This window comes from Anolis sagrei, chromosome 5, assembly GCF_037176765.1.
Source record: "Anolis sagrei isolate rAnoSag1 chromosome 5, rAnoSag1.mat, whole genome shotgun sequence".
Lineage (NCBI taxonomy): Eukaryota > Metazoa > Chordata > Lepidosauria > Squamata > Dactyloidae > Anolis > Anolis sagrei.
In genome coordinates, this window is record NC_090025.1 from 74,478,692 (window position 1) to 74,550,780 (window position 72,089).

Sequence of the window (72,089 nt, forward strand, 5' to 3'; positions counted from 1 at the left end):
GTACTAGACTTAGACGAATGGATACAAAAAGTAAGAGAAATCAGAGACATGGATAAACTAACTTTTTTATTATAGAAAAAAATAGGAAACCCAATTAGACACACAGACTGGTCCAAATTTGAAGAATATGAAAAAAAAGGAAAATACACAAAATTTTAAAATACATTATTTTCAATTCTTTCTGATGGAAAAAAAACAAGATCTATTTTGCTGAACATTTAATTCACTTTTTATTTTTTTACCCTCAACACAGAACACTGTTGTACAAACTTAAGCCGCAAATGACTAGATGGAAGTCACCAAGATTTATTTTTTTAACTTTTTTTCTTCTTCTTTTTTGATAAATCTTGAATCTTTTTTTTGTTTTTATTTTTCTATCTTATTTTCCAACTTTTCTATCATATCATTGTTCTCCCTCTTTACTTGTAGAAGAAGTACCCCCCTCTCATCCCGATATCTCCACATCCCCTCGCTTCCCCCTTTGTACCCCTAATTAAAATTAAAGTTATATACACACACACACACGCACACATACACACAACAAATAAATAAAAAGTGTCTTGTTGGGCATCAATTCTTTTAAAATAATATTTATAAAGTTCTAACCTACAGTTGCTGCTGGGCATAAGATCTAAACTAGGATTTCAGCAATGGGGGAAGGAAAACGGCCTCTCTTCTTTCCTAGTGGCAACAGTCATAAACCCCACCCAGCTGCAATTTTACTTTAGGAGAGAAGACCCCATTAACATCAACCCATCTCTTGTATTGGCTTCCCTTGCAAGATACACATACATGGAAGTAACTAAAATCCGAGCCACATTTCCCAGAAGTAGAGAGATACAGTATTTTGTTGTACCCCAATGAAGCACTCATTTACTTTTCACTGAAAGACACTAAAGTTGTGTAATTTGCAGAGGCAGTCAAGCTGCACTGGCAGGAACACCAACTCAATCTGAAGTGTGATACCAAATGTGTTCTCTGAATTCATGCACATGCCAAACAGACATGTCTCAAAGGCTAAGGCAGATTGAAGGACATATTAGATCAGACTAGATAACTCACATTCATATAAAGCTAACAAAGGGGAAATTTACTGAACACACAAACATCAAAACATGACTGCATTGGGGAGCAGCAAATATAGTCGAGCTTAATATATGGCACACAATAGTTTGCGCTAGTTTTATTTGTTAAAAGTTGATTCAGAATGGGGACAAAAGCAAATAAGATCCAATTCATTAACACAAGAGGGATGCTGTAGAGACTTGGATTCAGATTGTAGAAGGTGGCACTGTGGTGCTAATATCTGGACAGGATGATAGAGAACTAAACTGGGTGGGGTGGGGGGATAGCATCAATTCCTGCCAAGAATGACTGGCAGAGGTTGTCTCCTACTAACCTGTTCCGCTCACCACTAACTCCACTGCAATGTAATATGACCTTGGAAGATCAACCACACATCAACAAATCTTTTAAGTCAGGGTTTTGGATTAAAGCACAAGCAAATTGTCACAGAGCATCATGCATCAGAATAATAATAATAATAATAATAATAATAATACAACAACAACTTTATTTTTAAAGTTATTATTTATCTCCATGAAGGGACTTGGGGCAGCTTACAAAGGGACAAGCCCAGAATTACAGGTTAAAACAAGCACAGGAAAATACAATCAACACAACAAATAAATAAAAACGTCATAGTCAAGCAACATCATAAAAACAATATTATGCCTGAACAACCAATTATGCTGGGTTCAGGGGCTATGAGTAAATGCAATGTTTCCTAAATAGAGCAGAGGGAAAGTGCAACAAGAAGGCTGGGCTGGAAGGATAATGCCCTTAACCATTAAAGTGCCAAAAGTACAGGAAAGGGCCAAGCTAAAATGCAAGAGCTTAAATAAGGACGGGAAAATTCTCTGGTGAGTTGCCTAGTCAAAAGCATAGTGGCTATAAGATTGAAAGTTTTAGTGGTTCCCAACCTGTGGTTTGTGGACCACCAGTGGTCCGCAAGAATGAAAATATGGTTGCAGCCTCACCATTACACCGTTGTCTCAAAACCACGCGGTAATGAGAGCAGCTGGTCTCACAAAACCCTCTTATAGTGCCGATGCAACGGGGATGTTGGGAGAGGAGAAGCTGACTACCCACGAAAGATTACTACTACTACATCAGCTCTAGATTATGAAATATGGTTTTCTGTGAGCAAGCACATGGAGACTACTGAATGGCATATGTTCTGTATCAGAAACTAATTGATCTGCACTTCAGGTAGTGAAGTCAATTAAACTGTTTTTAATAGATATGTAAACTAGGATTCTTCATAAAAGTTAGAGACAGTAAGAACAGAGGTAAACAGCTTTACCAGTAGATTGTCTCCATCAAGGAAGTCACAGCCTTGAATTCGCAGGGTCCTGAGCAGAGTTACTGATCACAGAATGTCTTGTGGGTCTCTTATTCTTAGGGTTTCCATTGATGTAGATATTTGTTATCCTGTGCCTTCAAGACTTCTCATGGTGTTTTCCTGGCAAGATTTATTCAGACAGTGTGATTTGCCCAAGTGAGTTTCCATAGTTGAGAAGGCATTTGAATTCTGATCTCCCAGAATCCTAGCCCAGCATTCAAACCATCATGTTGACTTTTGGTTAAGGCAATTTGATGGCAATAAAGATCAACAATGTAAACTGTAGCGAATTGTTACTCTATATGAAATTTTAGTACATAGATCTATGTTCGCAGGGGGCAGATAAGGAAGATTAGAGACAAGAGAGGATAGCAACAGAGGGACCGGATTTATTTGCATATGGAGGCTGATTGGTCATATGCAGATTAGCATAGCCCCAGGATTTCAAAAGGTTGGGAGACAAAATGACAGTTGGGAAGAGCAGGGCCGAACATTCTAAAGGGGCGGAGTTAAGTTCAAAAAGGAGGGGAGTTAGAGAGAGAGTTTTAAAAAGAGAGTTAGTTGAGTAGGGATTGCAGTTTGAGAAGGACAGAGAGTTAGGGATTCCTGTTCATGAATGGTAGTTAATAAATCCTGTTAGAAAAGTAAGCCGCTAGTCAAATAGAGTACAAGTTTTGAGAACTTAAAGAAAAGCCAGTGGTGCTTGAATCGGAAAGTAATTTTAGTCCTGTATGTGTAAAGCAAATACCATCTTGATAAATGAGAAACATTGAAAGCCTATTTCAGGAAAGTGCAACAAGTATACTATATGTGACTGAAACTTAAGTTTGCAACAAAAATAGTAATTGTAACTACAAACATTGGAGCCTGAAGTGTTTGAATAAACTTGTTACTTTGTTTCATACAAGAGAGACTCAAGCCTGTGATTTCCAAGCCAAGAGGCTTCTGCTTTATAACACTCATAGCAATTCAGATATTAAAGATTTGACCGAGGACTGCATATAGGTGCATGCTTCTTTACACCAATTGGTGTCCTCCCTCCCTGGTGTTACATAAACCAAGAGTGTAGGGGTGTTTTATGCTACAACTGACTGTATTTGTAACTTTATATTTTTAAATTATGATGTGTGTTATTTTGTTTGTAAAGACTGGGATGAATTGGGAGTCATATAATATGACAGAAACATGTGTACATGTTTTGGCTCAACCTTCTAGGCTACACTCCATTTGGACAACTCAACAATACATTATACTTTCAAGAAGGCCTCAATGAGACCAGCAAGCTTCACTTCCCATCACCATAATTTATTTACATAGTGTCAACACTGCACATGTGTTACAAGAAAAACAACAACGAAACCAGTTCTTGCCCTCAGGCTTACAATCTAATTGAGACATGACACAAAAGGAAATGATGACAGCAATGTGGGAGGGGATTAAGTCTCATAGCTTCACTCTACCCGCAGCCAAGGGAGGGTTTTTGATCTACTTCTGGGCCTAGGCATGATAGAATTGTGCCTGCTTCATTTCTCTATCCTTGAACAGGACAGTTCCAATTTGTTGTGTTTCTAGACTCAGCCACTATGAAGTTCTCCAGTCAGGGCAGTGGCAGCTGGGATGGATGGAGGTCCTTCATTTACTTCTTGGTTCAGGAATTATAAAGTTCTGCTTTCTCCTCCTTCCAGAGTCAGGGCAATGGCAGTTGGGATGTGTTTACAGGCTCAGCCACTATGAAGTTCTCCACAGTCAGGGCAGTGGCAGCTGGGATGGATTGAGGTCCTTCATTTGCTTCTGGGCTCAGGCATTATGAAGTTCTGCCTTTATTCCCTCCACAGTCAGGGCAATGGCAGTTGGGATGTGTTTACAGGCTCAGCCACTATGAAGTTCTCCACAGTCAGGGCATTGGCAGCTTGGATGGATGGAGGCCCTTCATTTGCTTCTGGGCTCAAGCATTGTGAAGTTCTGCCTGTATTTTCCTCGTCAGGGCAATGGCAGTTGGGATGTGTTTCTGGACTCAACCACTATGAAGTTCTCCAGTCAGGGCAGTGGCAGCTGGGATGAAAAGAGGCCCTTCATTTGCTTCTGGGTTCCGGCATTATGAAGTTCTGCCTGTAACTCCCTCCACAGTCAGGGCATTGGGAGTTGGGATGTGCTCATAGAATCATAAGACTTGGAAGAGACCTCATGGGCCATCCAGTCCAACCCCCTGTCAAGAAGCAAGAAAATTGCATTCAAAGCATCCCTGACAGATGGCCATCCAGCCTGTTTAAAAGCTTCCAAAGAAGGAGCCTCCACCACACTCCGGGGCAGAGAGTTCCACTGCTGAACGGCTCTCACAGTCACGAAGTTCTTCCTAATATTAAGATGGAATCTCCTTTCTTGTAGTTTGAAGCCATTGCTCCGCGTCCTAGTCTCCAGGGAAGCAGAAAACAAGTTTGCTCCCTCCTCCCTATGACTTCCTCTCACATATTTATACATTTATTTTTATGTTGTGTCAGGAGCGACTTGAGAAACTGCAAGTTCTCTTCTGGTGTGAGAGAATTGGCCGTCTGCAAGGACGTTGCCCAGGGGACGCCTGGATGGTTTGATGTTTTTATCATCCTTGTGGGAGGCTTCTCTCATGTCCCCGCATGAGGAGCTGGAGCTGATAGTGGGAGCTCATCCGCCTCTCCCCGGATTTGAACCTGCGACCTGTCGGTCTTCAGTCCAGCCGGCACAGGGGTTTAACCCACTGCGCCACCGGGGGCTCCTATATTTATACATCATGTCTCCTCTCAGCCATATCTTCTTCAGGCTAAACATGCCCAGCTCTTTAAGCCGCTCCTCATAGGGCTTGTTCTCCAGACCCTAAAGAAAGATACTTAGTCCATATCTATACTTATCAGAAAAGAGGCTCCAGAACTGTTCTTATGCAACATCAGAAGCACCCCTTCACAGGGCATGTTGGGCCAGGGGCACATTGAAGCTGCTGCTATTGCCACCACCAGCAATTATGTCTATCATGGCTCCTCTCAGCCTTCAATTCTGAAGACTAAACATGCCCAGCTCTTTAAGCCGCTCCTCATGGTGCTTGTTCTCCAGACTCTTGATCATTTTAGTCGCCCTCCTCTGCTTGTCAATATCTCTTCAATTGTGGTGCCCAGAATGGGGCTCAATATTCCAGGTGTGGTCTAAAGCTCTGCCTGCCTCTTCACATTTTCCTCCCAGAGTTGAAAGAGGCCACAAGGGCCTCCACAGTCAGGGAGTAATAAAGGAAGGCCTTTTGTCTCTAGGCTTAGAGAGGCCTGTAGGGAATCAGGCTGCTTCCTGTCCAAGCCATCCATCCACCCCACTGTCCCTTGACCTCGCCGGATTCTGACTTTTCCGGCCGCGAGGGGCGCATGCGCGGGCCAGCCGTGCGCTCGCGACGAGGGGAAGGGGGCGGGGCCTGGCGCCGAAAGCCGCGCGCTGAGTGGCTGCGGGGCGCGCGCAGGCGAGCGAGCGGATGTTGTGGCGGTTGTTGTTGTTCCTGCGGCCCGCCCCCCTCCGCGGGATCAGGACGGGCGCTTCCTGCCGGCCGCGCTGAGGGCGAGGAGGAGGAGGAGGAGGAGGACTGCGGAGGCTTCTTCTCCGGCCGAAGGAGCGGGAAGGCAGAGAGCAGCGGCGGCGGCGCCTGGCTGGGTCTTCCCGCTCTCTCTCTCTCTCTCGCTGGCGGAGGCTTCAGGGCCTGCCTTCCGGCCCCGCGCGGCTCCTCGGCCGGGCCCCGTCGTGGCCATGGCGGACTTCGACGAGATTTACGAGGAAGAGGAAGACGAGGAGCGGGCCTTGGAGGAGCAGCTGCTGAAGCACTCGCCGGACCCGGTGGTGGTGCGCGGCTCCGGCCATGTCACTGTGTAAGGAAGGGAGGGAGGAAGGGGAGGGAGGGAGGGAGAGGAGAGGAGGCCTGGTCCCGACCATCTTGGCCCACGACGAGGGAGGCCTCTGACCTTCAGCCTAGTTCCCCTTTCGGAAAATGTAGGCTAGGGGTGCATCTACACAATGGAATGAATGCAGTTCAGTACCACTTTTAATTGCCATGTCTCAGAGCCAGGGAAGGCTGTGTTTCGGTGAGGCCCCAGCAGTCAAGGCTTAGGGCCCTTCCACACAGCCCTATATCCCAGAATATTTGCTTTGAACTGGATTTATATGGCAGTATGGACTCATAACCCAGGGCCCTTCCACACAGTCCTGTATCCCAGAATACCAAGGCAGAAAATCCCACATTATCTGCTTTGAACTGGATTTATATGTCAGTATGGACTCAACCCAGGGCCCATCCACACAGTCCTATTACCCACAATATCAAGGCAGAAAATCCCACAATATCTGCTTTGAACTGGATTTATATGGCAGTATGGACTCATAACCCCGGACCCGTCTACACAGTCCTATTACCCATAATATCAAGGCAGAAAATCCCACATTATGTGTGTCAAACTGGATTTATATGGCAGTATGGACTCATAACCCAGGGCCCTTCCATACAGTCCTGTATGTCAGAATATCAAGGCAGAAAATCCCACATTATCTGCTCTGAACTGGATTTATATGGCAGTAGGGACTCATAACCCAGGGCCCTTCCACACAGGCCTATATCCCAGAATATCAAGGGAGAAAATCCCACGTTATCTGCTTTGAACTGGATTTATATTGCAGTATGGACTCATAACCCGGGGACATTCCACACAGTCCCATTACCCACAATATCAAGGCAGAAAATCCCACAATATCTGCTTTGAACTGGATTTATATGGCAGTGTGGACTCGTAACCCCGGGCCCATCCACACAGTCCTATTACCCACAATATCAAGGCAGAAAATCCCACAATATCTGCTTTGAACTGGATTTATATGGCAGTATGGACTCATAACCCAGGACCCTTCTACACAGTCCTATTACCCATAATATCAAGGCAGAAAATCCCACATTATGTGTGTCAAACTGGATTTATATGGCAGTATGGACTCATAACCCAGGGCCCTTCCATACAGTCCTGTATGTCAGAATATCAAGGCAGAAAATCCCACATTATCTGCTCTGAACTGGATTTATATGGCAGTAGGGACTCATAACCCAGGGCCCTTCCACACAGGCCTATATCCCAGAATATCAAGGGAGAAAATCCCACGTTATCTGCTTTGAACTGGATTTATATTGCAGTATGGACTCATAACCCGGGGACATTCCACACAGTCCTATTACCCACAATATCAAGGCAGAAAATCCCACAATATCTGCTTTGAACTGGATTTATATGGCAGTATGGACTCATAACCCAGGGCCCTTCCATACAGTCCTGTATGTCAGAATATCAAGGCAGAAAATCCCACATTATCTGCTTTGAACTGGATTTATATGGCAGTGTGGACTCGTAACCCAGGGCCCTTCCACACAGCCCTATATCCCAGAATATCAAGGCAGAAAACCCCACATTATCTGCTTTGAACTGGATTTACATGGCAATATGGACTCGTAACCTAGGGCCCTTCCACACAGCCCTATATCCCAGAATATCAAGGCAGAAAACCCCACATTATCTGTTTTGAACTGGATTTACATGGCAATATGGACTCATAACCTAGGGCCCTTCCACACAATCCTATATCCCAGAATATGAAGGCAGAAAATCCCACATTGTCTTAGTGTGGACTCAGATAACCCAGTTCAAAGCAGATATTGTGGGATTTTCTGCCTTGATATTCTGGGATATAGGGCTGTGTGGAAGGGCCCTTGAAACTACTGTTCCCATGAATCCATAGTGTTGAACCATGGCAGTTAAACTGCATTTATTTATTTCTATCCCATCCTTCTCCCTACAAGGGGACTCAGGGCGGCCTTAATAATAATAATAATAAAATAAACTTTATTTATACCCCGCCACCATCTCCCCAAGGGAATCAGAGCGGCTTACATGAGGCCAAGCCCAACAACACATCAATAGAAACAAAAGCAATAAACAAAAACAATAAATACAATACAATTAATATAAATCACATATAAACAATAACCAATAAACAGTAAACACAAGGATTTTAAACCTATGGCCGGGCCAAATATAATAGTTTAAAATTTTAAAAAATAAACGCTGGGCATGAACAAGGTAGGATATATCTGGTATAGGATTTTAAAAGAGATGAGGGAGCGCAGTCAATCCTAAACCAGTAGTAAAGTGCATTCTGAGGACATATTGCTGTGAAATTTTCCTTATTCTGGGAAGGCACACTGGAACAGCCACGTTTTCAAGCTCCTCCTAAAGACTGTCAATGTTGGGGCAAGCCTGATATCCTTGGGAAGTGAGTTCCAGAGTGGGGGGCCACCACCGAGAAGATCCTCACATTAGCATCAAGTGATGCAATCCAGATATATACCAATGAAATTACAATTAACACAATAAAATCCATTTAAGACATTATCCAGATTCAACAGTCAATTCATTAACAGTAAATTAGCGTCTCAATACACCAAATCCAAGCCAGGAGAGTCCAGTATTGGCATGTCCGAAAGTTTTTCTTTCATATTTATTCTAAGATGTAGATATCTTGGATGCATGCAGCACTCCTGATAGTGCCCAACTGGAGTGTATCTGTAAAGGGATCTGGCAGATCTAACCCAGGGCCCTTCCAAGGAATATCAAGACAGAAAATCTCACAATATCTGCTTTGAACTGGGTCATCTGAAGCCACACTGCCATATATCCCAGTTCAAAGCAGATAATGTGGGATTTTATACAGCTGTGTAGAAGGGGCCCCTGAGACAGGTTTTGGGACTTCCTCACATGCATAGGTTGAGGAAGTACATTGTGGGTGTAGCCATACTGCAGAATTATAGCACAATTGCAACTTGAACCACTCTGGCTCAATCATCATCATCATACTGATTTATATCCTGTCTCCTCTCCACAAGGACTTGGGGCGGCTCACAACAGAATCAAATCACAAGACATATATAAGCAGAAACCAAAAAGACAAGACATTATATAACCAACAATCATAAATTCAATTTTTAAAAAAGATCTCATAATAAATAAATAAACAGGTTCAAAATTGTACTAGGCTTAAAACATATTGCACCACGGAGGCAAAACCATTAAAAACCAATAGGTATTGACAAGACCGAAAGACCAACCATCATAGTGAAAAGTAGTCCACCTTTTTTGAAAGCCAGCTTCCACATCCAGGTTTTTAGTTCTTTCCTAAAATTAACTAGGGAGGGCTCCTGTCTGTTTTCTTTAGGGAGAACATTCCAAAGCCAGGAGGCCAGTACTGGGAAGGTCCTTTCTCTCATTTCCACGAGCCATACTTGTGACAGACTTCTGTCAATGTGACAGACTTCTGGGAGTTGTAGTTTTGTGAGATGTTTAGTCTTCTCTGTCACTGAATTCCATAGTATTGTCGTACCTTATGTAGCAGCTTCTTTCCTCCCAGGGTGCTTCTAAACCAGGCATGGGCAAACTTTGGTCCTCCAGGTGTTTTGGATTTCAACTCCCACAATTCTGTGACAGAGTCAGATTAGCTGTCAGAATTTAAACTGAATTTAACTGTAGAAATCATCTAAAAACCAATTTCTTCTATTAGGTCTACCCAGCCAATTGAAAGCATGAATTTTAAACTCATGTCGTGTTTTGGTCTCTGTCCTGTGTGATTCATGTGTATATTATCTGTATCTTTTATGAACTGAATTTTAATGTGCATTTGTAGAATTTTTATATAATATTTCTGTGTTTTTAACTGTGTTGTGACCCATCCCAAAATGTGTAAATAGGCAGGTAAGAAATAAAATTATTATTATTATTAACAACTGGTAAACTGGCAGGGATTTCAGGGAGTTGAAGTCCAAAATGCCTGGAGGGCTGAAGTTTGCCAATGCTTGATCTACACTGTAGAATTAATGCAGTTTGATGCCATTTTAATCACCATGCCTCAATATTATGAAAGCCTGTAGCATAGGAGGCTAAGGCCCATGGCAACACACAAATCACATGATCCCATAGCATAGAACCATGACAGTTAAAGTGCTGGCAAACTGTGTGAATTTGGCAGTGTAGATACAGCTTAAGTGTGTAACCATAGAAATGGCTGCCAAAACATGGAGACAGGCAAACATCAGAAGAAGTAAATAAGAGAGGAGGAAATTACACTGCATTCTTAAGAGGAAATGTTATTGTTTGGTAGTACCATCATTACTCAGTTTTAAAAAAACCCATTAATTCTAAAGTGTAGATGCACCCTCAGTTAATCTCAAAAGTGCTACAAGATCCCTTTCCAGACTACTGTAGCTATGTCTTTGTATTCTGTGTTACCTCAATAATCTCTGCAGTTATCCTGTGTGGCGGGTTAGTGCTGTTGACCCCATATCCTATATAACAGTGGTTCTGAACCTGTGGGTCCCCAGTTGTTTTGACCTACAACTTCCAAAAATCCCAGGCAGTTTACCAGCTGTTAGGATTTCTGGGAGTTGAAGGCCAAAACATCTGGGGACCCACAGGTTGTGAACCGCTGCTGTATAAGGAGAGGAGAGAGAGAGAATGGAAAGTGTGAAGTAGTTGATTCAGGGTCATCACTTGTCATCGTTGAAGCATAATATTTTGTAGAATGTGAGCAGTCATGACTGTTAATTTATTCTACTTAAATTGTGATTCCTTTTCAATCAAGAAATCAAACATCTTTGATATGGAAGAAGATAACATGTTTTCTTTATTGCTTGTGCAAGCACCCCAGTACAATGTGATTTTGAAAACAGCACTTTTATTTTTATGTTTATTCTTGCCTTGAAGTCCTGAAGTAGTAATCGCTGATTCAATTTTGCAGTAGGAAGTAAAGAATTGAAGCAGTGGAATTACGATTTTTTAATAAGACCATAGTATAGATCTAGATCTGAAGTTGATTAAAGTTAATCTTGTATTTTGAGCACTGAAATGATTCAATTCATAATAGTCTAAATCGGTGTTTTCCAACTCTGATCTTTCAGGTATTTTGGACTTCAGCTTCCACAATCCCTAGTCATTGGCCAAGGCAGATGAGGTTTTAGGGTAGTGCTTCCTAGTCAGTTTACCAGCTGTTAGGATTTCTGGGAATTGTAGACCAAAAACATCTGGGGACCCCTGGTTGAGAACCACTGTTTTAAGGAGTTGAAGTCAAAACACCCAGAGGACTAGAGTTTGGAAATCACTGGTCTAAACTTGTGACAGTCTAATAAAAGGGAGGCAAATGCGTTGGAAGACTATAAGATATGGAATTTTATCCATTTTGACTTCATCTCATAATGACTGTTGCTCAGTCTATTTACCTGTCCCTTTGAGCAGTTGAGAACTCAGCATATTTCAATATGATTTGTGTAAGATGCGCTTGGGAGCTCCAATTCAACTCAATATTATATTATGCTGAGGTTTTAACTCTTACAGTATTTCTCCAGTCCGTGTGTTGAGATGGACAAAGAAGATCAATGAGATTGGGTCAAAAGTGGTTATGATATTTACCTATTTCCCAAGTATTTGTAGTTTATGTATTTCCCGTCAGTTTATTGTATTCAGTGAATGCTGAACTATGCTGTTTTCTTTCCCTAGACCTGCAGATACCTCTGTCCATTTAAATGTTCTACTTTGTAGGGTTTTTTTGTTTTGTAAATAATTCTATATATCGTAACAAATTTCATCGTTATGAATTTGAGTGCAGGCTTCGGCCTAGTCTTCTGTAGCAGATGATATAGGGCAAATATAAAATGTCTGGGAAAAGTTACAAACCCAGGAACCTTCCTCATTATGTCTTCCATATGTATTATTGAATCACATTCCCCATCATACTTCACCGGTATGACTAGTAATGGCTAGAAATGATAGAATTTATGGTCCAACTTAGCTGGAAAGTGCAACATTGGGAGAGAGTATAGTATTAACCCTTACAATAATTGTATAACATGTCTAAATTTACTTGCCTTACAGAGTAAGTTGGAGGAACATGTTTCCTTTCTTTAATTTCTGGTCTATTATTATTTTGGTCTCTATAAAAATGATGTCTGGAGCTATAAGAAAATTTATCTGATAAGGTTAGTTATGACTAATGCCAGAATGTAGAGCATAAAACCAAAGATGACTTATCAGGAAGTAGAGAGCCTGAGGTTTGAATAAATGAGTGTTTTTACACATCACCAGTAGTGCAGTAGCTAAATGTAAGTTGCTAATGTTTCTGTTAGTCACAGTCTCAGACTATTCATGTAATGACAAGCTTGTTTTCTGCCAGCTAGATGTATTATGAAGACACCCAGTAAATAGGACATGCAATCACAGTAGTATAATTTCTTTTTGGTTTGGTATATGATGTATCCAATGTACACTGGTGTTTCTTAACTAGGTTTCATTTTGTCAATAGTGTTTCCTGTGGTCATGTTGTAAAAAGGTTGTAAAAAGTAGTATAGGGAGTGGGCGTGCTCTTCAGAGTACTTGGATCATTTTATTGCTATTCAGATTCATTAAAATCACATATCCATATTGCAATTTATGGAGGCCCAAACAGCCCGAGGGCTCTAGATTGAGGATACCTGCTCCAGGGATTCTGGAGGAAGCTGCTGTTTACCATGTACCTTTCAAACAGGCCAGGTAGCTATATTATGTCCGTTGTGCATTAGCTCAAGCTTTATTGCATTGTTTAGCACAGAAATGCTGCTGTAATCCAACACCAAAAGTGTCTACCTTCAGTTGTCCTTCACCATCCCTTCAATTCCAGTTAAAACAAAAAAACCTTTCCTTTGAACCAAGAATGAGATGGAAAAGAAAAGCTAGGTGGATGTAAAAAGACTTTGTAAAAAGGTGGTGTATCTGAAACAAAATGTTGCCAAGGTGGTAGATGAATTTTTCAGTCACGAGATAATGCATCCTATTTGCTATTGTGTATAAGGTGCCATTATGTATCCCAGGATACACAAAGCAGCCTCCCTCTTTGGATTTTAGAGGGAAAGATGTAAGATCAAGTGAAAAGAAGTGGTCCTTTAGGTGTCCTGGTCTTAACACACGTAGGGGTTTAGTATAACTACCAACTCTTTAAATTCAAGTAGAAATTGATCAGTAGCCAATGCAATTGGAACAGCAAAGGAACCACTTGATCAAGAAAACCATTTTTGATCAGAACATATCCTGCACTGCTAGTACCAGTGAATCTTTTTAGGAACTTTTAAAAAAACAACAACTATATGTAAAGGGCATTACTAGTGCCTAGTCTTGGGGTAAATGGGGAATGTGTCACCACCATCTAATCAACATTATCTAAGAACAGATGAAATTGACACACCAACCTGGGTTGGACTAAACTATTTTTGGTCAAAACTTCCACTGGGATATGTAATAATGAGATTGATTGCAAAGCTGATTTCTAGATATCTGTATGGCATTCCCTAATAGTAGCCTTCTGGTTTGATTGGTAGAATATATATTTAGAGTACACGTTTCAAAATTCAAATAGTTATTTGGCATAAAAAATGTCTGATTTTTCTGTGGATGATCTTGAAGGGGTGCAGTGTACTGGGATCATATTTGAGTATTTACCAGTTGCTTCATTTAGGAAGGAGTCGTAATAAAAACATACCTTAACCTACTATGTCATTTTTGTAACATTGGGCTTAGTCAGATTTCCCAATTTCTTTATTACCATATCATTAAAAATGAAATATATCTGTGACCTATTTATATTCAAATTATATTTAATAGTAAACTAGCTAGTTGAAGAAACACTTTCTGCATTGAAATGTTTACGCAATAAAGATTGCTTAAACAATTGAAGTCATATTCCTAATCTTGTTACTATTTATATTATCACTTGCCACCTCTCTAGCATATTCTAATTAAAGAGGAGGATCCCTTAAAAGTAACAAAATAGAGTATAAATGTTGCTGTGAATTACAATCCACTTAATCAAATGCTTGAAGTTCAATATTCAAGCATTATGTATATACCTGCATTTACATAGTGGGGATGGGAATAGAATGAAATGGGATACAGACAATTGTATTATTAACAATGGTAAAGAGCTTTTTAGCATCAATATCATGGCTCAGGTAAACTCATAACACATGTCCTTGGTTCATTAAAAAGGTCAGATTGGGAGTGGCTGGGTGAGTTAGGAGAGTTGTCAACATCTCCTTACAACAAGGCAGGGTTTCAGAATACCCAAAGAACGTAGTTGCAGGCCATCATTAAAAAAACTTCCTTGGATCCCCCTGTAATATGTAAGTATTAACCAGAGTCTAGTATTGTATTTACTCAAATATAATTTGCCATTGACTGTAATGTGCCACCCCATTTTGAAGGTGTGCATTACCAAAAAAAGGATTTGCTGTTGAATGTAATGCTAGGTAGTGGTGGTTGCAGAAAGGCTGGTGATAAGCCACGTTCCCCCATCTGACCTTACCACTAGCCTTTTTGTGGCCATTTTCAGTTTCCCACTGGCCTTTTCACATCTACTACTGCCTCTCCCTACTCTGTCCCAAGCTAGGACCTCTTGCTCAGCAGCACAGGCAGATTTAGGTGTGCAACTCTAACATGCTATTGAATCTAATGCTCACCTCAATTTTAGAGATGTAATTTAGCCAAAAATGGTGAGAATTAGACTTGAGTAAATATGGAATTTCATATTTGGGCAAGGTAATAGAATGCATGGTTGCTTTCCAGTTCCAGACATTCCTGGCCAAAACAGATGATCCTGATTCATATCAGCCAGGTTTCGGGGCTGGTTATGGGATTGAGACAGCTTTGGTACACATTGGCGCCAGGAACTAGACAGGAGGAGTGTGCCCTCCTTGGTTCTGCTGAAGTTTTAAGCAGCCTTCAATGCCATTGTTCATGATATCTTTCTGGGTCGGGACTTGGAGGATCTTTTAGAGTGGCTGCGTTCCCTCTTATAAGCCCAAGCCTAGAAAGAACTCCTGTTGGGGAACTCCTATTCAACTCTTTGGCTATTGATATATGGGTTCCCTCAGGGTTCAGATCAGATCCCTATGCTGTTCAACACCTGCATCAAACTGCTGATGACACTCAGCTCTAGATTTCATTTCACCTAACTCATAGGAAACTACTTCTGTTCTAAACTGGTGTCTGATATCAGTAATGAGGACAAACAAATTGAACCTCCATCCAGATAAGACAGAGGTCTCCTGGTCAGTCAAAAGGCAGATCAGGAAGAAGGAATACAGCCTATGCTAGATATGGTTGCACTCCTTCTAAATAATAATAATAATAATAATAATAATAATGCTTTATTTCTATCCCACCCCCTCTCCCCAAGGGGACTTATAGCAACTTACAACAAGGAAAAGCAATATAAATAATAATCATCACATTTGCAATCCAAACAAAGTTAAAACTAAAACAGCAAATCAGAAGAAAAATAAATCATGATACATCAGAAAAAATAAATCACAAAATCATGTTAATAATAACTCAAAATATCAGTTATAAATATAAAACAATGTGATAAATAAGACATGTGATACACTAAAAACACCATAAAACCCACTCTTGTTAAAAAAAAGGCTTTAAGATCCAGTCTTTTCGAGCCTCCATCACTTAGATTACAATTGCCTGTTTTCGAAAGCCTGCTTCTAGAGCCAAAGACTCAGGTAGTTTGGGTGTACTCCTGAACTCAGACTTGAACCTGGAGGGCCAGATTTCCCTGGTATCTAGGAGTGCCTTTGCATATTTAAAGCTTGTGTGCCAGCTGCACTTATTACTGGAGATGCCTAATCTAGCCACAATTACATATGCCTTGATTACATCCTGTTCCTAACACTCTACGTGGTGTTGCCTTTGACATATTTTCAGAAACTTCCAGTTGCTACAAAATGCTTTAGCTAGACTTAACAAGCTAGTTGTAGGAATCATTCAACTCCCCTGTTGCAACATCTCCACTACCTGTTAGTTTGTTTGCAGGCACAATTTAAAGTGCTCCTTATGACCTATAAAGCCATATATTGCTTATATTACGGCTATCTGAGAGAGTTTATCTCCAATTTAAGCCTTAGATGCACAGGAGAGGCTCTTGTCTCAGTTTTGCCACTTTCACAGGTATGGCCAGGGAGACTGTGAAGGTGGGGTCAGTAGCTCCCCTGACACTTTGGCACTCCCTAGGGCGAATAGAAAGGCCGTCTACTTGTTGTCTCTTAATTAGCAGGCCAAAACATTTTTATTCAAACAGGCTGCATGTTATGAGAACAAAAGAGAACAGCTAGGCAGTGCTGTGCTTCAGTATTCCTAAGTGGTTTATTTTACAGGTTGCGGTTGATGCAGAACATCTTTGTCTCTAGGGAGGTTGTAGCCTCTGGGAATATTTTGGATGATCTACACTAGCTACAAATAAATCATAGAAGTATCTCCTGGGGTTTATTTATTTGGAATGTTTTAACCTCTCTTTCCACTGAAAAGAGCTCCTGGAACACTTTACACAGGCTCTGCCTTCAGACTTATAATTTAAGCAGTACACAAAGGGAATGAGGATGGTATGAAATGGGTAAAAAGCAAGCTCCAGTGCTAGTTTGTCAGCTATAATAGACAAAGTGGAAAGAGAAGAGAGGCAAAAAGTTACGAACCTCCCACCTGACTCAACCAAGAAACCCTGCTTCTTATCTTCCTGACTTCTTCAATTTAATTGCATAACTGGTGCTGGGTGACATTTGATAAAGGAAGGAATTGGATGGAGCTTGCTTTCCAGAAGGGCCGATATTATTATCTACTCTCCCTCTCTCTTTACTCCAGTCTGATAGAATGGTTGTTGTTAGATTTTAATCACCTGTTTTTTAGTGTTTAGCACTTTTTAGCCCTTTGCTAGTTGTAATTTTGTTGGTCAAGCATCTTTTCAGTTTCTCATATCTGACTTACAACTTGAGAAAATAATAATAATAATAATAATAATAATAATAATAATAATCTTTATTTATACCCCGCTACCATCTCCCCAAGGGACTCAGTGTGGCTTACATGAAGCCGAGCCCACAATACATCAATAATAAAACAATAGCAAACAAACAATACAAAACAGTTAAAATACATCTCATAAACAAAAATAAAATATAAGCAGTACAGTAATACAACAAGCATTTAAAACCTATGGCTGGGCCAAATGTAAAATTAAAATTAAAAAATAATGCTGGGCATGAGCAAGGTAAGATATAACTGAGAAGGAAATTTTCAGAGGGGATAGGGCGTGCAAATCAATCAATCCTAAATCAATAATAAAGTGCATTTTGAGGGCATATTGCTGAGAAATTCATTATTCTGGAAAGACACACTGGAGCAACCACGTTTTCAGGCTCCTTCTAAAAATTGCCAATATTTTACTTGCACATTGGCAGGCACAGTTGTATATAGAAGAAGTTGTGCATTTTTTAATTTCCTTTTTTGTGTGTGACCAGACCCTTGATCTGCTGATTATTAAAGTGTTTCTTTTTTGAGTAACTGTCCTCTAATTTGTCTCAGAACATCTCTGCCTGGAAAACTGAAACTGAGGGCCCTTTCACACAGCCACATGACCCAGTATATCAAGGCATAAAATCCCACCATATCTGCTTTGAACTGGATTATCTGAGTTCACACTACCATATATTCCAGTTCAAAGCAGATAATGTGGGGTTTTATTGAGCTGTGTGGAAGGGGCCTGAGAGTGGTATATGTATGCATGGCAAATGAATTGTTTGTTAGGGAACGCACTGGCAAATGAAAGCCAAAACAACTCCTGCATTAGTAATCAGTCATCTAAATTCTCTAGTTTACCAGTGTCAGTTTTAAATACAGTGTTTAAGAGATCCCAAATAGGGAACTGTTAGTCTGTTGTAGGTTAGAGGGATGAAGTGTTTATCCTCAGCTGGAACATCCATATATGTGTGCAAAAAGGAAGATATTAGACATGCCATTGTTAAAAAAAGAATGTAATTAAAAAATAAGTAACTGATAATACTATTTTACAACATGGTTAAGAGCAGTAAAAATATGGAAAACATAATTAAGAATAAAAATTAAAAATATAGCATACCATAACACACACACACACACACTATTGCTCCATAATTAAACTTCAAAGTCCTGGCTGAATAAAAAACATCTTGACCTATTTTCAGAAAGCGAATAGGGAGGGAACCAAATCAGACCTGCCACGGAAGGGAGTTACACAGCCTGGGAGCTGCCACCAAGAATGCTGTCACCGAACATTTCTGCAAAAGTAGAAGAAGTAAGAGAAAGCCCTCTCGCTTATCTTAAAATTTGAATTGAGCTGTAAGGAGATGTGGTCTCTCATATAGTGTGGGCCCAAGCTGTGTAGAGCTATAAAGATCAATCCCCACACTTTGAATTCTGCTGTGGTTTTCTTTACTAGTTAAATTCTTGCAAGTTACAGCTGTAAAACAGCCAAACTAATAATTGCTGTAAAAATGGTTGGGAAAGACCATGAAATTATACCTAACCTTGTTATGATGGACATTAATTCCTCCTTGCAAGTTTGGACGCCTCTTAATTTGTGTGTTCCTCCTCGGAGTGCTAGGAGTGCTTCTTAATATGGATTCTGTAATAAGCATGTCCGATAAAACATCAGTTACAAGTCAGCTAACTTCAGAGGGAACCTGGTTGTTAAAATTAGTATGTAGTGCATATTTTAATAGCAGTATTAAGTGTTCCTAAGTTTAGAAGGAAAGATGCACATATTAAGAATTCATTGGTGAATGTGGTTCATCCTTCTAAAACAGCAGAGGATGTCAGTCTTAAAATAGTACTCTCAAATGCTTTCTATATCTATTATTCCAGAATCATATGAGAAGATGTTTGGACTTGATTATCTCAATATCTTTTTCCAGAGATTCCAAAATGTAATGCATGTTTTCTGACATAGAAATGTTTGATGAACTGAATTGTGTGGTTATTGTCAATACACGTCCAAAGAATTATTTTTTTTCTAAATTTAGTTAAATAAAATTAAATGAATGGCATATTTAAAAAAAGAAATCTTACTGTAGAAACATTTCAAACATTTCTGCTATCAGATAATAAACTTCATTTTGTGTTTTAAGTTGTCTAAGTCTGAGCAGTGGCCTTTTCAAGTCTCTAAATTAGTAATGAGATATTTATTTTTATATTAGTCTCGCTGTAGAATCATAGAATCATAGAATCAAAGAGTTGGAAGAGACCTCATGGGCCATCCAGTCCAACCCCCTGCCAAGAAGCAGGAATATTGCATTCAAATCACCCCTGACAGATGGCCATCCAGCCTCTGCTTAAAAGCTTCCAAAGAAGGAGCCTCCACCACACTCCGGGGCAGAGAGTTCCACTGCTGAACGGCTCTCACAGTCAGGAAGTTCTTCCTAATGTTCAGATGGAATCTCCTCTCTTGTAGTTTGAAGCCATTGTTCCGCGTCCTAGTCTCCAAGGAAGCAGAAAACAAACTTGCTCCCTCCTCCCTGTGGCTTCCTCTCACATATTTATACATGGCTATCATATCTCCTCTCAGCCTTCTCTTCTTCAGGCTAAACATGCCCAGTTCCCCAAGCCGCTCCTCATAGGGCTTGTTCTCCAGACCCTTGATCATTTTAGTCGCCCTCCTCTGGACACATTCCAGCTTGTCAATATCTCTCTTGAATTGTGGTGCCCAGAATTGGACACAATATTCCAGATGTGGTCTAACTAAAGCAGAATAGAGGGGTAGCATTACTTCCCTAGATCTAGACACTATGCTCCTATTGATGCAGGCCAAAATCCCATTGGCTTTTTTTGCCGCCACATCACATTGTTGGCTCATGTTTAACGTTGTCCACGAGGACTCCAAGATCTTTTTCACACGTACTGCTCTCGAGCCAGGCGTCCCCCATTCTGTATCTTTGCATTTCATTTTTTCTGCCAAAGGTGAGTATCTTGCATTTGTCATTGTTGAACTTCATTTTGTTAGTTTTGGCCCATCTCTCTAATCTGCCAAGATCGTTTTGAATTCTGCTCCTGTCCTCTGGACTATTGGCTATCCCTCCCAATTTGGTGTCGTCTGCAAACTTGATGATCATGCCTTCTAGCCCTTCATCTAAGTCATTAATAAAGATGTTGAACAGGACCGGGCCCAGGACGGAACCCTGCGGCACTCCACTTGTCACTTCTTTCCAAGATGAGGAGGAAGCATTAGTGAGCACTCTCTGTGTTCGTCCACTTAACTAATTACAGATCCACCTCACCGTAGTTTTGCCTAGCCCACATTGGACTAGTTTCCTTGCCAGAAGGTCATGGGGGACCTTGTCGAAGGCCTTACTGAAATCCAGGTACGCTACATCCACGGCATTCCCCGCATCTACCCAGCTTGTAACTCTATCGAAGAAAGAGATCAGATTAGTCTGGCATGACTTGTTTTTGATAAATCCATGTTGACTATTAGCGATGACTGCATTTGTTTCTAAGTGTTTGCAGACCGCTTCCTTAACAATCTTTTCCAAAATTTTGCCCGGTATCGACGTGAGGCTGACCGGACGGTAGTTGTTTGGGTCATCCTTTTTTCCCTTCTTGAAGATTGGGACCACATTGGCCCTCCTCCAATCTGCTGGAACTTCTCCCGTTCTCCAAGAACTCTCAAAGATGGTTGCCAATGGTTCCGAAATGACTTCCGCTAGTTCCTTCAATACTCTGGGGTGTAGTTGATCTGGCCCTGGGGACTTGAACTCATTTAGAGCAGCCAGGTATTCCTGGACGACTTCTTTCCCAATTTGGGGTTGGATGTCCTCCAATCCCTCATCCACTCCATCTTACTGAGGTTGAAGACTCTTTTTGTGAGAAGACCGAGGCAAAGAAGGCATTAAGTAGTTCTGCCTTTTCCCTATCCCCTGTCAGCATTGCCCCATCTTCTCCGCGAAGAGGTCCTATCGCCTCCTTGTTTTTCCTTTTTCTACTGACATAAGAATAGAAGCCCTTTTTATTGTTTTTAATGTCCCTGGCAAGCCTGAGCTCATTTTGTGCTTTAGCCTTGCGGACCTTTTCCCTACAGGTGTTGGCTAATTGTTTGAATTCTTCTTTGGTGATTTCTCCCTTTTTCCACTTCTTGTGCATGTCTCTTTTGTGTCTTAGCACAGTTAGAAGTTCTTTGGACATCCGTTCTGGCTTCTTTGCACTTGTCCTATTTTTTCTCTTTGTTGGCACGGTTTGCAATTGCGTCTTGAGTATTTCACTCTTGAGAAATTCCCATCCATCCGTAACTCCCTTGTCTTTTAGTATCTGTGTCCACGGAATGCTGCTCAGCGTTTCCTTCATTTTTTGGAAATCAGCTCTCCTAAAGTCCAAAATACGGGTTTGACTTGTCTTAGTTTCGGCCTTCCTTTGTACCTCAAATTGCAGGAGCACATGGTCACTTGCCCCTAAGGATCCTACCACTTCGACCGCATCGATCAGGTCCTCCGCATTTGTTAGGATGAGATCAAGAGTAGCCAATCCCCTTGTTGCCTCTTCTACCTTCTGGACCATGAAATTGTCTGCAAGGCAAGCGAGGAATTTGTTGGACCTTGTACTCTTGGCCGAGTTTGTTTTCCAGCAAATATCGGGATAGTTGAAATCGCCCATGACTACTACATCTCTTTTCTGTGCCTGTTTGGTCAACTGTTGGCAGAAGACTTCATCAAGTTCTTCCTCCTGGCTTGGGGGTCTGTAGTAGACGCCTACAACGACATCTTTTTGAGTCCCAGTTCCCTTGATTCTTATCCAGATGATTTCAAGCTGGTTTCCCAGATTGCTGTCTTGAATCTCTTCTGCAGCATAAGAGTTTTTGACATATAAGGCTACTCCGCCTCCTCTCCCCTTTGTTCGGTTTCTGTGAAAGAGGTTATACCCCTCGATATCTACATTCCAGCGATAGGAGTCATCCCACCAGGTTTCAGTGATCCCTATGATATCATATTTGTGGTGTTGTGCTAAAAGTTGGAGTTCGTCTTGTTTATTTCCCATGCTCTGTGCATTAGTGTAAAGACATGTGAGCCCCTGGGATCTTCCCTTGAGCTGTTTAATTGGGATTATTGTGCTTTTGGTACTTGGTCCTTGTTGTGTTTGTGCAGCCCTCCGTTTAGCCTTCTGGCGATTCCCAGACATTATGGGTAAAGTAGTGTTCGCAAGGCTGTTGTCCCCCTCCCCCGGTGGACCTAGTTTAAAGTGCGTCTAATGAGGTTTGCGAGTCTGTGAGCAAAAAGGTGTTTTCCTACTTGTGTGAGATGCACCCCATCCCTTGCCAGTAGGCCATCCTCCTGGAAAAGCAGGCCATGGTCGAGGAAGCCAAAGCGTTCCTCCTGACACCATTTTCTAAGCCAGTCATTGACCTGTACTATTTTTCTGGCTCTTGTGGGTCCGTGTCTTACAACAGGGAGGAGGGATGAAAAGACCACCTGTACATTACATTCTTTTAGCTTTGCTCCTAGAGCTCGAAAATCATTTGTGATCTTTTGAAACGTATGCCTTGCAGTATCATTGGTTCCTACATGAATCAACATGAGGGGAGGACGGTGATAGGGCTTGAGGAGCCTGGTGAGCCTCTGAGTGATATGGTGTATTTTTGCCCCCGGTAGGCAGCATATTTCTCGAGCCATCCCATCCGGTCTGGAAATGACAGCTTCCGTTCCTCTAAGGAGGGAGTCGCCTACTACCAAGACCTGTTTACTTTCAGGATGACAGGGCCCCTTTTGTGCAATGTAGTGTGTTGGTCTCCAGAAACGTGATCCTGTTGGTGTGAATTGTGTAGGTGAAAAGTGTTGTCCTCCTCCTCGACATCCCCGGTGCATTCGTCAAGGACAATCCATTGAGATTCGTCCAAGAGCCTATGGTTCTCCTGTATGTGTTCCTGTTGCTCCTGGTCTATGGTTGGGGATGGTACACCTGCAGGATTGTGCAAGTGTGAGTGTCGTTCTCAAATGCAAATTTGGTTCGTAAGATTCTCTCTACAAACATTTAACAGAAATGTCTAAATGAGAGTTTGAATTCTTTTCTTCCTGCAAGTCAGTGATGTATAGCAATTTGTTGTGCAGTTCTTTTTGCCTGAACTTGGGAGTTATCACCCCAAGTCATCAGACCGTTCTGTTTTGCTAATCAACTGACTGACTTAAAAAGGCATTGTGGTTCAATTTTTTTTCTTTATTTGAAGTATTCTAATGATTGTTAGTTGAGAGAGACAAGCGAAAAGGTGTGGAAGGAAATTCAGGCTGAGTTTATTTTCTTATGTGCCTTTAAATCATCTCAAACTTATGGTGACCCTAAGGAGAAAACCCTGTGAAATTCACAGGGTTGCCATGAGTCACCAGTGACTTGAGAAGGCACACACAAGGTGAACCTATTTCGTTGTTTTCTTGGTACAGTTTGTTCAGAAAGGGGATTGCCTCTGCCTCTAAGGGTGAGCGTGTGTGACTGAATCAAGGTCACCAAGTGGGTTTCCATGCCTGAACGGGGATTGGAACTCCATTCTCCAGTCATAGTCCAGCACTCAAATCATTATACCACTATGGCTTTTACATTTGATTCACTAGTTAAATCAGGGGCCCTCAAACTTTTAAAGCGGAGGCCTGGTTTACTGTCCCTCAAACTGTTTGGGGGACGGACGGACTATATTTTGAGAAAAACATGGGACAAATTCCTATGCACACTGCAGATATATTGTACTGCCAGAAAATGAAAGAACAACATAAACTTACCAGTATTACAGTGGGAATGGTGGGTCTGCTTTTGGCTGATCAGATAGTCAAGTTAATTCAGATTGCTGTTGTGGTGGTGGTGTGACTTGAAGTTGCTTCATATTTAGGGTGACTCTAAGTCTAAAGTTTAGACCAGGGGCCGAGTAAATGACCTTGGACGGCCGCATCCGGCCCGCGAGACTTAGTTTGAGAACACCTGAGTTAAATGCTCATAAGGGCAATTGAAATTACTGAGATTTAACTGACTTTTCACAATAATTTCAGTGGAAAAATAGAGCATGATCATTTTGGGGACCAAAATCCAAACAAACATTGGTGATAGCTTTATTAGGCGAAGCAAAAGGTGAAGCACCCCCCCCCCTTATGTCTAATGTATTTTGTACTCTTGTTGGCCTAATAAAGATTTATTTATTAATTTACTGCATTTATATACTGCTTTTCCCACCTCAGAGGGGACTCAAAGCGGTATACAACAAGATGCAATGCCAACATATATACGAAACTAGAACGATAACATATACTGTAACTATATATTAAAGCTTAAAATCATATTAAACATAGAACACAGACATTGAAAATTAAAATATAGAATTAAAAATCTTAATATAGCATTAAAATCACAAAATACAGAATTGCAATCCGAAACCATTCCTATTGTCAATTGCACTTATGTCCTATTCATTTCTTGTACTGCATTACTTTACTGCTCAAAGGTTTGGTCCCACAGCCATGTCTTTACATTTTTCTGAAGGCCATGTGGGAGGGTGCTGATCTAATTTCACTGGGGAAGGAGTTTCAGAGCCAAGGGGCCACCACTGAGAAGGCCCTGTATCTCATCTCTACTAGTTGCACCTGCGAAGGAGGTGGGACCGAGAGCAGGGCCTCCCCAGAAGATCTTAATCTCCGAGATGGTTCATAGGGGGAGATGCATTTAGACAGGTAAATTGGGCCGGAATTGTTTACAACACAAATGTTTGTTTTGGTATTTGTATACTACCAAATGCATCTGTTTTTAGATACAGCATGCTTTGAAGCTGCCAATTAGGTAAGTTTTTAAACAATATTGTAGTCTTTTTGGACATACGGTATTTGAAATAAGTCCTGAACTGAAAGGAAAATATAGCTGTGCATGAATATGCATGCAGACATATGTACTAATAAATGCTGCTTGTTTTTTGCAATTATTTTCAACTTTCTGAATCTTTGGATTCAGCGATCCATAGCCTGAAAAGAATGTATGTGTTTTAAATTCCCAAAAGCAAACCTTGATTTTGCTATTTTACGGATGGGATGACATTTTACTAGCAATTGTGTATAAAGGGAATTTAGCATCCACGGGGGATCCTGGAACAAAAACCAAGGGCCCACTGTATAGAACTTTTCTGGCTGCCAACACTCATGTGCATTTCTGCAGTCAAAAGAGAATGTAAAACCCATTTATCTTTTTTTGATTTATTCACAGTTACATAGTGACTGCCAAGAGGGATGGATTAAAATCAGATTACTGTTCTGTAAATTATGCATTGGTTAGACAAATATGTCCAATTAGTTGCAATAACTTTAATACTACCTTGGAATGTTAACAAGAGTCTTTTTCATTCAGCCCACATTCCTTTTGAACTATGCAGCATTATTTGCTTAGTGATAGAGAGGCAATTCTGAAATTATTGTGAAGCTTTGAAAACTTGTACAATGTATTTTGTGCATTTTTGTTGGCCAATAACGGCATTACTCTTCTGTGGATTTTGGCCAGCATGGCCACCCCAAATATGTTTTCTGGGTGTGTTTAGATTTCTGTATCCATTGTATCTATTGAAGGACACAAAGCAGAATGTGTTAATTGAAGAGATTGGCCATAGTATATTACAAGAAGGATTGAACACTGTTCTCTCCCACTGTGGTTAATAATATTAAAATCATCACAATACAGTGCTTCCCTCACCCACCCACCTTATCTATAATTCTCATTTTCTCTCTCTCGTTTAACCAGCATTGATAACAGTCCTCTTATTAATATGCCTCATTCCTGCAGATGACATTTGTGTTCTATTTCTTCTGCCTTCCTATCTCCATCTTTGCCAACCCACTTCTCCCTCTTCCCTGCCAAGACCTTGCCACTTTTTTGGATGCCCTCCAGCTAGCAACAAACCAAGAATAAATGAGATCTGGAGGCAAGTGCATGCAGAAGCCCAGCTGTAAAATGTGACAACTAGGCACAATTTTCTACTCTAGATGGAGCACTTCATAGTCCCTGAGCTTTCAGATGTGCTCATTTGACAGTCTGTGTTCTCACAAAAGCACAGATAGCTAGTAAGGAACAGAGGGCACCAAAATTGTGGTTTTTAAAATAAGATAAAGGGCTACCTCTGTTGTGCCCATTCATACATTGGAAACAAGAGATGTGTTGTCATGTAATGCGAGTGTCTTGAAATTTCCAGAAGTAACATCGACCTATTATTGCACCAGAGTAGTAATTTTCCATAAGGCATAAATGATTGACATCCTGTTTGCTTGAGGATCATGCATTTTATATAAAATGTTTTATAGTGCATGGCTGGTTTTATCACATACCAAATATTTGTCTCTCGGACCATGTTTCATGTAAGAAGTGAAATAAACATACATGAATCAATTTTGTATAAGAAAATATTGTTAATGGAGGTATTTATTTTTGGATTGTTTTATTATACCCAAATTTCAGTTTGAAACAAATTATATTAGAAAAGAAACATATGTACTGTTGTTTGTTTTATTCACATTACTACCTGCTATTTGGAGAAGATCTCCTTTCTTGAGCTTCAGGAAAAGAAAGTAAACATTCAGTCTTTAAAAGGGGTATGTAGTGATTTTGAAATATTAGACTTTGCTACCTGTTAATGGATAGAGTTGATGGTCTTGTGTCTGTATAGATATCGTATGCAGATTTTGTTGCTGATGTTGTTGATGCGCTTCAGTTCTTCCAGAAATTTCAGTCCCTAAGACATTTGGGCTACTAATTTGATCCAATTACTTTTTTGTGTTGAGGGTTGTCCAGCAGGATTACAGCACCAATTCTTGAAGACTTGCACATACTTTAACACTTTGTAGAGCACTTACCCAAGTCCCTATGTTCTTTTCCTCTGCATGGGAGTTATTAGTGGCTAATTATCAGACCATCATGGTTCATTATGATTCTTTTTTTATGGTATAATCTCTTCTCCACAGTTAATTGTGTTCTTGGGAGCCAAAGGTCAGACTTTTTTGACTACTAGAAAGAGGGAGGTCAAGATGAGAGAATAACACATGCCCCAAGAGCTTAAGATACTTCTAATGCAGCCGCTTGACCTTGCAAAGTCACTTATGGTTAAGGATGACATGATTACTTCCAGAGTTTCTGCAGAAGTTTCATGGCTTACTTTCTAGAAGTTCTGTTCTTAAGCCTAACTTTGGTGTCACTTATTTAATAGCTCTTTGAGGTAAGAAGAGCAGGGCATACATTACCGTAGATACAGTAACCACCTTGGGTGTACTTTCCTAAAATCATTTAAAGTATCGGTCCTATCTTTGTATTTATCTCGACCATTTGGCCTGCCCATCCTGTTCAATTTTATATTGTGTTAATTAGCTTTATTAATTTTATTTTGCTACTGTAATTATTTTCTGATGTAATTTTTTGTTCTCTGCATGCTGTATTTTACTGTGGTGTATTGTATTTTTGGGCTTGGCTTCATGTTAGCTACCCTGAGTCCCCATTGGGGAGATAGTGGCGGAGTATAAATAAAGATTGTTGTTGTTGTTGTTGTTGTTGTTGTTGTTGTTGTTGTTATTTCATTCTGCTGTTTAGAGACATGTTGTCAGAGCTCTCAACCTCCACCTAGTACAACCCTTCAGTTATTCATTCATTTGTTATTGGTATTTTGACCTAGCATTTACACATTTCCCTTTTCATAACTGGTGGGCATAAAATCAATATGTAAACACTTCACTAACAAGGTGCTTAACATTTCTAGAAATTTTAGAAATTTCCAGAAATGGTAAATTGGGAGATGACAGAAAGTCACACTTTACTGATCTAATTGTTTTAATTCATGGAACACAATATGTATGGTTTGTCACTTTATTTGCTCATAAGTACATCATACTTTCATACATTAATTTTTATCATGTAATTTCTTCAGGCACTTACAAATGTATTTAAAAGTTCAGAGAAATGGAACTACAAACTGCAGAACTCAAAAACAATCTAGCATCTCTTTGTTGTTGCTTGTTTCAAGGATGTCTTAAAACCGCCCAGATTGCAGCAACCTTTTTGCCCTTTGATGTAAAAGTTTATTTCTTGTTTTGATGTAGTTCTAAATATAGGCTCATGGTGTTTTTTCTTTCACATGCTAAAGATGATGAAGGAATCTGAAACAGGCTAGAGGAGGAGAGGCTGTGTCATTTTGCCCAAGGGATATGTTTGGAAGAAACCCAGGCTGTATTCAGGATCAAATACCTGATGTTCTGAAAATCCCTTCTAACATTAACTCCTCAGTTTTTTTCCAGGAATCATGTGGGTTGGGTAACTTTGGGGTGGAGAGTTAAAGAGATAGCTGTTGTGTTTTTTTAAAAATAAGTTTTTGTTAAAACGGTTTTAAAATCCCTAAAATCTGTGCATGCATGAATATTTCTGAAAGTTGGGAATGATCCCCTGTTATCATGTGTCGTTGTATAGAAAATTTAAGGAGATAGCTCTTGTAGTTTTTTTTATATTAAAAAATGTTGTTTATAAAAACTTTGAAAATTCCTCCAAAATCCATGGATACGTGAAACGTTCTGAAACTTGGTAAATGTGTCCTATCATAGCAGAAAGTGTCACCCCCAATAGTTGTAAAAGTGAGGGAGAAAGAAGCCCCTGAAGTTTCCCCAATTACAGGAATTACATGCAATTACTCTAACGAAAAAGTAACGAAATTTCATTACTCTCGTTATAGTAATGGATTTTTCACTAAGCATACTTTAGAAACAAAATGCCAGCGCCCCCTAATTTTGTAATGACTTTTTATTGATCACACATGCCTCATACTTCTGTTGGGACATTCTTATGTAGCAGTTCTACTGTATCTGCATTGTTCACCATTAGGGTTTTTTTTAATGCCAGTAGGAGCCGCCATGGTGTAATGGTTTGAGCATTGGACTTTGATTCTGGAAGCCAGGGTTCAAATTCCTACTTACCCATGGAAATCCACTGGGTGAATCAATTCAAGACACAGCAAGCTTCAGAGGAAGGCAAAGGCAAACCCCACTCTGAGCTAACGTGCCAAGACCCCCACATGATAGGGTAGCCATAATTCAGAAACAATGTGAAGACACACAACAACATTAAAGCAGTAAAAAGCAATGCATAGACCAAGGGTCCGCAGACTAAAGCTCGCAGGCTGGATACAGTCCTCCAAGGTCATTTACCAAGCCTATCCCTGAACTTTAGATTTAGGGTCACCTTAAGCCTTAAACACCTTGAAGGCACACAACAACAACAATCCTAATTAACTTGCCTATCTCATCAGCCCACACTTCCCATTGAAATACTGGTAAGTTTATGTTGGTTAAAATTGTTATTCATTTTAACTATTGTATTGCTCTTAAGGTATGTGCAGTGTGCATAGGAATTCATGTTTTTTTTCAAACTATAGTCCCCATCCTGTCGTCCCCCCCAAACAGTCTGAGAGACTATGAACTGACCCTCTATTTAAAATGTTTGAGGACATTGACAAAGGGAAATTAGCCGAAGAGATTGTCAGAAAGTGGCTCAGTCACTTAACCAGTGCCATATATTAGACATGATAACAAGAACCCATTAAATCAGAATTGGGATAAATGGGAAACAATTCTTCGTAAGGGCGTCTGAAAAAATGTGGTGCTACAATGGCAAACTTGCCATTTACTGTACTTTCTCAGGTGATTGAAGAAGTAGAATATACTCCAAAAAGTTGTAATCATTGCCTTGTTGCAGGTGTTTCTTTTAGTCAGATATGCTTTCTTCTAGGACAGGACTTCTTAAACCTTTTCCATTTATGACCCCTTTTCTGCCAAAAATGTATTTCATGACCCTTTTCTGCCTGTGACCCCAGGTATATAAGTACTCTATATAAAATAAATCAGTATTTGCAAGACTTCCTAAACAGGCTGATTTTCCTTGTTGTGAAGTACAGCTGAAGCTTTTTCTGCAGAGTCTGCCACAAACACTGCATGTTGTTCCTAACAGATTTGTGTAAACGGGTGGCAATCCATAACCTTTTACTGTTGCCAATTTTTTCAGGACCCAGCATTGAGCTAAGGGACCCTATTTGGGGTTGGGACCCTCAGTTTCAGAAACAGTGTCTAGGATACTATAAGTTGCAAGCTAATGAACATCATTTTCCATGTCGAATATTGTCACCTGATATTCCAATTGAATATGCCTGCTTCATCTTGCCTGAGTTTTGGGACTAGCTGAGTTACTCTCTTGGATGATGGTTTTTAAATTACGTATTACTACATCCATTCTTCAGCTTGCTCATACCTTGTTTTTTCATGCCCCAGTTTTGTGGGCACTCAGCTACCAGAGTTTGTTGTTTAAGGAAATGTTTATAATTGAGGGGCAGAATACAATTACAATATATGGGCGGGGGCTTTCCTACATGGGTGTGCTGACTTTAGAGGATTGTATCCTTGAATTGGACTGGGGGTTGATTTCAACGTAATGTAATTAAGAGTATTTAGTATTTAGTTTGAATTAAGACTGTTGGTAAAAGTAAAAATGAGTGGTAGACATAAGGTACAAGATATGTTGTTCTTTCCATACAGACACTTAAAGATATTTTACAACTTCATACATCAGTTATGTATCTTGCTGCAGTAAAATGTGAAATGAACAAACATTTTTTCTTCCATACCTAAGGACTCATGTTTATGAAGCCATATTTATACAGCATAGTTGTTGGAGAAGTATAAATATATTTAAACATACGAGTTTACTACAGTAAATGCCACTACTATTTAGGAGATAGGTGTCCCTTTGTTGCAACATACGTAATGAAAGTTGTTTTCATTGTTTGTTTCTAGATTTGGACTAAGCAACAAATTTGAAGCAGAATTCCCTTCATCGTTAACAGGAAAAGTAAGTATTGGGCTAGAGATGGGGTGTTTATTATTATAATTTTATTTCTTTATACCCTTCTTTATCTCTCCAAAGGGGACTCAAAACAGCATGACATAAAAGCATTAGTATACAATTTAAAATATACAAACATTAAAACAGGATTAAACACAAACAGCACTTAAAAAATCAGTTAAAATCTATCAAAACATATTCAAAGTTAAAAACCACAGCACCCCTGACTAGATCTTTAACACCTTCATGTTTAAAAACCTGTCCAAATAAGGTTTTAACGATTTCAGCAATGATTATTGAGTTTCATATTAGACTGAATCCTGCTGTTAGTCCTTTTTAGAATAGATCCACTGAACCTACTGAATCTATGTGTTGACTCAGCATTTAATAATTGATTGAATGAGTTTAATTGGGGCTGACCAAGAGGATGCTTGCTCCTGTCTTTAGAGGAGAGAAAGTACTGTTGATGGAAATCAAGTATTATAATATGTGTTTGTTTTTATAGGTTGCACCTGAGGAGTTTAAAGCCAGCATCAGCAGAGTGAACAGCTGTCTCAAGAAAAACCTTCCAGTTAATGTCCGATGGCTTCTCTGTGGCTGCCTTTGCTGCTGCTGCACTTTAGGCTGTAGTATGTGGCCAGTGATCTGTCTCAGTAAAAGAGTAAGTTAGATTGCACAAATCATTTTATTTATTTAATTTATATCCTGTCTTTCTCCCAGACAGAGATCCAAGATGCCAATTTAAAACAAAGTATAGAGGTCCCTATACAAATCCCATTGGGGTTTGATTCCAGGACCACTCATAGATATCAAAAGCCATGGATGCTCAAGTCCCATTAGATACAGTGGAGTTGTAAAATGATGTCATTTATATAAAACTAGCTTGGGGACCCGGCGCTGCCCGGGTTATTAGAGAAAGTGGGTAATGGTGGTTCTCTATGCCAAGTTTGGTCTTTATTGGTCATTGGATGATGGTTGCATTGTTTTCAGGAAGTGAGTGAAGGTACTTGAAGTGCCATCATCCATGGTCCACCCTTCTCCAAACAGCAGCAGGATATAGAGTGGGTCATGGGGGCTCTGTGTGCCAAGTTTGGTCTTTATCAGCCATTGGATGAGGGTGGTAGTGGTTTCAGTAAGTGAGTGAAGGTAATGCAAGTCCCATCATCCAAAGTCCATCCTCCTTCAAACTGCAGCAGGATGTAGAGTGGGTCACGGGGGCTCTGTGTGCTAAGTTTGGTCTAGATTGGTCTATGGATGAGGGTTGCAGCGATCTTGGGAAGGAAGTGGAGGTACTTGAAGTCCCATCATCCATTATCTGTCCTCCTCCAAACAGCACCAAGATGTAGAGTGGGTCATGGAGACTCTGTGTGCCAAGTTTGGTCTTGATCAGTGATTGGCGAGGGTCTCAGTGGTCCCAGGAAGTGAGTGCAGTGACTGCAAGTCCCATCATGCATTGACAAATTATTCCAAACTGCACCAGGATGTAGAATGGGTCATGCAGGCTCTCTGTGTAAATTGTGGTCCTGACCCATCATTGTTGGCAGTTGTAATGGTTGTAGGAAGGGAGTGCAGGTATTGCAAGCCCCATCGTCCATGGTGCATCCTCCTCCAAACTGCACCAGGATGTAGAGTGCATCATGGAGACTCAGTGTGCCAAGTTTGGTCTTTATCGCTAATTGGATGAGGGTTGCAGTGGTCTCAAGAATTGAGCAAAGGTACTGCAAGTCCCATAATCCATGGTCCATCCCCAGCCAAACCACACCAGGACGTAACGTGGGTCATGAGAGGTCTATGTGCCAAGTTTGGTCCTGATCAGTCATTGGATGAGGTTAACAGCGGTCTCAGAATGTGAGTGATGGTACTGCAAGTCCCATCATCCATGGTTCATCCTCCTCCAAACTGCAGTAGGATGTCGAGTGGGTCTTGTGTGCTCTGTTTGCAAAGTGTGGTCTGTATTGGTAATTTTCTGACAGAGCCCCTGGCCTTTCCTTTCCTCTCTTTCTCATCTCGGAATCTTGGAATTGAGGGTGGCCAATCAGAGACCATATGCAAATTTCCTTCTGTCATGTCCCTGTTTCTGTCATGAACCCTTTTCTCCACCAGGGGCTCCTGTTGAAGCAGGCCAATCAGGGATCATATGCAAATAGCACCACAGCAGCAGCCAGTCAGAATCTTGGAACTTTCAGGCTGGCCAATCAGAAAGCCGGCACATACACCGCCACACATCCGCCGCATACAAGTTTTGACTTTTATTATATATATAGATGGCAAAATCAAGATTTGCTTTTGGATTTTAAAAAAAAATTCAAACCATGGATGGTTGACTCTGGATACAGAATCTGTGGGTATAGAAGAAGATTGACTGTACAGCTAAATTCTTACAATTCTAAAGTTTAAAAAAACCAAGATACTGCATGACTCCTGTATCCATGGGTGGATAAATTCCAAGATCTCCGTGGATAGATGAAACCATTGATATTACTGCAGCCTATATTTTGTCCCATAAAAACTTCTGGGCCAGTGAGATATTTGTGGAGCATGAGTAAATCATGGATATTGAGTATATGTATAAAGGGTTTGTATTGCAACTAGTAGAAAGCACATTAAAACAGTTTTAAATACATTTATTTTCATATTGATTATTAAGTTGGCTGTTAGGTTCCTCAGTATCTTACTCTATTTTATGAATTAAATTTCAAAACAACTTTAGATTTAGTTCTTAGACTTGAATAATATTGGCTTTACATTATCACTCTTCTGATGATATAGATTCCAATCTTGCACCAAAAACAAAAATATCTGCATTTTAAAATCTCCTTCCTCAAAAGAACATCCCAAGGATGGCTCAAATTGATTTTGACTGCATAGAGTCTGACGTGTGTTGAGTCCTACCAATCTTCTTGGGGAACTTCATAACTATAAGACTTTTTCTCAGTTAAATCCAGTTGCTCATATTAATTGCTGTAAAATACTTCACATTGCAATCTGACTTTAGGCCTGGTCACAGAACGGAGACAGCTTTGGTCACCTTGGTGGGTGACCACTACAGAGAACTAGGCAGAGGAGTGTATCTCTGCTGGGTCTCCTGGACATCTCAGCAGCTTTCAAAACCATCGACCATGGTATTCTTCTGGGTCAGCTCTCTGGAACTGGTCTTGGGAGCACTGTGCTGCTGTGGCTTCTCCTTCCTGGAGGACCGTATCCAGATGATGATACTAGGGGACACTCGTTTGGATCCCTGACCTTTGACCTGTGGGGTCCTGAAAGGTTCCATTCTTTCCCCCATGCTTCTCAATATCTACATGAAACCTCTGGGTGAGGTCATCCAGAGTTTTGGAGTTGGGTGCCATTTCTATGCAGATGACACACAACTGTACTACTCTTTTCCACCCTAAAGGAAGCTCCCCAGATCCTGGATCAGCATGTGACAGCTGTGATGGACTGGATGAGGGCCAACAAACTGACTTAATCCAAACAAGACAGAGATCCTCCTGGTCTGTCGTGAGGCTGATTGGGGTATAGGATGGCAACCTATTCTCAACGATATTACACTCCCCCTGAGGACACAGGCCCGCAGTCTGGGTGTCCTTCTAGACTCATTGTTGACATTTGAAGCTCAAGTATCAGCGGTGGCTGGGAGGACCTTCGCACAGTTCAAACTTGTGCGCCAGCTGTGACGGTACTTAGCCACAGTGGTCCATGCCTTAGTTACATTCATAATGGAATTCTGTAATGCACTCTATGTGGGGCTGCCTTTGAAGATGGTTTGGAAACTGCAGTTAGTACAAAGGTCAGCTGCCAGATTATTATGCCCCTACTCAAGCAGCTCCATTGGCTTCTGACAATTTTCCAAGGTCAATTTAAGGTGCAGGTTATTACCTCCAAAACCCTATATGCTTCAGGTTCAACCTGTCTTCGAGACCGCATCTCTTTCTATGGACCAGCGCGGGCTTTGAGATCGGCAAGGGAGGTCCTTCTCTTGGTTTTGCCACTGTCTCAAGGGTGTCTCTCCCCAGCTCTGGAATACCCTCCCAAAAGAGATTAGGTTAGCCCCCACTCTTGGCTCCTAATGATACAGCCTAAAAACATGGATTTTTAAGCAGGCTTTTGGCCTCGAATAGGCTGAAATGGGCCCATATTAGGTTGACACTTTGGCAATTTATTTGTGAATTGAAGGCATTTAATTTTAAGTACAGATGGTCTGCGTTTTAAACTGTGTTTTATTTTATTTTATGTGTTGATAGTAGTTGTCATAACTTTTATGTGATATTGCTTTTATACTTATGTACCGTTTATGTTATATGCTACACTTGTAGTGCCTTGTAAGCCACCCCAAGTCCATTTTGGGAGATGGTGGCAGGATATAAATAAAGATGATGATGATGATGATTATTATTATCATTATTACTGAATGGAAGAGTACACATATCCAGCATAAAACTCAAGTATGTAAAATACCACAGTTTCTCAACTTGTGTTTATTTAAGGTGCAGGTTATTACCTCCAAAACCCTATATGCTTCAGGTTCAACCTATCTTCGAGACCGTAAACCAAATAAATAATAAATTTAATGTGTAATTTCTTCTGCTTCTTGAACATCCTCCCACCAAGTAATTTCCAATATCAATGTTTAATTAATTAATTTTATTACAATTGAATTACTTGTACTGATTAATTCATTAGAGATTTATAGCGGTTTTCATGTTACGAATACATAGAGAAGTAAATTAACTAGATCATAGAAAACCAAGCTGTCGGGGCAATCTAAAAACTATTCATTCTGAATATTTTTTCATGTAATTGCTCAAATGGTGATGAGTACACTGACTCTATGATAATTCAGTCAACACGTTACAAATGCAGGGATTTGAATCTTATTGTTAGTTCCAACTATAGTAGACCATTTGAATAAGTGCAAATTAAATGAATAGTTGAGAGTAATCAGAAGATTCAGATCATGTTGTTAAGTTTGGTCAAAGCTTTGCTTTTACAAGATTTTGATGTAATAACAAATATAACTAGAAATTAAGGATGGCACAATGGATTTTAAACTATGTTCTTATTTTGTTTTTTAAATATTAAGTTATTTGTTTTATTAATATTAAGTGATTTGAGGTTGAGGCATATAATGGAAATTATTTTTTTAAAACTTTGTGGTACTTGAAAATGATATTGTCAGTTAGGGGAAGTTAAAATCCCAAGAGTCATAATGCCTCATTGACTCCAAGTTTTGTGGAATTAATTTTTGTTTTATTTTGTTTACTCCAAATGTCCAAATCATTCTTCTAAGGCAGGGTTCCTCAAAAGTTTTAAACAGAGGGCCGGGTCACAGACCCTCAAACTGCTGGAGGGCCGGATTATAAATTGAAAAAAACATGAATGAATTCCTATGCACACTGCACATATCTTATTTGTAGTGCAAAAAAAACAACAACCTTAAAATCAATGCAATAATTAAAATGAAGAACAATTTTAACAAATACAAACTTATTAGTATTTAATGGGAAGCCTGCTTTTTGCCTGATGAGATAAGATTGTTGTTGTTGTTGTTGTTGTTGTTGTGTGCTTTCAAGTTGTTTTAGACTTAGGTTGACCCTGAGCGAGGGCCGGGTAAATGACCTCGGGCCTTAGTTTGAGGACCCCTGTTCTAAGGCATCATGACAGTCGGTCCCTGACTAACTGTGATCCTATAGGACCATTTACAGGAAAACACCAGTGCTACTTAGAAAGCACCAGGAGCTATGCAACCTAGTTTCTCAAAGAAGCATTTTAACCCTTGAATCGTGTTAAAAATGCTTGCTTTGTTTCATATTGTCCAACCAAGATTCCTTCCTGCCACTCTCTGGAAAAATCCCAACAACAAAAATTTCAAATCTTTCAAGGAATCACTTAAAATCTAAATTAATTGTTTAAATTATGAAAAAAATAAAGCTCCGTCTAACTCAGGGCTTATCTTAGAAATGTACTATGTGTGACTATTTTGAGTGTCAAAAGCATCATTAGTTATTGAAAGAATCATTATGTAATTTCCACCAGAGGCTTGGTTAATTATTGAGCCAAGTTGTGAAGACATGCATCTTCCTATCACATGTCTTGGAGACGTTATAATATATAACTTGTTGCCGCACATTAGGCTTCCTTTTTCTATTGCATTCTAGTTCCTCCACATTTTTGCCTGGGTTCTATTTTTATTCTCTCAAAATACTTCAGAAGTCTTGCTCAAAGAGAAGGGAGTGATGGGCATGAGCTGTTAAGCCTGTATCGCAGGCAGTGTCTTAGCCTCGATCACATTGTTTATATCTTGTTATAGTTGAGTTTCCTTAACCAAATGATGCATGCTCCATTGGATAGAGAAGGTTCTGTTTGGCTGATTTAAAAGAATGGAATTCCTTTCTGCTCAAGCTCTCAGAATGAGAGTTCTTCACATCAAGCATTTTCCTATAAGAAGTATTCTTATGTAGCATATAGATGGTAAATTTTAATTACATATTGTATATACAATGATATGCTTATAGGCATTATTTCCTAGAACTTTCAAAGATAGAATGTATGATGTATTTAATGGCTTTTAGCCCCATTTTCTTAATCTAGATTGCCTTTAAATGATGAAGTTATTCAAATGTCAGAAATCTCCTGTATGTACAAATATTCTTTAAAGTTAAATCTTCTGAATGGGAAACTTCCACTTTTGTGATCTTCTGTCCTGTTTGAAATTATACTGGTGTGTAAAAGTGTATTTTAGGAGCCACGGTTAAAGTAAACATAACGAGTTGTCAGAAGCTTTCATGGGTTGCTGTGAGTTTCCTGGCCATGTTCCAGAAGCATTCTCTCCTGACGTTTTGCCCACATCTGTGGCAGGCGTCCTCAGAGGTTGGGAGGTCTGTTGGAAACTAGGCAAGTGAGGTTTATATAACTGTGGAATGTCCAGGGTGGAAGAAAGAACTCTTTGTCTGCTTGAGGAAAGTGTGAATGTTGCAAATGGCCAGCTTGATTAGCATTTAATGACCTTGTAGTGTCAAAGCCTGGCTGATTGCTGCCCAGGGAAATCCTTTGTTGGGAGATATTAGATGGCCCTGACTGATTCCTGCCTGGAATTCCCCCGGTTTTTTTGAGTGTTGCTCAATTTACTGTCATGATTTTAGAGGTTTTTTTTTTTAAAAAAAAATATTAATAGCCAGATTTGTACATTTTCGTGGTTTCCTCCTTTCTGTTGAAATTGTCCACATGCTTGTGGATTTTAAGGGCTTCTCTGTGTAGTCTAACATGGTAGATGTTAGAGTGGTCCAGCATTTCTGTGTTCTCAAATAATATGCTGTGTCCAGGTTGGTTCATCAGGTGCCCTGCTATTGTGGACTTCTCTGGTTGAATTCGTCTGCAGTGTCATGTTCCTTGATGCAAAGATACAGAATGGGGGACAATGCCTGGCTCAAGAGCAGTATGTGTGAAAAAGATCTTGGAGTCCTCGTGGACAACAAGTTAAGCATGAGCCAACAATGTGGTGTGGCGGCAAAAAAAACCAATGGTATTTTAGCCTGCATCAATAGGAGAATAGTGTCTAGATCTAGGGAAGTAACGCGACCCCTCTATTCCACCTTGGTTAGACCACACCTGGAATACCGTATCCAGTTCTGAGCACCACAGTTGAAGAGAGATATTGACAAGCTGGAATGTGTCCAGAGGAGGACAACTAAAATGATCAAGGGTCTCGAGAACAAGCCCTATAAGAAGCGACTCAAGGAGCTGGGCATGTTTAGCCTGAAGAAGAGAAGGCTGAGAAGAGATATGATAGCCATGTATAAATATGTGAGAGGAAGTCACAGGGAGGAAGGAGCAGGTTTGTTTTCTGCTTCCCTGGAGACTAGGACACGGAACAATGGCTTCAAACTACAAGAGAGGAGATTCCATCTGAACATGAGGAAGAACTTCCTGACTGTGAGAGCCGTTCAGCAGTGGAACTCTCTGCCCTGGAGTGTGGTGGAGGCTCCTTCTTTGGAAGCTTTTAAACAGAGGCTGGATGGCCATCTGTCAGGGGTGCTTTGAATGCAATTTTCCTGCTTCCTGACAGGGGGTTGGACTGGATGGCCCATGAGGTCTCTTCCAATTCTATGATTCGTGTTTGGGCAATGCTGCATTTGGTGGTGCCTATGTAGACTTCTCACATAATGAGTTTTAGAATGTATTTTGTATTTGGTAGTAGATGAGAATTGAATGTTCATAAGTATACAAATGGCTCTTGACTGGTAAACGTAAATATTTACATTAATTTAAGAAATCACAGCAGTGTGGACTTTTAAAGGGTTTATTATAGATCCTAAGTATTGCAACTTCTAAATGGTTTATTCTGCTTCAACTTTTTATATAATACAGTGTAATTAGGAGGATAACGTTATGTCTATGCAGATTTGCTTTATAGAGTAGGTTCCCTGAAATTACTTCCCAGGAGAAAGCTGATTATACATCCCAGCCTTTCTTAGATCAATTATTTAAGTCATGCCTCGCCATTTATTAAGTAATAGTGTTTTGTTTCCTAATAAGAGGTTCTTAACATTCAAATTTATTTTGGATTTAACATTAGTTTGAAAGGCCATTGTCATTACCTTTTAAATCTTCTTAATGAGCTCTCCACTTAACTTTGGTTTTGTTGCTAGCAACTGTGTTCTTTAGGTTTTCCTCATGCACTGATAAAGCGTCCACTGGGTTGTCATCCTAATGTTATACTCAAATCAAGAGTCCCTTTTGGGTTTTGAATGTCCTCACCTGCTCCTCACTGTAAATCACTGAGCTGTCAAGTGCCATGATTAATTCAGCTGCACGTGCAAGTCTTTCTTTTTCTTCACCTGTCAAGTACGGGAAAGGAAGCTTCGCGTAGAGAACTTTGCAGTGCTCTTTAATTCACCTTTTCTTTCCCAGGGTGAGAAGTACTTGCTAATGTTTCATTTAAACTTTCATTCATCTTTTGTTTAACCAGAGCTGGTTAAATGGTTTTTTTAAAAAAATATTGCAGTTTTTATGTGCAAGTTGCATAAAGTTTATGAACATTAGATGTTCTTAAAAACCTCAAATTTATGTCTGTTTTATGTACTGTGACCTTTTGATAGTTGGGCTGTGTTAAAATGACATTTTAAAGTTTTAAAATAGGAATTTAATATTAAGCAAGTAGTACATGTATAGAGGATAAACTGTCTCTTTACTTTTTTAATTAATCTAATAATAATAATAACTTTATTTATACCCCGCCACCATCTCCCCAAGGGGACTCGGAGAGGCTTACATGAGGCCAAGCCCGACAACACATCAATAAAACAAAACAAAAAATAAGCAAAAACAATACAATTAATATAACTCACATGTAAACACACAAGGATTTAAAAACCTATTGCCAGGCCAAATGTAATAATTTAACATTTAAAAATTAATCTAGATTGTATGTTGCCTTTAAAATAACTATCCTGTCAATTTTCATGTTTAAGGCTTCCTTCCACTAAGAGTAACTATAATTAAACATTAAATGTGTGTAAATATAATGTGTGATAGGCTCCTTCAAAGTGTTGTAGTAAATATTCTGTTTTCAGTTTCCTATTTAGAGAGTAAAGTGTTTTAATTGTAGTAGTATTTGGGAAGCTGTTCTCTCTCCCCATCTTTTCTCCTTCCCCTCCGTGTAAGCAATGAAATTTAAATTGTACAGCAGTCTTAATCTGTTATTTAAAAGGTTTTGGCGAGGAAGATTACAAGGTAGCTTCACATTTATGAATCGGTTTTGCCATTGGTTTAGCAGCGGGTGGGCAGGCAGATGCCTGCTCGGAGTAGAACCTATTGCCATTTTTCACCATTGATAGAGTAGCCTTTCAGAGTCAATGAGCTCTGTCAATGTGAGCTTGTCAAGGCTACAACTTCATAGACCTGAGAGGCGGTTTGAGAGGTCAGCCCTTTTCAGGTTTGCTGTGATGCAAATGAGCTTTAATGCTTAAACAACTATTGGAATTTTTATGTCTGCTCCTTGTTCTTTTTTCTTCACAAAGTCATTGACGAGACATTCAGTGCTTTTTAAATTGGAAGTTGCATTGTGCTAAAGACCTAGTACAGATTTACGGAGGGCTGAAAGCAGTTAGATCATGTTCTTTTCATGGTGCGATTAGAATCAAATCGATTTCCCTACAGCCTTCAGCATTCAGATGGCAATTTGAACAAAGCTCAGGGGGCTAGACAAGGGACCAAACGACTGAACTGAATGTTAATTACACTCTGCAGCCTTATTTTCTTTTGATTTGGAGCTGACTGGCAACTAAATTAACAAAAGTGTGACCATAACTGCTGCCCTATTTTCATTTAAAAGGAGAGCAGACTCTAAAAGGCTATCTTTACAAAGAAACAAGTGAGGTCTGCCGATCATTGTTAGAGGGCAGGCACTGCCTTTAATAAAATAAAATAGTGTTCGCCAAAAGGAACCGAACTTTAAAACTACATGCTATAACTTAATTGCTGCTATTGTCGAGTGTCCCAAAGTTCTTGGGAATCTCTCCTCTTTTGCAAAGAATAATGGAATAGTGAAAGTGTATATTTGATGTGTAACAAAGTTGAGTCTTTCAAGTAGAGGCAGTTTACGTCATAGTTGCTGGAAATCAGAAATTACTAGTAGTAAATACTTTTTTGCCTTTAACATATATTCTGTACATTTGAGTTGATATATTTTTTAAAAATCATGTTTAGTTCATCAGAATGACATTTTGTAGCATTTATAGTTGAAATGCAAGACGTTTCCCCCCCTTTTCTACTGCTCCCCCTTATCTTGTAAGGAAGCTGCAGATGTACAAAGTTGCATTTGCCACAAGGCTCAGTGATCCATGCTTTTGCACCTGCAACACTGGTCTCATCTCAACACCTGGTGTCATGATTTATCCTCTTATTCATAAGGACTAGTAAATCCTGTTTTACTGCTGAGCAGTCTATGATATAGCAGTCAAGTGACTATGAGCAGCAGGATGTGCTTCTTGCATGTTAATATAACTAAGTTGGGATATTTAACTTGTATTTTCAAAGTCACAGTTTAGTGCAAAAAGATTTAAATAGTTTCAGGAAAAATGGAGAACAGAGAGTGAAGGAGATTTAATCAACACATGGATCTACATAAAATGTGGAATTAGAAAGCATAAATTTGTGGCTCCAGTATATGAAATGAGTCAATGGCATTACATTTTACATCTGTCACAATTGAGAAATATATTGAATATGAAAACTATCCATGCTTGATCTGCAATCTGTTTCTTTGGAATTTGGCTTAGTCTGAGTAGCTTCAGTGTATCTTCATTTACTCATTTAGTAGTATACATAGATAAAACTATTAAAAGTATTTGAAAATATATATTGTACTTCAATTATTCATATGTGGGTAAATTTATATAAATTTATTTATACTTAATTATACATACTATTACCATATATACTCAAGTACAAACCAACCTGAATATAAGACAAGGCACCTAATTTTATCACAAAAAACTGAGAAAACTTACTGACTCGAGTATAAGTCAAGGATGGTAAATGCAGCAGCTACTGATAAATTTCAAAAATAAAAATAGATACTGATAAAATTACATCAATTGAAGCATCAGGTTAAAGGTTTTTGAATGTTTACATAAAACTGTAATTTAAGATATGATTGTCTAACTCCGATTAAATCATTATTCTAACCTTCAATGTAAATATGCTTATGTATCTTTCCAATAAAAAGAGTAAAATAATAAATGTAACAATAAACAGTAAAATAAGACATGTAATAATAACAGAAATATAATAAATGTAATAATAATAATAATAATAATAATAATAATAATAATAATGTAAAATAATAAATAACCTTGACTTGAGTATAAGCTTTGGGGGGGAGGGGGTTAAAAAGTGCTAAAAACTCAGCTTATACTCGAGTATATAAGGTAATATTGGTTTATATCAATAGTGCCCCTTTCAAAATATCTTTATTCTGGCTATAAATGATCCAAACAATTCATAATACACCAGACCACCCTGTACTCGGTCACTGTCTTTTACTTCTTCTCTCCTCCTTCCATCTTTTTCCATACAAAGCAGCTGCAAAACAAACTTTTTCTTAAACTGCTTAAAAGTAAATTCTTTCTCATTTGTCTTCCAGACACGAAGATCGATTGAGAAGTTATTAGAATGGGAAAACAATAGGTTATACCACAAGGTGAGTGCCGCAGGGAGCAGCTTCGGACTGCTGAGGTCTGAATTGCACAGTATGGAAACAGATGCTTTTGTTGAACGTGAAATATGAAAGGTGGACAAATGGGCCAGTCTCTGTGTTGGCGATAAAATACAGCTCATTTTTCTTCCTTCTTTTCTCCCTCTTGTCTAGCTGTGCTTGCATTGGAGGCTAAGCAAAAGGAAATGTGAATCGAATAACATGATGGAATATGTAAGTTAAAGGGCTGTTTTGTGCGTCTCTCTATTAAATGATCATTTATTTTGCTTCTGATCTTATTCTTTCCATGATTATTAATCAGCAAAGGTGTCAGGAACTTAATCGCCTGAGTGGCAAGGATTTTCTACGGTTCACAGATGTATGGTTTTATGCATAGGGCTGATTTATAAAGTTATGAATGACTTGAAAACAAGGCTTCACTGTGCCTTGGAAAAAAATAATAAATTAATTGCCAAGATAAAATGGTCTGAACGTGTGTTGATGGAGTGTGAAATTTTCAAATGCCATATAAAAAGAATAACTGCAACTTTGGTTGCGCAGCGAGTTACATCGAGGCTGTTTTATGTAATGCTAATCAAGTCTCAGCATATGGAAAAAGACCTTTCAGCTAAGCTGCTGGAGCTTAGGGAACCTTTAGACTTTGTAGATTTTAACTGCCCCCATGCCTCTGCAGTCTTGAAAGTAGCTTGAGCATTACTAGTTCACTTAAAAAGTAAGAAAGGAGGGAAATTGGGGTGATAGTACTCTTATTTCCTGATTCTAAAGGTTATATAGAAGATAAGATTTGCAGATTTCTTATAGATGCCTATGTTGTGCTTATTTGTCTTTTTCTTATCCCTTTTTCCAAGTAGCCAGCCCTTTTGATTTTCCTTTAGTCCTGCTTTTAAATTTTGGGAGGTTCGTTGGGAATTTAATACTGCTGAAATATTTGTATGCTATCAAGTAAATATAACATTGTAATGTTGTATTATGAGAGACACAAGCAGGACTTGTGTCTTTGAAAAATACTTCTCAGATAGATATAGCTCTAGCTGTTTCTAATACATCTATATCTTTTAATTACACTATATAACACAGTGTTTATTCCTGGATTATAAATGTCATTTCCTAATTGGTTCCATCAGAAAAGCATGGAAAAAGTTTATTAAACTGCAAAAACTTTGTTTTTGTGGGACATCCTGCAGCTCATTTTGCTCTAGTTTTTCAATGAATGACTCATAGAGTCTCAACCAATTCAACATAGTTTGTGGCAGCCACAAAAATGAAGTTTCTGGAGTATAACAAGTACTTTCAAATTTAAACAGGAATAACACTTTCAAACCAGAACCAGAAATTTGTTCAAATTTTGTTACATAGTGTTATACATCTCGTCTTTCATTTAACACAATGCATGCATTGTGGCTTATGTGTTAGAAGTCTGATTTAAAACTTTGCTTAGTTACAAATTATCTTTAAAAGATTTTCTGTTTGCCCTAAAATAAAGGGGAACTACTAAGACGAATATCAAACTTAAAACATAAAGGATTGCTAAATGATTCCCTGCATGATTCTATTTATACAGACTCTCTTTTTGATATCTATTGTACTTAACATGTAAATTTATGATCATCTATTATAGTGAACATGTTAATTTATGCTCCAAGACACAATAATTGGAGGCAGGAAAGGAAATTTTGCACAAGTTTTTGAGACAGGGCTATTTAAAGAGCTCTGTTCTGTATTTTAACTATTTCAAACATTTCTAAAACCATTTCTCGCTCAAATGCCATTTTGAGCAGATTCTAAATACAGTCTAATTTAATACATATGTCCTAATTTAAACCAACATTTTCCAACAAAGCATTCTTATAGTGAAAACGTTTTCAAGCTAACTGTAATGGTGTAAGGTTTAGAATTTCTGTATAAATTGAAGACCCAGTTATGGAAATGATTACTATAGTATGAGTTAGGAGGATGTGATGGATCATTGGACAGCAGTAACATTAATATATTGATGATGAATTAGGACTCAGTGGCTTTGCATTTAAAAAGAACAATACATTTAAAATGTACAGAAAACAAAAATTTAGATGAAATTGAGTATTTACAACTTTTAATATGTGTTACAACTATGGGTGCATCTGTCCTGTGCAAATAATGCAGTTTAATACCACTCTTATCGCCGTGTCTCAGTGGTATGGAGTTGTCATTTGGTGAGAACAACTAAAGATCTTAAAAAATTAAAACTCTCATGAATGCATACCATTGAGCCATGGCGTCAAACTGCATTAATTCTGCAGTGTAGATGCACCTTTTACTGCACACGTATTTGATATCTATATGTTCCATTCTCAGATATATCTATATGTTCCATTCTCAGTTATATCAATATGTTCCATTCTCTGAACATAAGAAGATTTTTTGGTCAGAATAGAGTTTACATTAAAGGGCATTATTATTTGGCTCCAATCCATCAAGTTTAGTGGACGTACTTTTTAGTAGGTACAGTTTTGATTGGATTGTCATTCTGTTCTGGGACGTGCACAATATATTGCATGATGTTCTAGTAGTCCAAATTATTCTAAAATAGAAAAGTTAAAATATGTGTGGCTCAGAAACAGCTGAGTTTGACCTTTTGCAGTATCACAGAGTATAGTTGACCCTTTTAGTCAAATATCATGGTCTATATAATATATTGTATAATATATTAATATAATTATTAAATTAATTAATATATATTGTATATACATATAATATTTATAATACTATAATGTAATACAATATAATACTACTAATAAAACAATATTATAAATATATATTTTATATTACATGTAATATTACTAATAATATTACAATGAAATGGTGTAGTACAATACAGTAATATATAATACTGATATTGTATTATGCTAATAATTTAATATATTGTATGTATATATATCTTGTAAGCTGCTCTGAGTCCCCTTCGGGGTGAGAAGGGCGGCATATAAATGTCGTAAATAAATATTGCATAATGTATATTGTAGGTTCCACATGGATTAGGACAGCGGTTCTCAACCTGTGGGCTCCCAGATGTTTTTGCCTTCAACTCCCAGAAATCCTAACAACTGGTAAACTGTCTGGGATTTCTGGGAATTATAGGCCAAAACACCTGGGAACCCATAGTTTGAGAACCACTGGATTAGGAGATGGAGTAACCCGAGATAGATGGAAACTCAGTATGTTACCTTTTGAATAGAAAGCAGTTCAAAATATTAATGTGTGTATATGTGTGTACATATGCCCATAGACATTCCTACTATAGGGAGGTTGGAGTCCAGCCACAGTTTTACTATGACTGGACTCCAACCTCCCTCCAACTACTAAAAATGTAGGAGGTTGTTTATCTCCTAATGTAATATGTATTAAAAATCACTTATCCCTTAATAATACACTGACTTCCATTTTTTTCCTTTTCCCCCACAGGTCATTCTTATAGAATTTTTACCAAAGACACCAATTTTCCGACCAGATTAGCATTGGCTTTACTTAAGAGACTTCCCAAGTATGTTGTCTTTTCCAATGGTGCCTTGCTTGGTGCTCTCCTGGTGGTGATATAGCATTGGTTCTACAGAATCTTGTGGTGTTCTTCATTCAGTAATTCTTTTCTCTTTTTGTAGCAGCATGTTCAAAGTGTATTTTGTAAAAATTTGCAGAAGCCATTTCATGCAAATGTCGGTGTGATTTAAGTTATTACCCGCCCCTCTTTCTGTTATAAATGATTCCTGATTTTTCAGCTATGCCATTCTTTTATTCATACACACAAACGTGTGTATGCGCGCACACACAGAGCTCTAAACAAAAGCAGCTATAAGTGAGATATTTTAACCCTGACTTTCACATCTGTAAAATTGTGAAAATTGGCAATCACTTTAACCTATGCACTCATGTATTCTCCAAATCTTTGCATATTTTGGCAGTGACACATTTGTATATATCAGGTTTTTTCTTCCCCTTCCTTTTGAGACAAATAATTCAGCCATCTGTGGAGTCACTATCAGCGTTTCTTGATATAACTTCCTTGAAAGCCAAACGTCTCTTCAGTTTCCATTTTTTCCATGAAGAAATTCCATCTGCTCTGAAGATGTTCCTCCTCAAGAAACCTGAACTCATACTGCAGTTATTCCACTAGAAGAATCAGTGGTAGATTTGCATGTGTCCAATGGTTAATACTGCTCAGGATCATAAACTAATAGTATTTTATAGAGGGCTGGTTCACATATAACAATAATAATTAAGAGATTTTGGGCATGGGGGAATGGAACATACAGTCTTGCAATCAGTTTCCAATCTCTTAATCATCCTTCTTTCTTGTAAAAAAAAAGAGACTAATTTTATGTTTGCACCAACCCCATGTATGGAAGGGTATGTGAGGATGTGTGCATGCCCTGGAATTGTGCATACGTATTGTGGCTAATGCCATGTAACAGCTTTACTGTCTTTATTGTTTACCAGATCTAATAGTACACAAGGATGCAAGATTGTCAGAAATATATTTGTTAAAACAGATACTTAAGCAGTTTTGAGTTTTTAAGTGTTACAGTATTTTGGTCCAGTACAAACAAAGTTAGTTGTTCTTATGTTCCATTAAAATCACTGGGCCAAGTTAGTTGTGGCTTAATGTTGTACGGCTCACTCATTTTGTGAGGCCGAAGAGCAGCTAACTTTTTTTGTTTCTTATTTTTAAGTTTTCCATTGGGGACGGGATTTTTGTATGTAAAACATGGATGACATTGTACCAGAAGCTATGGATGTACGTATTAATAATGTCTTGATTTTTACATCTGTGTGTCAGATGTGTAAATCAACAATGGGTTAATTGACTTAATAGCTTACTGAATGTTTTGGATAAATATTTAATGTACCCCAGATTCTGTTCTTTTGTTTGTTTATTCCATGTTTACGTGGTTGACTTTCAGTTTTTTGTTTGTACTGTTTGCAGAAGAAAACATTTTTTAAAAATAGGGATATGTGATAGTATGCTTTGGTCAGGCCAATTCTTAGTTTCTTGGCCGTGCATATCTTCATGTATTATGTTTAATGCGTACTTAATACAGTTATTTCTGAAACTTGTTTTGGGATTTTAATGGACTGTAACATTAAGGGCCTGTTCTTCATGTAGCAGAGCAATAATGTGAATAGCCAACTAATGCAACCTGCTTAAGTGTATTAATGAAAAGTTCGCCCCACTGCAAGACCATTTAAATACAAGTTTCATGTTACTGTCATTATACAGATATCTTTATTGCTTGTTTACCAGTTATTTCAACGTTTATAATTGAACTTCTCTGGGAAGGTAAACCTTCTTTGCAATAGTCCTAGAATGTTTTAGGTAGACTCTTTTTGCATATCACAACATGCAATTCACTGATATTTGACTTACACATTTATCTTACTGTTGGATGCCAGAATGCAAACGGAATTTTAAGTACCATTGCTTTCAATGAGATATACTTAGCCTTCTCCCATTGAAATTAAAGAGATTTTGGCTAACCCATATTCATTTGCTTTGGCTGAAAATAAGGGCCTAGGAGGCCTTTAAAATAGATAGACTTACTCAAAATTTCAAAAATAACTTACTGAGGTCCATTTTCTGCTTGTTTTGGATATGAAAATTAGAATATATTCCCCTTATAACTGGTGGATTGTCATCTATAATATGTTTAAAACATTCAAGTTTGGAGACCACCTTTGTAATGAAAGGTTCGGGTCATGATTTTTCATTTGATCAAGCAAGAGTACATTCCAGCACAGATGTGGGTTCAAGAAAACCCATTCTGGATGCACTGGTTGCACTCCCACAAGATGAGCCAGGGCATTCTGGCTTGAAATGAGTGTGTAGTGTGCTAAACAAACCATGGAGCTCAGCTTTGCAGTTGGTTTTCATTTCCCTTCCCTGGTTTGTTCCCTTCGAAGAAACTCAGGACAGCATCCACAATGTGTTCTTTGTTGCCAGATGACATTATACAGCAAACCCCCATGGTTTGTTCATCAACACACTAGTGATCCATGTCAGTCCCATATTACACCAAGGTGCCCTAGGTCCCTTCTACACTGTCATATAATCCAGATTATCAAATCAGATAATCCACATTATCTGCTTTAAACTGGATTAGCTGAGTCTACACTGCCATATAATCCCATTCAAAGCAGATAATCTGGATTTTATTTCGCATTGTAGAAGGGACCAAGGATTCCTGACTGTTTAAATTCTTGGATTTGAGTAGCTTTAATTATTCTTAAAATCCGTATTGGAACATGGTCTTGATTGATTAACATGAATCAACAGAGGGAAAACTCATCCGTTCTGCTTGATTAACAAAGTTCTCATAGATGCTAACTATTTTCTAGAACACAAGCCCAAGGTTTTTCTATTACCTGCTGTAAAAATAGTTCTTGTTTTGCATTTCCCATGTTTTTGAATCAAATGGGGACCCTGAGCATGTATAGAAGTTCTATTCGCATATTAAAATTCCTATATGTGTACAGTGCTCTTGAGCAGACTGAATTTTGGACTCATTGGGACATCAGAATTCCTTGGGGTGTTGTTCTTTCACTACACGAACATTTAGTCCAACCACATCTTTACACTGTCAGATTTACACCCGTCTTGCAGTAGGATTAATATATTCTATAATCTTTATTGAGTTAAGAATTCAGATTTATACATAACAGGTCAGACTATATGCAGGCTAACAGAAGTGAGAAATATTTCTGTATTTTATTCTAAGTTAGCCCTTGTCACTAGATTGATTTAGATACTCTTTTGCTACCTAGCACTCTCCAAATGTATTGAACTAGAATTCCCATCATTCCAAGCCAGCATGGCCTTTATAATCCATAAATCATACTGGGGGAGGAGGGCTGATACACTCAGTGGTTTAACACTCTGTATGCTGCTCACTGACTGTTTTGTTTGCATGAGCAGCATCCAAACAGAACTCATGAAAACTGTTATACAGGAAGGAAATTCATACTTTGAGCAAAAGCAATCCTGTAGTTTAACAATGAATAACAGCTTTGATCATGTGGAAGACACATATCCTTCTGTATGTTTTGCTGTTCACTTGGACAAGCAGTTAGTCGCGTGAACCATGCAGTTATGGTTGTCTAGTCTTACATTTCCCTATGTGAATTCTAGTCAAGCAGTGTCTGTCTGAATGATAAAAGGTTGGCTCCAAACTCGATAATACTTTAAGAAAAGTCCTTGGAATCCATTACTTCATTTCACCCCATTTTATTTCAGTGGACATATTCTAAGTAAGACCAAATTTAGATCCAAGCTGGGGAACATTTGAATTTTTATTTGTTTTAAACTCTTCTTTGCTTTCATCTTTCCTTTTCTACATGTTGGTGCTTGGGGTAGGGAAATGAGCTACAAGCACAAAACTGAAAAGTAGTTCAACTGTTCAAGTACCTATATTTTAGCTGCTAATACATAAATGTTCATTGTACATAATGATGACACATTTGAAAAAACTGATAATAAAATACAATGGAGTCCAGCAGTGAGACAACAAAACACCTTAAAGACACTTGGTTCTGCTTTATGTCCTCATATTTTTTCAAAGACTGATTCATGATTTCATTGATTCAATTGATGTGGAGTGGATGGCATAACTAAGTTTTCTTTATTTAAAACAAATATACATTGAACTAATATGAATATTAGTTGATATTTTTAGCTCATATGCTACTCTGACATAAGGTCGTCCATAGATCTGGAGTTTTGTTATTTGACATCAAATCATCTTGAGCTTTCATGCTGCAAGAGACTAACATAGCTTCTTCTTTGAGCACTTGACTTGTTGCAATCTGATAAATGAGATCCTTTTGAGATTTTCAATTTATAATCAACAGTTGTCTTCAAGTCTTGCAAACTCAAAATCATGGCTCCAAATTAGCCCATCTGCAATATTCCCCACCCGTGTTTGTAGCTGTCTTACTATCTCATAATATGTTCAAAGTACGATAGCCTCAGCTTTGTCATTTTGGCTTCTGATGTGAGTTCAGCCAAAAACATAATTTGCTGTCTAACCCATTTATTTACATAGCTGTCTCTGATAGCTATAGAACTCTCCTTTAGCACTACTTTTTAAATTGGTTGATTTTTTTTCTTGTCAGTTTTCATGACTGAATATAAAAATCAGAAATACAGAAAAGCATCTTATATAATTTCTTTATATCTGCCCTTCCAAGTCCTAATCTTGTTTTGATGTCTTGACAAAAGTTTCCAATGTGATGTATTACTGAGCAGAAATATAGGACATCCTTATTTCAATATCTCCACCCACTTTTAGGTATGTATATCTTTGCTTATTATTTTTGTTTTCTTAATATTTGACTAATTATTTTCTTTTCTTTTTTGCTATATGTCATTAGTAATTGTTATATTTTGCTAGTAACACAGCATCATCTGCATATCTTAATTGGCTGATTTTTGTACATGTTTTTACACCTCCTTCTCTCCCTCTTAATCTTGCTTTCTACAGGATACATTCTCCACAAATGTGAAACATAGGGTTATAAAATGTAGTCTTTGTTTGACCTCCTTGCCCACGGGAGATGATTCTATTTATATTCTTAATATTCTGTCCTGACAGTGGCCTGTCTCTGGTGTATACAGTCCTCTGATGTCTCTTTTCTTGAGGACTGTAATGTGTTTTGAGTATTTTTAGCCTGAATCATTGTTTTCCAGATTTGGGAGGTTTTTGTTAAAATTGTAATGGATTCTATCTACAATTTGAAATGGCTCTACTGGTATGTTGTCTGGTCTTGATGCTTTATTTCTCCAAGTGATTTGAGAGCTGCTTTCACTTCATGTTCTCAGATTTTGGGTTCATCATCAAAGCATCTTCCTTGAAGGAATCTGTTGTACTTTCATCTCTTTTATATAGTGTTGGGTATTGTTTTCATTTATTTTTGTCCTGATCACATAACATGCTCTTCTTTTATCATATAGTTGGTACTTGCTCTTGGTTTTCTTTGATATTGAGGAAGAGCTCTATTCTTCTACCTTTTTGTTGTCTTTTTTTTCTTTGCAGTAACGATTATGATAGTTGTATTTGTTCAGATCCAAAAAGTTGCTTAAAGTTGTGTTCAGGATACTGACCTTATTTCTGTCACATTTTACTTTTGCCTCTCACCTGTCCAGAGTTTCACTTGTCATCTTGTCATCCCAGGAGGCCTTTCTTTCTTTTTTGGTTACCAATAGTCTTTTTACATACTTTTGTGATAATGTCCCTAGCGTCAATTCACAGTCTCATAGTCAGTTACCTTTACTATACAAATTTGATCTTTGCATGTTCTTTGAATTCTACAGGATGTTATTTAGATTGTATTTGGGCACTATAACTGATTTAGTGTTCTTCAGCTTTACTCTATTTTTTATATTAGCAGTTCAAGGTCTGTGTCATAACCTGCTCCTGATCTTGTTTATGCGCGGAGAATTGAGTTCTTCTATAGTGATGATATTCCATCCTCGGCTTCCAATTATGTAGTCTATTTGATATCTGTATTGACCTTCCACTGACATCTATATGTACAGTACAGTTGCCTGAAGAATGTTTCTGCAATAAACAAACTGTTGGCCTCACAGAATTTATTAAGTCCTGCTTCATTTCTTACTCCTGGGCCAAACTTTTCAAAAACATTCAATTCTAGTCTGTTTCGTACTTCTGCATTTTAATTGTTTGATTAATATGACCTGTTTTGTTTTGTTATCAGTTTCCTCTCAAATTTCAGCATGGAACTTCTCTTCCTTTTCAGTCACTGTAACTAAAGCAAAAACCTGAATTATCGTTATGTTGGGAAGTCCTACTGCTATTATTGTTAGACTTTGCAATACGTCCCCTGACTGCTTTTGGTACATTCCCTTATTTCTTCTTAGACTGACATATCTAGAGCCATATGTAATTATGTGTACTAAAAATGTTTGCATGTCCAGTTCTTGTTTTATACTCTCTGACTTTCTGACTCATTCATGTTGCTCATACTCCATATTCATTCCTATTATATGCATTGTGTAGATCTGTTCACTCATTTCATATCAGAGCAGTGAGCAGCTGAATGTCCTTTCAGTTTAAGTTCAAATGCCTCATTAGAAACCAAAGAATCACATTTATCTTTTGCTTTTCCCCAGTCACAGGCTGAGGTTCTTCCAACCAATTGGGCACATCTTCCATTTCTGTCTCTTGCTTCATTTTAGATTGTTTCTTCATAGGATTTTCACGATAAAAATCATTCAGAAGTAATTTATCATTGTCTCCTTTCCTCACTTCTGACAAGAATTAGGCATAAACAAACAAACAAAAAAACCCTCTAGGCATTCTAATATGTTGCCCCTTATGTAACTAAGAAAAATATTTGCATTTAAGATTAATTGGGCATACTATGATAAACAGCTGTTTGAATTCTTGCCTGTATTTTAGTTCTTGAGCAAAGTACCAGATTAGTATCAGAAAATGATATAATGCTAATCTTAATGTTGTTTTTGCATCGTGACATCTCTTTTTTATTAAATGTTTTCCAATTAAAAAGATCAGAAAGCATATAAACAAAGATGAGGGGGAAACAAAAAAAAGTAACTAAGAAAAAGCAAAAAATGACAAAGAACATAACCTGAGAAGTAGAATATGCTTTAACTGCCATAACAAATGAAACAAAACCGTAGGAGTCAACGTCAACATTTTTTTCTTTTGCCCTCCCGTTCCATTCTCCACACAAGCAGTTTAGCCAACTACTTCTCACCTGATACCAAGAAAACTTCCAATTGGCATGCTAAAAATAAAGAAGTTGAGAGAATGGCTAAATAAAGAATTTAGAAGTGGCTATAAGAATTATGTATGTCGTCCAAAGAAAACAACCAGCAGCAATATTTACAGCAAGAATGAATTTATGAAAAGTGTTTGATGTTTGCCAACAGATTTCAAAGCAGAATCTTTGAATGTGTTCATTCCACATCTAGTAGGCAAATGAATGTAAACTAAGGAAAGTGCTGTCCCAGCATTACAACAGCCCAGTTACGTTCTTGTTTAATCGGAATTAAATCTAATAGCTGTGTGGACATCAATTCTCCATAACTTTACTTAGGGCTTATTGCTTTTGGGTTAATCAGGATTGGCTCTTGACTAGGAATGTGCTTAATTCTTGGATTACAAGGAGATTTCAACATAAATCTAAATTTCTCCAGGTGGCTCTTACTAGTTGTGATACAGAAGAGATTGAGCGCAGTATGTAAACTAGATGTTTATGTTCTGAGCTATTTCAGCGTGGAAAGCCGGTACAGTACATCAAACCAGGTGGCTGTTTTCATATATTCAAGATGTTTATGTGCTAGATGGTAGACCCCTTGAGAAACTAAGAAGAAAAATGTGTCATACAGCAAAGTGTTTTGCTGTTTAAAGATAGCTTTAGAACACACACATTCGCGTCCTTGCATAGCCCGCAGGCATGCCTAAAGTAGTTTTTGGATTCTGGCCATAGTGTTTAGCCTTTTCATACTCCACTAATGGGAAGCAGTGTGCACCCATGACCTTTTGGATTTTTGTCATTGTGCATAATTCAGTTAATACTTCTACATGACTGACACACAGGGTTCATTTGACTATATGAGAATCCTTTTAATCTAATATAACACACATCAAGAAATATGTAAGCTTTGCAACTACTGATCTTACTACACAAATTAACAACTTACAGTACCATTGTGGAAGGAGGGCAATCAGTACTATTAAGGAAAGAGATTTACATGTAGTTTGCTACACGTAAATCTGCTAGGCTAGGATCTCTTCAACAGAAATAAAACCTTTGGCTGACATAACATTTTCCCTCCTGAAAAATACTTTCAATCTAAATGTCTAGTTTGATATTATTAAATATGTGTCAAATGTACATGTAAGGTGAAGACCACAGATGGTATTTAAAAGTGTGTATTTAATCACATCTGCTGTTGTTTTCATATTCATATTGAGCCAAATTCTTCAACTTTTTCTAAATATCAAGACTTTTTCCCCTGCCCTGGGTCAGCTCACCATATATTCCACTTGGAAATTGCTTTAGAGAATTTCCAAAAATGTATCTGTTACAAACCAATAAAATAGTGTGGCTGTCTTCTCAAGACCTGTTTTATTTTCCAAGTTGGATGTGGTTCTCTAAGCAGAAATATTTTTCTGGTGCACACAGTTGTTTTTGCATCATGTCAATATAATGCTTTTAGTTAACAGCTTGGTGTCTTGGAAAGGCAGGAAGCTGCCTTAAACTGTGTCAAACCATTAGTTCAGCAGAACCAATATATACCATTATTTCCCCATCCAAAGTTCCCTTGATAGTGCTCAGGAACAATGGGAATTGTTGCCCAACATAAGAAGGGCACCATCTTGGGAAAGGCTGGTCTCAATTGGCAGGACTTTTATAGGTTTGAATTGGGGATATTTTGTGGACAACTCCTTGCTCAGGCATTGAAAACCAATGAATGACCTTGGACAAGTCACATTTTCTCAGGCTCACAGGAACTCAGTAACTCATATCTGAATGAATCTTGCAGCAAACACCCTGTGATAATGGGTTACTGTGAGTTTTCCGGGTTGTATGGCCATGTTCCAGAAGCATTCTCTCCTGACATTTTGCCACATCTATGACAGGCATCCTCAGAGGTTGCGAGGTCTGTAGGAAACTAGGCAAGTGAGGTTTATACATCTGTGGAATGTCCAGGCTGGGAGAAAGAACTGTTGTCTGATTGAGGCAAGTGTGAATTTTGGCCATCTTGAAACAATCAGGGCCAGCTAATACCTCCCAACAAAGTATTCCCCTAGTAGGAAGCAGCTAGGCTTTGAAGCTGCAAAGCCATTCAGTGCTAATCAAGGTGGCCAATTGCAACATTCACACTAGCCTCAAGCAGATAAGAGTTCTTTCTCCCATCCTAGACATTCCACAGATATATAAAATTCACTTGCCTAGTTTTATTTATTTATTTATTTATTTATTTATTTAAAACATTTGTATCCCATCCTTCTCACCCATGAAGGGGGACTCAGGGCAGCCTGCAACTAGCAACTATTAGATGCCAACAACAACAATAAAAAACAGTTAAACATTAATAAGTAAGTTTTTAAAAGACCATTAAAAGAGACAAGTCCAAGAGATCTCATAACCTCTGAGGATGTCTGCCATGTATTTGAGCTAAATGTCAGGAGAGAGTGCTTCTGAAACATGGCCATACAGCCCAGAAAGCTCACAGCAACCCAGTGATTTTGGCCATGAAAGTCTTCGACAACACCCTGTGATACTGTTTCCTAATGACATGAAATAATTGTCATTGGACTGGACTCCTTTTTTCTGTAATGTTCTCTTTCAAGCTTGGCTAGCTGTCTTCACGCTCACAAAGATGTTGGGATCTTCTGAGAATAAGCCATTTTTATGAAATGGCTTATAGTTGAATTGTGTAAATTGATCTGAAAAGAAAGGAGGCTGAAATGGTCATTAAATATCCTAAGGTGTCCTCTCACCCCATACTTATATTCACTAAAGCTGGAAATCTCTCACGATACTTTAAGAAATTGTGCAGAATTTTCTATGATTTGTTACACTTTGTTTAAGAGTTTGTTTAGGTTTTTCACTTGTAGAAAAGGGTTTAGTTCTGTCAAATTCCATCATTCTTGTTTGTGCAAAAGAATGTTAGAATTTAGAAAAAAATAAGTCCAGCTATTTACACAAAAATCATCAAGAATGGCAACCTTCTATTTCCAACTGATATGTAAAGCATTCGATTTCGGAATACTTTCCAGTTAGTTCCCAACTTCTTTTAAACATTATTAGGTAGCCTCCTTTATTGCAGGAATTTCAATGGTGTCTGAAAACCTGGGCCGCAACATGCAGCACTCCTAATGCTGTCCAGCACTATACACAAGACCTTGAATTTAAACAATCTACTATCTTTGTGTGACGCTTTCCCCTTTTAGGAGTCCTTTTAGTTACTTTCTATACAAGGAGAAAAAATCCCTAACAGCCTCTTTATATGTATAATTAAAAAAACACCCTGGAGCTACTCTGAAGCATGCAGGGTGTTGTAATTTCAGTTTGCAAAGCGGTATGATACAATGTTTCTGAGCAGAAAAGCCCATGATAGATTTAATGTAGCCAATTGTGCGCTCCTGAAAAAAAAAGAGTAACTGTTCAGTGTGAGTTAATTTTGGATTTTTTTTTCAGCATCTCTCCTTTTAGGCTTTGTGCCGCATTCTTCCAGACAAATGCGTATTCCATGCGGACCACTGTTCTGCTAAATGCTCTCAGTTCTCCCTTTGCAATCAAGATTATGTTGCTAAGGAGATCCTGCTTTTATTGGTGCCATTGATTTGTGTTAATACGTTTTGAATACCTCTTGGTATTCTTCCGTAGACAAGGCCAAAAGAAAAACTTCCCTGAGTTTGCCCATTTGCATGACAAACGGAGCGGTGGTGTAATGAAGCCGATATAAAGTGGGCAGTTGAAAAGCAACTAAAGAAGAGCACTCAAGTGAGAAATGAAGAAATGTGCCGGGGACAGTCTGCAGCCTGCGTTTGCTCCAGCTGCAGGAACTGGCCTGGGCCAAAGGGAGGCATGGAGGGCGAAGAGAGAGCGCCTCCATCCGCAAAGACCACCCACTTTCTGTAGCCCCAGCTCTCTCTGGATTACCTCATTGGTTTAATACAGGCAGTCACAAAGCCTTGGTCTAACTGTGAGCAGAGACCCACCATCCTTCTTGGGAAAGCAGTGCGGGAGCCATAACTTTGTCTCTGGCTTCGTCCAAAGCCGTTCCAATATTGACCTTCAAGCAAAACACTGTTGGGGGCATTGAGATATACAAATTAGATATGGCAGTCTTTAGATATGGGGACCCAGGTTGAATTAGATACCATTCATGACAGATATTGAGAAACACATGCAGTTGGTTACCAATGCAGACAATAGCTTCATTTGGTAGATGGACCCATAAAATGAAGGTCATGCGATCTACAAACAGCACTGTGTCCTCACTGTTCAGTGGTGAGTATTGAGTTCTTTATGGATCCAACCAAGAAATACACAAAAATCTTTCAAAGCTAAAATATTTTAAGTAGACAAATATGGTTTTAAAAGTCTTGCAGAGGAAAGGTGTGGTAATTTTACGGTTATACCATGGGGGGAAAAGTATTTAGTCAGATACCAATTGTACAAGTTCTCCCACTTAAAAAGATGAGAGATGCCTGTAATTGACATCAGGTAGACGTCAACTATGAGAGACAACATGAGAAATCACATTTAGAAAATCACAACTGATTTTAAATGAATTTATTTGCAAATTACGGTGCAAAATAAATATTTGGACAATACAAAATTTCATCTCTAATTTGTTATATATCCTTTATTGTGCCATATATAATATGATTCTGAAAGAGATTAAGGTCACTGTTTCATTATGAAGTATCTCAAAAGATACTTAGCTAGCCTAGGAAAGGAAATAACTTTCCTAAAATATTGTAGGATAATGCATTTGTATTGATATATTCAAGATCACATGGTATATGATTGTAAGGACCCATCGTCTAATGCATGGGCGGCCCTCCATATGTTGGAGTGGAACTCCTCTCAGCCCTTTCTAGTATAAGGATGATGGTCTATTAGTCTTTGGAAGACCACATTGCAATTCTCCCTGGTGTAGTGTAAGAATAGAAGCTGGAGGCAAAGTTCAAGGTCTCTCAGTTTTTTCCTTCAAGAAATAGCCAGAACCTTATGGAGTAATGTGATGATGGGCTTACAACAATTCTAAGGAAGTACAATTTCAGGCTGTAGTTACTATATTGAAATCATAAATGTTCAAAAGTTATTTATATGTTTATTTTTTTCAGCCCCGGGGACTCAAAACAATTCACAAAAGAGTAAATGGCAAAATTCAATGCCTCACAAAATACAAATAACACATGACTAAAAAGAGTATATAACTGTTTTAAGCAGAGGCTGGATGGCCATTTGTCAGGGGTGATTTGAATGCAATATTCCTGCTTCTTGGCAGGGGGTTGGACTGGATGGCCCATGAGGTCTCTTCTAACTCTTTGATTCTATGATTCTATCAAAAACAGTAAACTATAAAACATCAAACATTGGCAATATAAAACATGATACATTGGAAATTGTGCCAGTCCTGAAGTTAACATGTCTGCTTCATCTCATTCTTCAAATACTTGCTTAAAAAGCCATATTTTGAGTAGTTTCATAAACCTTAAGAAGGAGGGGGCCCATCAGATCTCACTGGGGAGTTCCATAGCTGAGGCAACACCACCGAGAAGGCCCTATCTCTTGTCCTCACCAGTTGTGCCTGTGAGGGCGATGGGATCGAGAGCAGGACCTCCTCAGCCTATCTTAATGCTCTAGCTGGCTCGTAAAGGGAGATACATTTGGATACTCATAATCCTGAAGTTACTCCTAACCTTCAGTGCAATAATAAAAATTAAAAGTTCAAGAAGCTGTGAAACATCTTGAATTTACAAGTTAAACATGTGCCAACAATGTCATGCGGTGGCAAAAAAATATATATATATTTTGGCCTGCATAAATAGTATAGTATCTAGGTCCAGGAAAGTCATGTTATCCTCTATTCTGCCTTGCTCATACCACATCTGGAATACAGTGTCCAATTCTAGGCAACACAATTGAAGGGAGATGTTGACAAGCTGGACTGTGTCAAGAAGAGAGCGACTAAAATGTTCAAGGGTATGGAGAACAAGCCCTATGAGGAGTGACTTAAAGAGCTGGGCATGTTTAGCCTTCAGAAGAGAAGGCTGAGAGGAGACATGATAGCCATGTATAAATATGTGAGGGGAAGTCCTAGGGAGGAGGGTGCATGCTTGTTTTCTGCTACCCTGGAGTCTCGGATGCAGAACAATGGCTTCAAAGTACAGGAAAGGAGATTCCACCTGAACACGAGGAAGAACTTTTTGACTGTGAGAGCTGTTCAGCAGCTGTCCCGGAGTGTGGTGGAGGCTCCTTCTTTGGAGGCCTTTAAGCAGAGGCTGGTTGGCCATCTGCCAAGGGTGCTTTGAATGTGATTTTCCTGCTTTTTGGCAGGGGGTTGGACTGGATGACCCACAAGTTCTCTTCGAACTTTGATTCTATGATTCTACAGTTGAAACATGATACAGCACATGTCTACTCTGGTTAAAGATTTTGCAGATTTTCTAGGCAGTATCTGAACAAGAAAAATATTTTTTGAATCACAGTATCCAGAATTTCTTAAATTGACATCAAATGGCACTAACTACTCTTAATGAAGATTCTGGAAACCAGTCCAAGAAAGTCACTTTCTCAGCCTTGTTAAGATGTATAATTAATGTGTCTATGGAATGTGTGTAATGCGCATATATATATATATATATATATATATCCATTTTTTTCTTTACATATAACCACATCTCAGTGAATCTTGTATTTCAATTATCTACAGTATTTTCCAAGTTTGTTTCTCACTCTTCTAATCTGCTGCAATTGTTCTTCTCCAGCGTTTATAACACAGATGTGTCTGCGCAACAAACACAAGAAATATGCTTCTGAGTTTCATAGAATTTGGAGCAAAGTCTATGCTACCAATAGATCAAGCATATCTGTATTCTTTTTTATTGCTAAAAGTAATTTTAAATGCTTTGAACAAAAGAAAAGGGAGTAAATGTTCCATTAAAATCCACTGCCAACATAATTTTACCATTAGCTTTTATACACAGCCTTTATTCCATCACTTTCCATTAACATCATGACCGTTTTAATTATGGGACTTTCTTTCAATAGGGCAAAGATAATAATCTGCCTAAATGGCTTTCATAGTACATGAAACAGGATCCCTTATGCTCTTTGAAGATGTAACTAATTCAGTTTTCTTCCTGATCACCGTATTACTTGAGAGAGGTCTCATTGGTTTCATTAGGGCTCCTCAGCAGGGCATTGGTCAATGGAAAATCAACAAGAGATCCAGTTGCATTATAAAATCTCTGCAAAGGTAAAGAGCAGGACTCTAAATGTGAACATTATTATCTGGCACTCCAATTGTTAACTGAGAACATAAATGTGGTATGGCAAGCAGGCCCCAAAAGGTTCAAAACTTGTTTCAGATGTAGGGTGGTTCGATTTGGAATTCAATTCCAAATTTTTCTGAAAAAAGTTGGAACTTTCCAAAACTTCCAAATCGCTTTGTTAATGGCAGACGTGATTGTGCAATACGCAGTAAACAGCAAAAGCACTGGGCAAACTTCAGGGGATTCTCTCTCCCTCATTTTTAGACAAATCCTGATGAAACTTGCTACAGTGGTAGAAAACATCCTCCTCTGTCGGCATACCAAATTTCAACGTGTTCAGACAATTCATAGATTTTTGACAATTTTAAGGTAATTTTAGTAATAAGGTATATAACAAGAAAAATAAAAGAGTTGCCTCCTTGATTTTTTATGGAAATATCAAAAGGTTCTAGGGGAACCTATCCCCAACTTTCTGACATTCATACTTCCAAATTATGCCACATCTGAGCAAAACTATCCCGACTGTAACTTACCTTTATGTTTGGTACATTTTAATAGACCTTAGTCAGAACCATTGTTCATGGAAAAATGGAATATCTCTCATAAACTAAAATTAGATTAGCCTGTTTCCAAGATAAGCGGAAACCAGGCCAGTGTTCAACCCTGTCCCACCCTCCAAGATCAGGAGGGAAGAACCCCTGGAGGAACAATTGCTTGACTGCCCTGTGGACACCAGAGTCCCACCCTGCCCCTCCAAGTTTTGGCTGGCCACCATTGGCCAGCATAACACCCCATCTCATGCAGCAAGGCAGGCAGGCAACAGCCCCTCTCCAAAACATTTCCTTCTTCTCTGTCTGCCCTCCCTGCTATTCTTCCTCTTCCACCTCAGCCCCACACCAGCACCAAGGCAACAGCTACACAAACAGCTGTATGGGTGGGGCCAGAAACCATTTGGGACAAACCCATGGTTGTCATGGCGGCCATGAAGTCCTGAGCCGCTCCCGACTGGGATGTCTTGGCATGGACATTGAAGCTCCCCAGCACAACTAGCAGTTGTAACTCCAACACCAGACCTGAGACCACCCTGGCTAGCTCAGGCAGGGAGACTGCTGAGAAGTGGGGTGGACGGTACACCAACAGAATTCCTGTTCTGTCCCAGCCGCTCACCCTTAGACACTCTCAAATGTGGTCAACTGTGAGACTGGAATCTTTTTTTTTAAATAATCTTTATTATTTTCCAGTATAAAAAAAGACACAAGACATCACACACAAAAAAACACAACGGCAGTTACAACGAATATCGATCTCACTGATAGGCAGGATGTCGATCGTATTAGTTGTACCAATGTATAACGGTGATCTGGACTCTACTGCCCGCCCTCCTCTCCCCCCCTCACTCATGCATACCCCTATAAATACCGGAACATACTATAACATACTATAACATACTAAAACTCACTAACAATTAACACTCATTCAGATTGACTTCCAGGGTCATCCGCAAACACAGTTTCCCATTATCTGTAATTAGGTATTATTCCTATATGATTTATTACTCATAGAGGTCTTTCAATGTCTTGGTTTCGATGGCCCTCATGGGCCTGTTTGTTAACTATTCTACTAGTACTTTATGTTATCCTTCTTTAAAAACGCTAGGAATTTACTCCAATCTGTCTTAGTATTCGTTGTTTCCTTCTTCCTAAGCAATTGTGTTAGGTGATCCATGTTCATTATATCAGTGGCCTTGCTGATCCATGACTCGTATGTTGCTATTTCCTTGCTTTTCCATGTTCTGGCAATACAAATTCTAGCCGCGGTGGTAAGGAAAAAGAGAATTTTTTCGTCGTTTCCATTGATATCTGGATTGCACATTCCTAGTAGATATAGTTCTGGGCTGAAACCTATTTCAGTTCCTAATATTTCCTTAATTTTTTGGTGAATGATTTTCCAGAATTTCTTTGTCTTCTTGCAGTCCCACCACATGTGCATGAATGTGCCTTTTTTCCTCTGGCATCGCCAACAGGTCTTATCCGATTTTCCTTTGCTGTATTTTGCTATCTTCTCAGGGGTTAGGTACCAGAGATAAAACATCTTGATCCAATTCTCTTTGATTTCTGTGGCGTATGCGTATTTAAGTTTTTTATTCCATAGTCCTTCCCACTCTGACATAGTAATTGTTCGCCGATCATCCTGGCCCATTTGATCATCACCTCCTTGACCTGTTCTTCTTCGGTCTCCCATACTAGTAGTTGCTGATATAGTCTTTTGATCGTCTTTTTCTCCGTTTTCATTATCTTATCCCATATTTTCTCTTTTGTCTCGAAGCCAATTTTTTTATCTTCTTTGAAATTTTCGTTGACCTGCCAATATTGCAGCCATGAAAATTTGGGGTATGATTGTCTTATTTCTTCGAGTGATTTTAGTTTTGTCCCTTGGTTGTCCATCTTTAATAACTGTCTGTATGTCGGCCATTTTTCATTCGCTGATTCTCTGTGTTGCTCTGCTTCATTGGGGGCTATCCACATGGGCGTTTTCGTATATAGTCTTTCCTTGTATTTCCTCCATGTTTTCAGTAGAGATGATCTGAGCGGGTGGTTGTTAAAGTTTCTTTCTTTTGGAATCTTGATCGACCTCCTCCCTACCCCTGGGTCTTGCCTGCTACTGCACACTGAAATCTGGTGGACAAAGTTGGGAGAGATTCACCACCCTCCTTTGTCCAACCAAGTCTCAGTAATGCAAGCCAGGTCGGTGTGCTAATCTAAGATTAGATCCTAGATGGCTGTTTTTATTCCCATTCACCAACCTGGCATTAGGCAGCAGGACTTTCAACCTGAGGGGCCTGCCATGTTAGGTTACTTAGACTATTTGTAGATGGGGGTAGACCAGGCGTTACAAGTATTCTCTCAAGATCCCTGGGTCACTTCCTCCTTCTTCCGCATCTCAGTTAGCTCTGGAGCAGAAGGATGATAAACACCCATCTCCGTGGAATTCCCTCCTGCCCTACTTCATACCTCACCACTCCTTTGGTGTTATGGAGATGGTATTAGATGTACTATTGAACTACCAGTATTTCACCTCTCCTATCTAAATTGTACTTCCAGCCAGATTCCTCCATTCCCACTCTTGGAGTCTCTGATGTCAAGTAGTTTTCCAGGGTGACCAAGAAAATAATCACAGCAATCATTGTTACTAATGCTGCAGATAAAGGCCCTGATGTATAATGCTAGTAAAATATTGGCCTCAGTTGTAAGGATTTATACGAACAGTTTCTTAGGCAGCACTGATTGTAAAGTGGACGTGCGATGAAAGAGATAACGTATTCAAATAGAGCTCTAGTAATCAATATAAAAAAATTGCAAATGTTGGCCAAATCCTTATAAAAACAAACAGGAATAAAAAAATTCTCATCCCTACCTAGCCTATGGGAAATTGACATGCATCTGGACTATGCCATACTGCAGAATCAAGCTCATATGTTTAAAAGCTGCACCATCTCTCATCACTGATTATTTAACTTTGTTTAACCTGCTGTCCTCCAGTTTCAAAAGATAATGTGGAAATCCTATTGTAGTGGTTTAGTGTGAGCTCAGAGCATTTTTGTTTATGCCACATTTCATAAATTGGGATGTTTGGCATACACACCGCATACAGGATAGCTTGCAAGAGGACAATGGAAACCTTAGAGACAACTGGCTCCTAGCCCCTCTCCTGATTCTGCAAGATAAGTTCTTGATCATGTAGTCAGGGCCCAAGGGAGCAATCATTTGTGCTATTGCAAAACCATTTGAAACACTTGGCTTTTTACCAGCTACAGAGGTAAGTATTCCCATGGCAGATTGAAGCTAGCTCTTTGTAGGATTAAATGCTCAAAGCCATGTATTTTTCTCTGAGTACAACACTGTTAGAAAGTTTTCTCTTTGGAAAAAGTTTGCTCTAGTGCTAACCTAGTTGCCTAGAAGCAGACAATATAGTCACTGTTGTGCCATCGCAAGATTTCTCACTGTTTATTCCTATTAAGCCCCTATTGAGTTAGAGGGGATTAGTACTTTATGTATAGTTTGTGGGGTTAGTCTAGATAACCTGGATAAGCTTGTCCTTCTTGTATTTGAAACCTCCCCCACCCTGTCCCTTTAAGACTCCTTTCATGGGTGGAGCCTCAACCAAGAACCTCCTGGGAAGGTAAAGAGCAAGGAAGGTTGGAAGATCAAAAAAAAAATAGAATGTCATGTCAGAGCTACACATTATTATGTCATATTATACATTAGTGGTCCTCAACCTGGGGATCCCTAGGTGTTTTGACCTACAACTCCCTGAAATCCCAGTCAGTTCACCAGCTGTTAGGATTTCTGGGAGTTGAAGGCCAAAACATCTGGGGACACACAGGTTGAGAACCACTGCTATACATCGTCACGTCAAAGTTATATATCCTCACATTGAAACTATACATCCTCACGTCGAAGCCATACAGAGAGATAACAGACTGAAATCCAATTGAAGTCATATTAAAGTATCATCCAGTCAGAACTGTGGTTGTGCTTCAAGGACTTTAACTCCCCTCACAAAACTGGCAGTAAACCCGAGGAAATTTGAGATCTGTTATTTAATAAATTATTTTACTTCATATGTGCAGCAACAGATCTGTTCCCTGCACCACAGACACCTTCCAAATAAATAGCGAGTGTGGGGGCAGAACAGTCACACTAAAGAGCCTAGAAAATGCTTACATATTTTTGCACCTTTTCTCTCTGGTGGGCTCCTTTTCTCAGCATTTTTAGCTTTCTTTTCCAAGTTCAAAGCCAAGTTCAGCTGCAGCCACCATGTTTCTATTTCTTCACAGTTACACCTTGTTCATTCCTGGGAGCAGGGTACCAGCTGAACATGGCCTCATACCGTCTTTTTTTTCTTTGTGGCCTCTGAATGCACACGTGGAGTGACTGTGCCTGTACAGGTGATGGAAACTTCCCAAGTTTAAAACTTCCAAGTTTTGGTGGTAATCCCGCCCAGTCCCCGCTAAATACATTTTGAATAGGATGAATTGTAGCATATGCTCCACAGTTCCTGTTTTTCCGCCACAAGGCTCGCTTCGGAACTTCCTCTCTTATGTCAACGACTCGCTTCAAGCACTGCTTGCAGTGCTCTGGAAAGATTTCTGACTGATAAGCACTCGAAGTGCCTTCTTTGTCTCGGTGAGGCCCATATCACCCCGTCTTGCCATCACTGTCAACCATTGATGGCTCAGTCTCATAAGAATTGAGCTGTTCGGTTGAGGTACCTTCTCTACCAACAAACTTTGGCCGCTTCGACATTGACTTCAGCGGGGCTTTTTTCTTCTTCAGCACTCTCAAGCTCAGCAGGAGCAATACCGCCAGTGAGACCTTGCTTGGCAATGTCGGGGGCTTTGAAATTCTCAAGGCAAACGAGGCAGTCTAAAAAGCTGTGCACCTTGATGACAGAGACTATGCAAACTCAACAGTCATTCACCGCAAGCTCAGTAGCATCTGCCTGCTCAACTCGTTCCACAAGGTCGACTGCTGCAATGCCGCCATCTTCCATGGCTATGTGCATTGCCTTTAAGAGGGCACATGAGGAATCCCGCCAGGTGAGAACAGCCTCGACTTCACCGGTTCCGTACCAGCTGAACTTGGCCTTGTGCCTTCTTTTTCACTACAATCAGCCCCAAAATGATCCGGCTATTTCTGCTATTTAAATCAGACTTTATATCTGAAAATGTCTGTCCACAGGATAGAGCTCTTTGAAGGCAACTTTGAAAGCTATTTGGACATGACAGGGAGAAATAGAACAAACTCAACAGGATTAAGTTCCAGAGGTTTCTCATCGATGTGGCCAGTTAGTTCTTAGAGATGCTGTCATTTCAAGATACGATGCTATCATATTCCAATTCCGAGCATAGATCTTCCTGTTTAGAGAAAGAAAGCTGCTAAAAAGCTCAGAAGAAATAATACTTCCACAAAGAGAAAATGCCTAGTGTTCTTGTCGGAATCCCTGTGTCTCAAAACGTTTGTTTTGAGAATTGAGTTTTTCCCTTTGTCTCTTTCTAAACAAGAGCCGTTTTCAAGGATCAAAGATCTGCGCCCTCTGAGAATTCAAACCTTCAGTCCCCTGAGCTTGCACTAAGTATATTTGCTCAAGATTTATGACAAATCCCACAAAACAACAGAGAACTGCTAAATACATTTTGAATAGGATGAAATGTAGCTAAATAACTTATAATCTACAGTCTGCCCCAGGCTCCCTAGTAAAAGGAACCACTATTCTCCGTAACAAGAATACATGAACAACAAAGGACAACTCGAGGACAGTGGAAAATGTGAAAATCTTGGTCTTCTATTCATAGGCTGTCTCATTTAAAGTGACATTTCAAAAGCGAGGCCGCTCATGAGAAAGATCTTTCTCCCTTTATGATCTGTGACAACATTATCATTTGCTACAGATCTTCCTCACAACATTTCTAGACCCTCTCTACTTCTCATGTATGTACATTTCTTATAGAAACAGATCAATGCTTGGGTTTCTTGAATATTTTTCTGACAATGATTACTTCCACAAAATTTTACATTTCAGTTACCTCCATCAAGTTTATGATGTACAGAATTTATTATATTGCTCTTCCAGCATTTAATGTCAGATATATGTCCATTCAGCACAACGTGTATCATACCATAGAGATTAAGATCTCATTCTCTAATCTGCTTTTTATTGTAGGGGGTAAAAGAAAATTGATCCCATATCTTTCCTCATCACAGTAATTGCATCCTATTGCAATAGTGGTGATGGTACAGCATTTTTAGAGGACACCAAAGGACTTCAGTTTAGCTTGAGAAGACATAAGGTGGACGATGTGTAGACACATTTTATTCTTCCTGAACCTGTCTGCTGCTTGCTTGGGTTCCTATTCCCCAATCACTGGCACTTCCCCTTGTGTAATATCTAATGGTATGACCAGTCCTGAAAAAAAAAGATAATGGGAACCAATTTGGGGCCAGAATCTGGATTAAACACAAGAAGGAAAATCGATCTGGGTGGTGGTGGATAGTTCTGGTCTAACACACTGTACTTATGTTATGTTATTGCATATTTCTAATCTGACATGATAGTGTTGGACTATAATTCTGAACCTGAATTGCCTGTACTAGGTTTGTGCATTTTGGCTCAATCTCAATGCATTTCTGCTGGCTGGATTCTAAACCCCCATATCCATTTTCGTGCATCTCCCAAAAATGGGCAGGTAGCCAGATAGTCGTTTTTGGTCTGCAGCCAAAAAATGCAGCTAGATCCAGCCCATTGGCGGCAATTGGGAACTTACTAGAGTCCCCTTTCCATTCCTAGGATCCTTTCCTTTTTTCCCTTCAAGGGAGCCTGGGTTTCAGCAATTGGTGTCTGCTTCCTTAACGGGGTTAAGGAAGCAGACACAGCTTACCTAAGACATGTCACTGTGTTCTTCTATTGGGCCAACAGGCAGAACTCACAGGGAAACCACATGCAAGCAGGCCATTGTGTGATGTTGAATAGGGGAGGAAGAGCCGTGATCGGTTGCCACATGGTCCCATAACAGATGAAAAATGTGACAGCTGGGCCCTTGCTGTTATGGCCATCCAACCAAACCAAACCAGCTGGATTGGCCAAAGGGAACCAACCACTCCAAATCCGTGCACAAGCCTAGCCTGTACTCTTATGAACTGATATAGGAAATGTTACCAAGATTGGTGTCAAATTGGGGATGCCTGAAACAAAAGGAAGGAATGGACGGGACCCTGACACTTGCAGAAGTATATACATATCTATGAAACAATCTGAAGGGACTTTAAAAAGTCAGAAGATTAACTGAGCTTGGGCATTCCGAATTGGAAACTCTCAACTCCAGCTTTCAACTCCACCAACTCATCTGGAACAGGCTGCTCAAGCATCATACATTTTATAGCACAGGTAAGAAATCCTTTGGCCTTGCAGAAGATGTTGGACTCCATTTCCCATCCAAGCTTTTCTGTCAATCATCCCTCACCATTGGCCAGACAGACTAGGGCTGATGGGAAATAGAGTTCAACACCCACTGGAAAACCAGGTGCTCACAACATTTAGCTCTCTATATTCTGGAGGTATAGTTGGAGGTAAGCATGCACTGCACCATTTGTTGCTGACAATTATATGTTGTTGTTCATTCGTTCAGTCGTCTCCGACTCTTCGTGACCTCATGGACCAGCCCACGCCAGAGCTCCCTGTCGGCCGTTACCACCCCCAGCTCCCTCAAGGTCAGTCCAGTCACTTCAAGGATGCCATCCATCCATCTTGCCCTTGGTCAGCCCTTCTTCCTTTTGCCTTCCACTTTCCCCAGCAACTATATATAATACAGAAAATATATAATAATATATAATACAGAAAAGATCAAGAGGATGGGGTTAATCCAAATGACGCAGAGGCAACTTTAAAGGGTCCAGGGACAAATGTTCAGTCAGCTAAGTCTGTGGAAGACACATGAACTATCCAAAGAGTAAAAACTGAAGTCCCTTCTGCTTTTGAGAAACACATCTTTTAACATCAAACTTTTAAGGAGCAGAGGGTGGGGAGATTTTGATCTATTTAAGAGATAAATCACCACTCCAGGGTTTTTTCCCCGTTGAACAGTTAAAGCATTGCCTTTCTACTTCAGTTGCCATGGCTGCATCCCATGGAATATTGGGAATTATAGTTTGGTGAGAAACTAGAGTTCCCTGGTCATGAATTCTAAATACCCTTTCTCAAGTTGCAGGTTCTGGGATCTCATTGGATCTGGATATGGCAGTGAAAGTAGAATAATTGTGCCACAATTGCAGAATTTGAAAGGACATCTGAAGTTTTCCAGAAGTGGTAATACATCCCCTTTCTGCTAGAACAGGGCTGATCTGGAATGATTGGGGAGAGGGCATAAAAACAGTCTGGGAGAGCAAATGCAGTTCCAGAGTTACAATTTTCTGACTCTTACAATATGGAAACAAAGAAATAGTTATGGTTGACTTGCTCATAGAGAAACCTACCATGGCTGAAATCCCTGTTTCAAGGTATGACTAAAGACCATCATATTAATTGTTGATTTAACCATTATGTACGGATCTTTGTTGGTTTAATGGTGCTCCATGCAGTCATGCCGGCCACATGACCATGGAGGTGTCTACGGACAATGCCAGCTCTTCAACTTAGAAATGGAGATGAGCACCAAACCCCAGTCAGACCAGACTGGACTTAATGTCAGGGGACAACCTTTACCTTTACCTTGCTTAATTAACAGATCATAGAATCATAGAATCAAAGAGTTGGAAGAGACCTCCTGGGCCATCCAGTCCAACCCCCCGCCAAGAAGCAGGAATGTTGCATTCAAATCACCCCTGACAGATGGCCATCCAGCCATCAATTTTTCTCCACCCAAATGAGACATGTTCAGTTGTACTGCAGTAACTTGAGACTACAGCACGAGGCCCTAAGAGCATTGTAAATCCATCCTTTACTAGCATTGTAAATCCATCCTTGTGGGCCAGGATAGCCAGTCTTCTCGCATTGATCATTGCTGAAAGCACTTTCAATAAGCTATATGTTCTTTCAGCTTACTGCAGCAGCTCGACTGTAACTCCTCCCAACCTGTGTATTGCTCCTCTTCATCAGTATCCCCCCTTTTCCTTGGTAGAATTTCACAACTCTGAAATATGACTCAATCTAGTGAGACGTCACCATTGTTTCTAAGAGAGTGCAATCTCACGCATGTCATTTCCATATTTACCCAAAACACAACCACCCTCCCTCCAAACACATATTAATTTTAAAAAATACAGATGTATTTAGCAATCCCCAGTCTTTTTTAATTTAGGGTATTTTGCAAGAAATTGCCAAACCTTATTTTGGGCTGCAAAATGGGCATTGAAAGCCTTGCTTAATCAACAAAGGAATCATCTCCAAAAGTGTGCAGTGACTTGAAATGATGGGTGTCTCCGCCCTCGTGCAGTAATATCCTTGCTACATTTCAAGGCAGCCATTACTTTTCTTATCATTATGTTATCCTTTTGTTTCAAGAAATAATATTTGGCCCTTTTTTCTGGAACTGAGAAGGATCTTAAGGAACAACGGGGCTTTTACTTGAATATTCTTGAAAGAAAATGGAATGAAATATCCAGACCGTGGAAGCCAGGAAAATGCGAATCACGTGCCAGCTTTACTATTTGGGGTATTTTTAGTGAGAATTGACAGGACAGCTGCCAGTGATTACCAGGCACACCAGGAAACGCTGAGCTGCCAAGGAGTAAGGCGTGAGGCAGGGGATTAGCCCCAAAGTAGAATCTCTGCACCTGGTCGTCCTACAGCTCAGTAGACCATCCGGAGAGATTTTGTGACTGAGATCTTTATTTACAATGAAACTAATGCCAAAGCAAGGCCTTTCATGTCACTGCTATTAGTGATGATGCCAATTAGAAAACGTTTTGCCATTTTTCTTTCTTTTTTTAAAAGCCTGGATTAAAATTAAATATGGAGGATTTAATTTTGTTTAACTACTCATTGATCTAATCCAAATCTGTAATAGATTTAGTTCAGGGGTGGGCAAAGTGGGGAGACCCTCCCAGGTGCCTGTTGGACTAAAGTTCCCATCCTCCCTAGCCAAGACTGCCAAT

At 39.2% G+C, this 72,089-nt stretch overlaps 1 protein-coding gene and 1 long non-coding RNA gene across 2 annotated transcripts; both read left to right on the top strand.

The window, feature by feature from the left end:
* Positions 1 to 5,875: 5,875 nt before the first annotated feature.
* On the top strand, positions 5,876 to 49,914 carry CHIC2 (cysteine rich hydrophobic domain 2). Its single transcript, XM_060778520.2, has 6 exons — positions 5,876 to 6,276; positions 31,143 to 31,197; positions 31,697 to 31,852; positions 43,337 to 43,393; positions 43,562 to 43,621; positions 46,850 to 49,914. Exons 1-6 carry the CDS (start codon positions 6,158 to 6,160, stop codon positions 46,898 to 46,900), a joined length of 498 nt encoding a protein of 165 aa, XP_060634503.1. The 5' UTR covers positions 5,876 to 6,157; the 3' UTR covers positions 46,901 to 49,914.
* LOC137097078 (uncharacterized) lies at positions 34,359 to 35,576 on the top strand. The gene is made up of 2 exons (XR_010909959.1): positions 34,359 to 34,792; positions 34,832 to 35,576. It is a non-coding gene; the product is annotated as an uncharacterized lncRNA (long non-coding RNA).
* Positions 49,915 to 72,089: the final 22,175 nt, after the last annotated feature.

What these genes read in the sequence shown, in the direction of transcription:
- CHIC2 (XM_060778520.2), top strand. Translation starts at nt 6,158, where the DNA reads ATGGCGGACTTCGACGAGATTTACGAGGAAGAGGAAGACGAGGAGCGG. An exon ending in CTTCATCGTTAACAGGAAAA is followed by an intron (nt 31,198 to 31,696) that starts GTAAGTATTGGG and finishes TTGTTTTTATAG; the next exon opens with GTTGCACCTGAGGAGTTTAA. An exon ending in CGAATAACATGATGGAATAT is followed by an intron (nt 43,622 to 46,849) that starts GTAAGTTAAAGG and finishes TTTCCCCCACAG; the next exon opens with GTCATTCTTATAGAATTTTT.